The 72,089-nt window shown below is 46.3% G+C and overlaps 1 protein-coding gene across 1 annotated transcript; it reads right to left on the bottom strand.

Annotated features, from left to right (window-relative positions):
* Positions 1-30,770: 30,770 nt before the first annotated feature.
* Positions 30,771-65,374, bottom strand: CSPG5 (chondroitin sulfate proteoglycan 5). Its single transcript, XM_070944482.1, has 5 exons — positions 65,320-65,374; positions 61,426-62,722; positions 54,329-54,517; positions 43,762-43,834; positions 30,771-30,968 (listed from the first exon to the last, which is right to left on the bottom strand). The coding sequence occupies exons 1-5, from the start codon at positions 65,372-65,374 to the stop codon at positions 30,807-30,809; spliced, it is 1,776 nt and encodes a 591-aa protein (XP_070800583.1). The 3' UTR covers positions 30,771-30,806.
* Between the last annotated feature and the right edge of the window lie 6,715 nt (positions 65,375-72,089).

The following is a 72,089-nucleotide window of genomic DNA, read 5'->3' as shown; positions in this document are numbered from 1 at the left end:
AGGATTCTCCAGGGTTACCTCATCCTCTCCGATGGGTTGCACGAGACAGGCATCCGACTGGGTGGCGGTTACTGTCTCTCCCCAGCAATCGGTTTCTCCCAGCTCTCTGCTTTGTTCAGACATGGTTTGCAAGGTCCCCTCAGTAGAGCAAAGATTGCTTCTCTGGGTTGACCGTTTTGCAGATTGTGCTTTCTGTAAGGATCGCCTCTCCTTCCAACTTAAGAAAGTACGAACTCTTGAAACGTAGTTGTTCAAAAGGATTCTTTTATTAAGCAGAAGTGAAAACCATCCAGCTAAAGCACAATCTGAATGCCCTTAGGCAAAGCAGTAGGATTAAAGTGGTAGAGACCCCTCCCTTTAGGTCAGAATGCAGATTTCAGCCAATACACAAGTGTGAAGATGTTTTCTTTACTATTTCCTTTGAGAACCCGAACAAACATGCATTCCCACCACTTCCCTTTAAAGTGAGACAACCCACATGGCTATCATATAAATTCCTGCAGGTAAAGGGAATCTCAGGCTTGCTTGGCGCCAGGATATAGGTTGTAAAATATCTGATGACACAGGCCATGCTAGTAAATCGAATCCACGTCCCCCCTTCCTTCACTTGAATGGCAGTATCACTTTTAGGGATCTGACATGGTATGTGGATGATATATTGTACATAGGGAAGCAAAGGGCCAAATGCGATAAATTTGCCAACGAGTTAGGAAATCATTTCTCTCTGAAGTCACTAGGGAAGATAGACAAGTACCTAGGGGTGCAAGTGATTAAAACTGACAAGGGCTTCCGGATCTCACAAAGAGAGAAAATCATGGAACTGTTATCCAAATGCAACATGTCAGGGGCAAAACCCTGCGAGACACCCATGCAACCGGACTTCATAAGGAGCATGTACAATGAAGCTGAACTCTTTGTTGACAACAAGCTGTACAGGTCAACAATAGGCTCGCTACTCTACATCGCCAACTGGACGAGGCCTGACATCGCTCTGGCCGTCAATCTCCTGTCCAGACACGTGAGCAAGCCCACTGTCCTGCACTGGGATGCCATAAAAAGACTGCTCAGGTACCTGAAACACAGTGCCAATGCCCAGCTGTGCCTCGAACCAGACCTGTCTGAGAAACCCAAGTTAACCTGCTATGCAGATGCTGACTGGGCCGGGGATGCCAAAAGCAGAAAAAGCACTTCCGGGTACGTAGTCTTCTTAAACAATTGCCCTATACATTGGTATATGGGAAAACAGAAGCTGGTGGCCACTTCTACCACCGAAGCCGAATTTGTCTGTTTATCAAAAGCCGCAAATAACCTAGTGTGGTTTGATGATTTACTTACTGACATCTGGGCTGAACCAACATACCCCATAGTCCTACATGAAGACAACAAGGCAGCTATAGAAATATCAAAAGCAGATGCCGTGGGACAGAGATCAAGGCACATAGACATAAAATATAAACACGTTAGGCAATTCTCAGAAATGGGGTTCATTAAAGCCATATACTGTGACACTGAACAACAAACAGCAGACATACTTACAAAGCCACTACCTCAAAAGCAACACGCATATCTCACATCAAAAATATGTGTATATATGTAGATCATGTGTTTTATGTACCTAACATGTATGTTCACAGATATCATATGTCCGCTGTTAATTAGACATTTAGAGGGGGATTTGTCAGGGTAAATGTCTAATTCTCCCAGGCAGGGGCTGGCACCTCCCCATATCCCATCATACCCCCTTACCTCAGACACCTCCCCTGGTGTATAAAAGGGTCCTACATGTGGGCATCCAGCAGTTCCAGATGTGTGCCTGCAAAGACAAGACAGAGGTCAGTGACCTTTACCCTGAATTGGGCCTAGGAGGACTCCAGGCCTAGAATAAAGAATCAATGAAGAGATACCACTGTCTCCTGTGAGTTATTGGCTTAGATCCATCCAGCATTAACAATGACTTCTATTTGGCATTTGTGAAGTCACTCGGGGTTCTGTTTCACTACTATTTGCCACCCATTTTCCAAGACACTGCCATTGACCCAAGACGCCGGACGTTCCACGGTCATCAATGGGAACTGCAATGGCTTAACCACTCACACAATTCTAGAGTCTCATTAGGACACGCCGGTTCCATTAGGAAGGGACGTTCCCGGACCCAGGGAGGTGATCAGGCTCCCTCTTCCACTCTCAAGGAGTGGGCCTACAATTCCCACAATATTGCCTGCAGGCGTCTTCTTTTTTCTTTCTCAGCCGGCGTTTATCTATTAGCTTATTTTTGATCTCATTTTAGTTCTTGGGTCGGTCAGAGCCATCGAGTACCCAGAGGGGCCATCTGCTTCCTTCCAGAGAAAAACTCTCAGAGGCGCCTTGAAGGTTGGGCAGGATGGCCTCGCCCGGGCACTGGCTGGTCTTTTCCACCCGCAGCGAAATCTCGCTTCAGTCCCGGCGGAGTCGCCATAAATGTTGCAGAAAAACAACGGAGATGAATTTCGAGATCAGAAATAGCGCTTTTATTTTGGCCAAAAGGTTCAGACATGCATTCTATTTACATCCTGAACAAAAGTCCTTCTTTAAGACACGTATCTTTATAGAACAAAAAACAGGAAGTATCTTAGATCTGCCTCTTTAGCTAGCTCCCCTCCCCTCTTGCTTTAGGCAGGAAGCTCCATGTGGGTTAGTTCTGCATTTTAACATAGTACCTCTGCGGTTTGACTTCTTGAACTCTCCAACTGTAGAAAGTGTGTTAATTCTGCGGTTTAACTTTTTGAACTCTGCAACTTTCTCAAGTCACAGGGGTCCTTCAGAGATCCTCTAGGCTGACCCCGTATTATTTCACTCTTATAACCAAATTTCACTTTACGTCCTGCCCTAGTAATACTTTGCAAGATGCATCAAACCTGAAGTCAAGATCTTCCGGGTTTGTCTGCCACCGGCGAAGACGGTCGTTTTTGAAGGACCGCCAGCCCCGCCGCCTGTAGAGCCGCTCCGAGTGAGGGGAGCGGCTTGAAAACTCCTAAATCCTGAGGATTTGAGGAGAAGAGTGAAGCAAGAGGCAGGTCGAGCCCCTGTGAACCCCCAGAAGTCTGCTACTGGGGAGGAAACGGGCGCGGCTCCCTTTCAATTTGCGGAGACTCCGGACGGCGTGGGACGACTCTGCCTGTCAGAGCAAGCCGGCTGCAGCAAACATTTAAATTGATGGAAAAATAACTTTGCTATAAAACAACCTCAACCCCTAAACCAAGAAACTGCAAGTATTTCTTTGTTTTTGAACTTCTGATTTGGGAAAAGGCTAGAGTGAGCGGAAACGGCTTGAAAAAAAATGGCGCCGTTCCAGCGTTAACGAGCTGAAAGGGAGAGTGATCTTGCAAAGCTATTTCAATAAGCTACATTGTAGCACTGCTTGTAGCAAGCGAACAGAGAAGAGTGGAAGAAAAAATTCCTTTTAAAATAAACCTGAGCTTGCTTCAGCTTATTCAATTTCTAATTTGATTAAATCTGGGGGACTTTTTTAAAGGACTTTGTGGAGGTGCAAAGGAAAAAAAAAAGACTTCCTTTTTTCAGAAAAGTTAATTTACGTGGCAGAATGGCTTCAAAGAAACAGGAAGGAAAGGCTGCAGGGGAGGGATCTCCCACTCACAAACCGGAACAGCAGCCCCCTCCCAGCCAGCAGAGTGAGGGAAAGGACTTTGATGTTCAAAGTTTGAAGGACTTTATTACCCAGGCTCTGGATGATAAATTTCAAAAATCACAACAGGAAATGAAGAAAGAAATTAATGAATTTAAAGAGGCAATGAAAGAGAATTATGACAAGGTGTCTGACAAATTGTCAAATGTGGTTTCTGATTTGGCAGAAACCATTACCAAAGTGGATTCCAAACTGGAAGAATTTAAATCAGAAGTTAATGTTAAAATGAAGGATACTGATTTTAAAATTGTTGATGTGGATAATAAAGTGCAGAGAGTTGAAAATGAAATTACAATGATACAGTTTCGATCCATGGAATTCGCTATTAGGCTTCGAGGAATAAAAGAGAATGATAGGCAAGATTTGAGACAGATTTGTTCTGATGCCCTGGCTGTATTGTTAAAAATTGATCCAGCAGATGTGGTCTATAAAATAGACAAAATTTATAGAGTAAATTCATGGGTGGCTAGACAAAGAAAATTGCCCAGAGATGTGGTGATATATTTTACTGACAGAAGAATAAGAAATGATATTTTGCAAAGATCCTTTCTTTCCTCTGTGCAAGTGGAGGGAGCTCAAATTGGAGTCTACAAGGAATTACCACCTAAGATGTTAAAAGATTGAAAAGAATATAGGTTTCTAGTGAATGAATTGCAAAAGCAAGAAATACCATTCCGGTGGGATGCCCCAACTGGTATAATTCTGAAATATAATGGAGAGAGACACCGATTGAATACTTTTCAGAAGGCGGAATATTTTTACTATAATATTCTTAAAGAAAGATCATCATCCCCACGTACATCTACAATGTTGGAGATAAAAAGTGATAAGGAAAAGCAATTTCAGCATGAGAGGGAACAACAGTCCAAGCAGATGGAATTAGTGGAAATGCAGGGAGCTGTAGGAGGAGGAGGCCTTATGGAGGAATCCCTGCTAGAATCTTCACCAATTTTGTCAACAAGAGATGCTGCTTTGGATCTAGCTCGGATGCTTGAAGTTAAGGACCAGCGTATAACTCGTGCAGTCTCCAAGCAAATAAAAGAAAAACAACAACAAGAAAGTCAACATAAAAGGGGAGCTAAAAGCACCACACAAAGTGAAGCCATGGGGGGAGCAAGGCCGAAGACCTCAGAAGAAGCGAGGCAAGGCAGCTCATCGCTTCAGAAAGGTCAAGATGACAATTAGGCTCTTATCTTGGAATGTTAACGGATTAAATTCACCACAAAAAAGGAAGAAGTTATTTACATATCTGAGACAATTTAATAATGACATAATTTGTCTACAAGAAACTCATATTCGAACTCAAGATCACAAATACCTGATAAACTCTAAATTAGGAACACATTTTATAGCTTCAACTTCGGAAAAAAAGAATGGTGTGGTTATTTATGTAAATAAAAGATTGTCTGCTAAAATTATAGAAGCAGATGAAGGTGGTAGGTTTATTGCAATTGAATTGTATACAGCAAATGGCCAAATTCTTTTGATTGGAATTTATGCTCCGAACCAACAACAGGATCATTTTTATAAGACTTTACATAATAAAATATTGCAATGGGATTACAGATCTATTTTAATAATGGGAGATTGGAATGGAGTAATTGATTCTAAACTAGATAAAAAGAGTTTGGCGAAAGTAAGGATCAGACTACCACAGACTTTTTTTGATATGAAAGAAGATTTGGAATTAAAAGATATTTGGAGAATTTATAACCCAAAAGAATTGGACTATACTTTTTTCTCTGATAGACATAGATCTTTTTCCAGGATTGACTTTATCTTGTTATCAGATGATTTACTTGTTAAAACAAAAAGAACAAAGATATTTCCAAGAACTTTAACTGATCATAGTTCTGTATGGATAGAAATTGAGATGGGAAAAACTGAGAGAAGGTCATGGAGATTAAATGAAAATTTGTTTAGATATGAAAAAAATATAACAGAACTTAAAAAACAGATGAAAGAATTTTTTGAGAGGAACTTGAATAAGGGCACCCCAATTGAAATTGTATGGGATGCGAGTAAAGCGTATATGAGAGGGGTACTCATTTATATGAACTCTAAACACAAACAGAATCGACAAAAGAAAAGACTCGAATTGGAAGTAGAAATAAAGAATAAGGAACAGTTACTCATTAAAAACCCAACAGATGAAAGAATATCTGGTGCTATAAAACTTTTGAAAGATCAATTTCAAATGCTCTTGGCGGAGCAAGCTGCAACAAACTTACAATATGCGAAGCATAATACGTTTTGTAATGCTAATAAACCGGGAAGATGGTTGGCTTACACCTTAAGGAAGAAGCAGAGTATACGGACTATTGAGAGTATTGATATTGGAGGGAAAGAAATTTCTCAACAAAAACTGATTAAAGAAGTCTTTGTAGACTACTACACTAAATTATATGCTAAAGATGATATACAGAATGGACTTATAGAAAAATATCTAGAAGAGAAAAGAGTCTCAAAAATTACTAGCCAACAAAAAGAAAGAATGAACTATCCTATAACAGTCGAGGAAATAATCGCAGCAATTAAACAATTGAAAACAGCTAAAGCTCCTGGAACAGATGGATTGACTGCAGTGTATTATAAAACTTTACAAGCAGAAATGGTGGAACAACTTAGAGACTTATTTTGCAATATACAACAAGGGGGTAAAATACCCCCATCATGGAAATCAGCATATATTACTTTGATACCAAAAGAACAAGTAGGTCCTAAAAAACCGGAAAATTATAGACCAATATCTCTTTTAAATAATGACTATAAAATTTATGCAAAAGTATTAGCCAACAGATTGATGCCAGTAATCCAAGAGGTGATTCACGATGACCAAGCGGGATTTATAGAGGGTAGATACATGAAGGACAATGTAAGGCAAGTTATAGATTTATTGGAATATCTTGAGAAGAATAAACAGATCCCTGCAGTGCTGGTTTTCTTGGATGCGGAGAAGGCCTTTGATAGAGTGGATTGGAATTTTCTACTAAAGACTTTAAGAAAAATGGGATTTGGAGACCAATTTATACAGGCGGTCTCAGTAATTTATCAAGAACAAAAGGCACAGATTATTATTAATGGAAGTTTGACATCAGAGTTCAATATTGAAAAAGGGACCAGACAAGGTTGTCCGTTATCCCCATTGTTATTTATTTTAACACTAGAAGTCTTGTTGAACACAATACGGGATTCGAATAACTTGAAAGGTATAGTGATAAGGCAAGAGGATTACAGAATAAGGGCATTTGCAGATGATCTGGTTGTTACCCTAACACAGCCGATGGAATTAATAATCCAGATGAAAGACATTATACAAGATTATGGTACAGTATCAGGTTTTAGATTGAATCAGAAAAAAACTAAGATGATAGTTAAAAATATGACACAAGATCGACGACATGAATTTGAAAACAAGGCAGGTTTTGAGATTGTACCAAAGGTTAAATATCTAGGAGTTCAGGTTGCAGAATCAAATATTAAATTGTTTCAAAATAACTATGAAGTACTGTGGCGAGCTGTACAGAAAGATATGGAGATGTGGAAAAAACTGCAGCTGTCTTTACTTGGGAGAATAGCAGCAGTTAAGATGAACATTTTGCCAAGATTTCTTTTTTTGTTTCAAATGATTCCGGTGCTTAAAAGTGATAAACAACTGAAAGTCTGGCAAACTGGAGTGAATAAGTTTGTCTGGAACGAGAAAAAACCGAGAGTGAAATTGAAAATCATGCAAGATGTTCCAGAAAGGGGAGGTCTTAAACTTCCAAACCTACAGTTATATTATGAAGCAGCAGCTTTGACTTTAGCAAGTGATTGGTTTGGAAGGAAAAAGACTGGAATACTGAATATAGAAAGTTTTGATCTTGAATTTGGATGGCATGCTTATTTATTCTATGATAACAAAGTGGATAAAGTATTCAAAAGCCATATACTTAGAGATTCTTTGATGAGAGTTTGGAAGAAGCACCGATTCAAATGGGATTATAAAATACCGCTATGGCTGGATCTTGGTCATATTATGTGGAATACAAATATAATGTCACTCGGGGGGTTTTTATACAAAGAGGTTCTTTTTACAGATGCGGGCAGATGGCAGTTGAAGACATTACAGACACTGTTGGACGAAGGGATTAATTTAACTTGGTTTCAATATAATCAACTACAATTGAGATGGAAAGAGGACCAAAAAATTGGTATTATGTTGCATGAGGAAGAACTGGTTAGACATATAAAAGAGAAAGGTCCAATGCATATTAAAAGATTATATAATGTTTTGTTAGAAAGGGACTCAGAAACTGAATTAGTTAAAGACTGTATGATTAAGTGGGCACAAAATTTTGAAGAACCAGTGATGTTGGAAACATGGGAAAAAATTTGGGTTCAGAATGTTAAATTTACACAGTCGCAGAACTTGAGGGAAAATTTTTACAAAATGTTTTATAGATGGCATCTAGACCCTAAGAAATTGTCGTGTATGTACCCTAATGTTCAGCCAAAATGTTGGAGGTGTGATTGTACAGATGCTACATGTTATCATATTTGGTGGACCTGTAAGAAAGTTAAGGCTTTTTGGATAAAAATTTGATGGGTCATGCAGAATGTTTTGAAGAAAAAAATTCAATTTTCTCCACAATTGTTTCTATTGGGTATAGCTAAGGGTTTTACAGTGGACGAAACAAAGTTGATTTTGTATATGATTACAGCAGCGAGATTGTTGATAGGTAAATATTGGAAAAATGAAGCTTTGCCTACCGTTCAAGAATGGATTTTGAAGATGGCCAGTTTCGCTGAGATGGCGAAGATTTCAGCATATTTAAAAGACCGCTCACAAGAGACTTATGAATGTGAATGGAAAAAGTGGATAGATTATGTGCAGAACAAATATCAAACTAGGAAGTATCAAATAGCTTTTTATTGATAGTATTATATTATATTAAGATAGAAATATTTGAACTATGTGAAGATGAAAAATGATATGGGGGTTGGGGGGGTTTAAAGCTCAAGGTTTTTTTATATAAAGGGGATAATGATGGGGTATACTCTATGGAAGTCCGGGGGGGAGGGGAGGGTTGGGGGGGTTAGGGAGGGTGGGTTGGGGAGTTCGGGGTGGGTTAGGGGGGCGAAAATGGGGTGAAAATGTAATTGTAAAACTTTTACAATAAAAAAAAAAACCCTGAAGTCAAGATGTTTGTTATTTATTTGCACAAGGCGAGCATTCTTTTTATTGGAAAACTACTCGTTCCTGCGAAGTGAGCAGCCGGGCATGACAAGGAGTGGCTGGGGTGTGGGAATGCGGTGGCCATAGTACATGTATAGACCAGTTTAACTGGTTGGACAATGTATGGAGCTTGGCACCGAAATAATCTGAGTGGAAAAAGCGGGTTCATATGGATACTCTCTGAAGGGCCCTATTCGTTCTCTCTTTGTTCATAACATAGACTGTATTTGCAAAGGCAGAGACATCTCCTTGTGCTACATTCCTGAGGGTTGACGTAATCTGATACCGGGAAGATGGGCCTCTCGGCTAGCAGCAAATATGATAAGTTTTGTTTTCACCTTAAGTATCGCTTTCCTAGAATTCACGTGATTTACTGTAATAGGTAGAATGTGAAACCTATAAGGAGAATATATGGATGCTTTTCTATTTCTTGTATGTAATATGAGATGTGTAGCCATAATAACGCCTTCTGATGACGCTGTATTTTGATAACTAATAAAAGAGATGGCAGCCTTTTGTTCTCTGCTCTCTCATCCCGAGAAACACCTGTCCTTGTGTTATCTCTAATCTGAACCTCTCATGAGGAGCCCACCAGGATGAATGCAACATATGGTGACCCCGATGTGATTCGTGGATCGAGCACGTCTCTTGGCACCCTCATACTCATTCGGCTAGACATATGCAAGAGCCTCTGCAAACCAGGGCCGGTCGTCTGCGAACGAAGCACTCTCCCATAAATCGTGAGTATGAGGGCAGAATTCTCTAAGCCCCAGGTCACGTACCTCCACGAACTTAGAGAATTGGCCAAGTCCTCAATCATTGTTTTAAAAAGATAACGGGAAAGTCCTGCCCGTGAGAGAATTTGATTTACCTTCTAAAATACATTTGGCAATATTATCCGGCTTATCCGGAAAAGGGCTCTTTAAAAGTGAATATGTGGAGACAGATGGGAACATGCCTCCACGAACCTCCCCAGCCCTGAAAAAATTTTTGCACTCTGGAGATTAGTTATAGAGTGTTTAATGATACATTAAAAAAAAAAAAAGCCTTCAGGACACTGTTAATAGTTCCTTTTCAGACTTTGTTGAGAGACTGCAAGTTGTGCTCTCGCGTTAAATCACCAGGCAGCAAACCTCAAGGAAAAGTGTAAAAATCCAAAAAGTGGGGGCATGTCTGTAACATCTTGCCCTCAAAACCCTGGTTATCATCGTATAGATGACATTTTAATTGGAGCACAAAAAATACAACCTAATTGGCTTTTTGAAAATACAAAATGATTTATGTGTAAATGAATTGCACATTGCCCCAGAAAAAATACATCTGTACGCTTCTTACCCTTTATTTAAGCTATTGCTGAAATTATAACCTTGGGGCGTATGCCAGACTGTCGAAGAAATTGAACTGATCTAATAAATATTATTCTTTCTATCTCAAAATCTGACTTTCACTTTTATCTTCAGAATAATTCATCTCTTCAGTGTGCTCTAACTGACTATGTAGGCTGTATTTCATATCACTTGCCTAAAGATCCTAGGTTTACTTGCTTAATGATTTCCTCCAGAGGAGCCATTGCTTACAAGGATACTCATGACGACATCTGGAAAGAATCTTACACTAATTGTCTGCGACTATCTTAGCTTTCACACTTTTTCTCAACAACCTTTTAATTTGATCTCTGACTCTCAGTATGTTTCTCAGGCTGAAAAAAATAAATTGTTTATTGTTCTTCCCACCTGGGGTTTAGCAGGTAATAAAATTAGAGCCTGTCTAAATGGGAAGACTCAGATAATTTGAACTGATCAACTTGAAGTGATTTCTGTTTAAAATATTTTGTTGATGTGCATCTATAATGATAGTGTGTGGAATTGTATGTGGTTGAAATAATTTTAATTATGATATTTTTGGCTGGCCAGCAAAAATTGACTGGGCTTGAACTTGAAACTGTGGAAAACCAGGCAATGGTTATGGGCCCAAATGTCACCTTTTGTGATTAAAACTGTTGCCTGAATTTTTTCCACGGTTTTTGGGAATAAGCTAGTTCATTGAAATAATTTGAATGACTGATTTTCATGAAGGATTTATTATACAAAAGGTCTGATTGCAGTACAGATGTGAATGGGTGTGTATTGGATTGCATGAAATGTAATTTTGTGTATAAGCACCTTTTTTTCTTTTCCCTCACCCCCTCCTTTTTTTCCCTGGGAGATGAGAGGCACAAAGAGGGGGGGGCTACGGTTTCTTTGTTACTTTAACAATTTTTTTTTCTCTCAGAGAACCAGCCAGAGAAAGGCGGGGGTAAAGGGTGATATCTGATACCTGCCTTTGCAGTTTCAGAGCATTGACTCAAAATACCTCATTTAGATTGTTTGTTTTATTTTTGAAGCTGTTTTTCTTACTTTTATGTTTTTATGTCTGCGTGCATTTTGCATACTTAACAGATGGCATGTTTGTTCTTTTTTTGTCTGTTGTTTATTTGTTTGTTTGTTTGTCAGCAGCATAAGCTGCTGCCATTTTAGGAATTATCACAGAGATGAGTTAGAAATTACAATATGTAGACAGAGAGATAAAATACATAGGACATTTAATTAATGAAAGAAGATAACACCTGAAGAGTTGAGGAAATTTTTAGGATTGACTGGATATTGTAGGCTGTGAATAGATAATTGTGCTATTTTGTATAAAGACTGGTATGCAAAGAACCCAGTGTTATAGCGAATGTAAGAGAGAGTTAGTGAAGGAAAGCAGAAAGTTGACTTTTGGAAGTATGCTTGTTTTTTGTTTGAATCAAGCTCAGTTTACAAAGAGATTTAAAAGGACGATCAGATATTGGTGCAGAGAAGGAGTTGAACTGTTTAAGAGAAAGTTGGCTTGCGCAGACTTGGGTTGGCTTAGAAGTCAGAATGGCAGTGGGAGAAGGACTTGAATGTTTAGTGTTATAAGGAGATTTGTTTATTGGAAGGTTATAGATATTGTGGGTGGCAGAGACAGAGATTTCCATCAAAATAAACCCCTGGTACAGCTGCGGCAGTACCTGGGGACCATCAACTGGGCACGCCCGTTCTTGGCCCTCACCACTGCACAGCTGACTCCTCTGTTTAATGCACTAACGCAAGGAAAACATCCGGCCGATCTAATATCTCTCAACCAGGAACAACAATTGACGGTACAATTGGTTAATGATACATTGCGAGAACGCTGGGTGGATAGGGTGGTACCAAATGTTCCCCTGGCTCTTCTTCTTTTCAATACACCCCAGCTCCCTATGGCAGCAATCATTCAAAATACATCCAAATTGATCATTGCTGAATGGGTTCACCTCGCTCACACTCCGTGAGCGACCATTACAGCAAAACCAACTCAATACTCTATTTTAATTCAAAAATGCCGAGCTAGAACCAAGGCCCTAGCCGGAGTGGAGCCTTCAACACTTTATGTCCCTTGCTCACTTGCTACCTGGGAAGCCCTGCTTTCCACATGTGATCAATTGCAATTTGCACTCGCTGATTGGCCAGGAGAGGTGTCATGCCACCCGCCCCCAGATCAGAGATTGTCACTTTTAAAAACCATTCCTTTTGTTTGGAACTCCCCGTTGGCATCTGGCCCCATACTGAATGCTGCCACTGTGTTTGCAGATGGCGGTAAAAAATATGGAGCCTGTGTATGGCAACATAATGAAAAATGGCAAAAAAAGATTACTCTCCCTCAAACATCAGCACAACGCGCTGAACTAGCTGCCTCTATTCTTGCCTTCCACACGTTTTCAAACTCTCCTTTCAACCTTATCCTAGACAGCCTCTATGTCACTCAAATTGTTAAAACTATCTATGCCTCCTATCTTTCCCCTTCTCTCGACCCGCCGTTGCTATCGTTGTTTCTCACTTTACAACAATTAATACATTCACGAAGACACCCTTTCTATGTGGCTCACATAAGGAGCCATCAGCCCTTCCCTGGGCCCCTCCAGGAAGGGAATGATGCTGCTGACGCTGCGGCGTCCTCTGCCACCTCTGGCACACTTCTTCTCCACTCTTCTTTTACTGTTTCTGCTCTCACACCATGGGACAGCCATGCTTATTTTCATCAAAATAAAAAAGCATTAGTGAAGCAATTTGGACTCACGGCAGCCGAAGCGACTGCCATCATACAACAATGTCCTACTTGTAGTCAACAAGCTCATTCTATCCCTATGGGTGTAAAACCTAGAGGACTCAAAGCTTGTGAAATCTGGCAAATGGATGTGACTCAATACCTTTCCTTTGCCCCATGGAAATATTTGTATGTTTCCATGGATACTTATTCAGGATTTATCATGGCATCTCCACAAAGGGGAGAAGCAACCAAACATGTAATAAATCATTGTATTCGGACCTTTGCATCGATGGGACGCCCAATTGAACTCAAAACTGACAATGGATCTGCGTACACCAGTACTGCCTTTGCAGACTTTTGTAACAAATGGTCCATCAAACACAAATTTGGCTTGCCCTACAATTCTCAAGGTCAGGCAATTGCAGAACGATCTAATCAGACCCTCAAAAATGCCCTGGATAAATTGAAAGAGGAAAAATGCCTCGGCCTCCCATCCATGCAAAACAAACTCAATCTTTGTTTATATACTTTGAACTTTCTTAACCTGACTGGACAGCCTCCCACATCGGCTGCAACCCATCATTTTTCTGCTTATCCATCAGCTGCCCTAAAACCGAAGGTCTATTTCCACCAACTACCTGATCCTGCATGGAGAGGACCTGCTGACCTTATTACCTGGGGCCATGGATATGCTGCTGTCCAGGACAATGATCGCATCATTTGGATCCCCAAAAGACACGTAAGACCATTTCATTTACAACAAAAAGAAGGAGAAACCCTTGGTGCTGAGACGGCAACAGACTCTTAACGCACGGTGGTGACCATCAGCTTTGCAGGACTACACCGGAAGCTAGTCCCCTGCGCACAGCGGAAGATTCATCAGGAGGAAACTACCTTCACATTGTACATATACATTTTATTAGCTTTAATATGACACTTTCTTACACATACTAATGTTAGTATAATTGTTTTTCTAATTTTGCTAGTAATTTTGTTTCACACGTATAAGTGACTATGATTTGTTTATGGCCTTGGACTTTGTTAGCTTTGGGACTCTCAAGTGACCATGTAAGGAACATCAAATCCCCACATACATACACTTCAAGTCAAGTACGCTCCCGCCAGAAACGCATTGTCTATGCACGAGGCCCTTACTTTCTACCTAAGTCTACTCCACCACCTAAGGTTCCCATATTGACATTTCCAGCTGAGGGGGGGAGTGGATAAAGACAATGGGCCTCTGCAACAATTGCATAGAGGAGACTATATATCACGGATTCTGGAATTAAGTCACGATCTTGCATCTATTGCCCCTACATCTCATGATCCTTCATGTCAGCAACCTCTACATTCAATTATGATGGGACAGTAATAAAAGACATTCAAATAGCTGCTAATCGGACAAACTCCACTACTCCTATTTCTCAAACCACACCCACCACTGACACTGGGTGGCTCATTAAAAACTCAGATATCCAGAGACATCTTGCCCAATCTCGGGTGGCAATAAACTATCGGGATCTTCATTTATTACATATGTTCAACAAGACTATCAAGGTGCTGAAGCTGATGAACAAAGAACTGGCTGAAATCGGGGAGGTAGTCTTACAAAACCGATATGCCTTAGATATTATGCTAGTAGCTAAAGGAGGCGATTGTGCCCTCATGCACTCACATTGTTGTACCTATGTATCTGATTATCAGTATAACATCACTCACACCATAGAACATATGGAAAACTTGATCAAAAAACAATCCCTTATCATCCAATGGATCTGGCGCCATTGACATCTGGGCTGCCCTTTGGTCATGGCTCCCGGATGGTTCTTGGTTGAAATCAATTATGCCAAATATTGTATCTATAATTGTACTGCTTGTTTTGCTTTGTTGCTGTATCCAATGTCTCCCCTCCCTTCTGCAAATGTGCAAAGGTTTTATTCCCTCCAATAGGAAGGACGTCCTGATAAGTGAAACCAAAGCCCTTCTGGAACTGGAGGAACAAATCAGGTGTGGTCAGAGAAGGTGCTCGGGACTTGCAAGATAGGGCTTTCAAGAATAACTCAGAGGTTACAAACTCCTGACATGTGGTTTTCTTGGGTGCCTGAAACCGGATGGCTGAAGAACATATTGTCTACTGTACTCATGATTATTGCTTTGCTTATTTCTGTATGTTGTAGTATTCAATATATTCCTGCTTTGTTTGCTATGATGATAGGCATGTTTCCCAGGCATAAAGAGAACATCATAATAACAACACAGCTGAACCCTGTTGTAAAAAACAAAAACAGAGGAAATGTGGGAATGCGGTGGCCATAGTACATGTATAGACCAGTTTAACTGGTTGGACAATGTATGGAGCTTGGCACCGAAATAATCTGAGTGGAAAAAGCGGGTTCATATGGATACTCTCTGAAGGGCCCTATTCGTTCTCTCTTTGTTCATAACATAGACTGTATTTGCAAAGGCAGAGACATCTCCTTGTGCTACATTCCTGAGGGTTGACGTAATCTGATACCGAGAAGATGGGCCTCTCGGCTAGCAGCAAATATGATAAGTTTTGTTTTCACCTTAAGTATCGCTTTTCTAGAATTCACGTGATTTACTGTAATAGGTAGAATGTGAAACCTATAAGGAGAATATATGGATGCTTTTCTATTTCTTGTATGTAATATGAGATGTGTAGCCATAATAACGCCTTCTGATGACGCTGTATTTTGATAACTAATAAAAGAGATGGCAGCCTTTTGTTCTCTGCTCTCTCATCCCGAGAAACACTTGTCCTTGTGTTATCTCTAATCTGAACCTCTCATGAGGAGCCCGCCAGGATGAATGCAACACTGGGGGGGCGTGGCGAGGCGTGGCTGGGCATGGTGAGGAGAGGCTGGGTGAGGTGCCCCTCGATGTGAGTGATGTCAAGTTGTCCACGCCCACCCAGTCACGTGACCACCCAGCCACACCTACCCAGCTGGTCATTAGGACAGAGAACCGGTTGTTAAATTATTTGAATCCCACCACTGTGTAAAGCGGTATATAAGTCTAAGTGCTATTGCTATCACTATTGCTAAATCAGGAGAGAAATCCAAGTTCTTCCAGCTGTTTGTTGCTGGTTCTGTCCCAAATAAAGGTTTAACAGGTTTGCTGCTGCTTCCAACAAGAAGAGGTTTTGTATGACTGTATGCTGGGGACAATCTGACTTGTCAGCCGGGCTATTTTGTGAATACAGATTTGTTGCAGAAAATCAAAGGACTTAGACTTTGAGTTCAAGAGAAGCTTTATTTTGGCAAAAAGGTTCAGACAGAAAAGATAACCATCTAACATCTGAACAAAGTTCTGATTAAAACACGCATTCTTATAGTCTTCAAAAGCAGCAAAAACATGGAAATATGTGAAATCAGTCCTATTGGCTAAGCCCCTTATTGCTGGGCAGAAAAGCTGATTCATGCTGACCCATGTGGTTTTTAGTTCTGCATTTTGACATGGAAGGAGAAAGTTAGCTAACTCTGCGGTTTGACTTTTTGAACTCAGAAACTGTCTCTTACAATAACTAGGTCGAGGGACCTTTAGAGATCATCCAAGCCAACCCCGTATCATTTCACTCTTATATCCAAATCTCACTTTACGTCCTACTTTAGATTCAGTGCTATTTTAAAGGAATGCTAAACCCACAGTTGTCCAGGTTTACCCCACTACATATTAAAATCAGGCACTGGTGGTTAATGAAAAGGACTAGGGGTGACATGATAGCAGTCTTTCGATATCTATGAGGCTGCCACAAAGAAGGTGTGTGTGTGTGTGTCAACCTATTCTCCAAAGCACCTGAGGGCAGGACAAGAAGCAATGGATGGAAACTAATCAAGGAGAGAAGCAACCTGGAATTAAGGAGAAACTTCCTGACAATTAACCAATGGAGCAACTTGCCTCCAGAAGTTGTAGGTGCTCCAACACTGGAAGTTTTTAAGAAGAGATTGGACAACCAGTTGTCTGAAATGGTATAGGGCTGTGATGGCAAACCTATGGCATGCGTGCCGGAAGTGGCACGCAGAGCCATCTCTCCGGGCATGAGAGCTGTCGCCTGTTGGTCTTCCAGGTTCTGGCGCACCGGCCAGCTGGTTTTCACGCATGCATGCGCACTGGCCACATGGTCTTCCAGTTTCTGGCACGTGAAGACCAGCTGGCCAAAGCACATGTGCGTGCCGTAAACCCAAAGAGCATCCATCCAGCACACGCATGCACACTGGGTGGCTGCTCTTCCAGTTTCTGGCATGTGCACGTGCATGTGCGTGGTGCCAAAAAGGTTCACCAACACTGGTATAGGGTTTCCTGCCTGAGCAGGGGGTTGGACTAGAAGATCTCCAAGGTCCTTCCAACTCTGTTATTCTGGTTGAGAGAGGAAATGCAGCCAGGGATCTCCTCCAAGCCCTGCCTTTTGTCCTGCATGAAAACCTGGTAACACTGATTGTGACGGAGGCAGAATAGAGCTTAACATACATACACTGTCACAATGCAAGTTCATGCTGCATATTTTACTGCCAATTCAAGATGATATATAGGTCAACACCACTATGCAGGACATTTTTTGTGTTACAGGTAGTCCACAATGTATGACCACAATGGAGCCCAAAATTTCCCTTGCTAAGCGAGACAGTTAAGTGAGTTTTGCCCCATTTTATGACCTTTCTTGCCCCACTTGTTAAGTGAATTACTGCAGTTGTTAAGTTAGTAACATGGTTGTTAAGTGAATCTGGCTTCCCTGTTGATTTTGGTTGTCAGAAGGTCACCAAAGGATCACATGACCTCAGGACACTGCAACTGTCATAAATACATGCCAGTTGTCAAGCATCAGAATTTTGATCACATAACCACAGGGATTCTACAACCATCACAAGTGTGTAAGCCAGTCATAAGTCACTTTTTCAGTGCCATTGTAACTTTGAATAGTCACTAAGTGAATGGTTGTAAGTCAAGGACTATCCGTATATCTTTGCACATGATGCAGCAGCATAAGAGACAATGTGAAGTTAATACTATTGCTGGAAAGTGCCTCATTTCTGCCCCAGGAGCTGTTTTCAACCACTGTGGCAAATGACAAAGAAAGAAAATGTCTCCACATTGTCTCTGTGTTTGTTTCTCACTTGGCTTACTGTTGTTTCTCCTGCTTGAGCAGTGGGCTGAACTAGAAGACCGCCAAGGTCCCTTCCAGCTCTATTCTGATTGATTGATAGTTGAGTCTCTGTGTTTACAAGATGAAAAGAGCATCCTCTCCCTCTCCCCCTCCGCCTTTCCTGTCTTCAAGATATAATTGAGATAGAAGCAAGGGACGGCCTGTTAGCATTCAGTGATAGTTGGTTTTATATTCTGCATTCAATATTATGAGCAGTTCATTCCTTTTAGTGGGATGGTCTACAATTTAATTTTATAACCTTTTTGGCCATAGTTGTTAAGTAAATCAGTGCAGTTGTTAAGTGAATTATGTGGTCATTAAGCAAATCCAGCTTTCTCCATTGAGTTGTTCATTGGACACTGGCTGGGAAGGTCACAAATGGTGATCACATGATCTCAGGACACTGTAATGATCTTAAATATTTTCTGGTTGCCAAACACCCAAATTTTGATCATGTGACCATGAGGATGCTGCAACACCCATAAGTGTGAAAAATGGTCGTAGGTCACCATTTTTTAGTGCTGTTGTAACTTGGAATGGTTGCTAAACAAATGTTCTAAGTCAAGAACCACCTGTATTCCTTCAACACTCTGCATAGGTTCAGAAACATATCCTCTAAGCTCTTGCTGAAACCTACCTGCAAAGCTGCAAGCTACTGGTTAATCAGGAATACAATTTTACAAAAGAGCATCAATCTCTGAATTGAAAAAGTGCAGAAAGGCAAGAGAATCAACTGAAGAGGGAGGGTCACTTTTTTTTTATTATTATTATAATTATTATTCAAGCAGAGAAGCTCAGCCTGCCCAAGGCAATATACCCCAGACCATTTTTATCTTCCCAGTATTATGAAGAACAGACATATCATTATTGAGATATTCTTGGAAACCTTTTGTTACATATGTAAATAGCAAGTGAAGCCAGGGATGTAGTCTTCACTCAGGTCCAGGTTTAGCTGGACATTTGCATGCCCACCACTGATTGGTGGATTCAAACGGGGCCCGCCACTGATTGATGGATTCAAACAGAGGGAAATGTAAAGCATTGTCAGTGGCTGAATCGGTGGGACTGCTCCCTTTAAAAGGGAGTGCTGCCGGCTAAGCCTTAGCAGAAGTCACTTACTTAAATAAAGAGCTGAAGTTACTGTCTGTCCTCCTGCCTCTTCATTGCCTCCCACGATCGAACACTGGCGACGAAGGTGGGATCGAAGAGGACGAAGGACTCAGGCTGAACAGAAGGAGCAACACGTGGCATCCACCATTATCCAGCAGCTGAACCACTGCATCAATTTCAGGATGACGTCTTACGCTCCACCAGCTCCATTCAATCCGGCTAAGGAAACATAGAAGAAATACATGCTTCAATTTCACTGTTTCCTGGAACCCAACGACCTGCTAGGACTCTCGGACAACTGAAAAAGGGCACTTTTCCTGAGCTACTGTGGATCCGAAGTCCTCGACATGGCCGAAGCTGTTTCAGAACCTGCTGACCTGCAGACCGTGCCGTGGCCGACACTGCAAGAAGCACTCCGGGCTCACTACGCTCCTGTACCCTCTCCGATGGTTTACAAGCATGAGTTTTATCATCAGAACCAAGAGGATGGTGAGACCATCAATCAATATGTTGCAGCCCTAAGGAAGACTGTGGCGCGCTGTGAATTCAGCAACATAGAGGAGGCTATGATGGATAGATTGGCTTTTGGACTCAGAGACCTGCAATTGCAAAGGCGATTACTATCCAGGCCGAACCTCACATTCAAAATCGCTTTAGAAGAAGCGCGGGCAGCTGAATCCACAGATCGAACGGCAGTGGCAATCCAGAAGACAGGAAGCACCAACGGGCAGCCGAAAACCACCAGTGTGAACCAGGAGCTCTGGGAAACTGATGACTCTACTGATGATGACGAAGACATACATCAGATGCAGTCTGAGAAGAGACCCGCAAGGACCGAGATGAGGGAGAGACAGCAGATGTGTGCAGGCTGTGGAGACAATCATCCCAGATCTACTTGCAGGTTCTGGGATGCCATTTGCCAGAGATGCAAAAGGAAAGGGCACATCGCCAGAGCATGTTGAGCCAGCCAGCCAGCCATGTACAGACCTTGACAGACCACGTGGCAGACTGAGAACCCAGACAGACCCAGGAGATCACAGTTCCAAAGGATCAGCCACCAAAAAGAGAGAACCAGAGACACCAAGGAAGCCCATCAGACAACTATCAGCCATTCCAGCGTCAACAAAGGAAAAAAAATCCACATCGAGGTACATATCGAAGGACACCCATGCAAGATGGAAGTGAACACGGGATCGTACCTGACCATCGTATCCTGGCAAACAATCAAGGAAGCAGTCCCCGGGGTGAGAAAGAAACAGCTAAAACCCCAAAGGATGATCTTAAAAGACTACCAAGGGAACCGGATTCCCGTGCTGGGATGCAGCTCTTTCCAAATCAGCGTCAAAGAATTATCCGGCCAGTTGCAGATGACCATCGTGGACAATGACCTACTGAGCTTGCTGGGGTTGGAGTGGTTCGAGGCCCTGGGCCTGGGCATGACGGGCATCCATGCCATCCACGACAACGACATCGAGGACTTAATGAAGGAGTTTGCAGAGGTGTTCGATGGGACTCTGGGCAAGTACATGGGGAAACCCATATCTTTTAACCTTGACCCCAATGTAGCTCCTATTAGAATGAAGCCTAGGAGGGCTCCCCTTGCTCTCCGGCCCAAGATAGATGCCCAATTAGACAAGCTAATTGCTCAAAAGATCTTAGAGCCCATAGACCATGCTAAATGGGAGACCCCAATTGTCACCCCCATGAAACCAGATGGGTCTGTCCGCGTCTGCGCTGACTATAAATGTACCCTTAATAAAGCCCTACAACAACACGCATACCCGGTCCCAGTGGTGCAGCATCTGTTACACTCGCTGGGACCAGGGAAAATTTTTGCAAAGCTTGATTTGGCACAAGCATATCAGCAGCTGCCAGTAGATGATGCTATGGCAGAAGTGCAAACAATTGTAACTCACCGTAGGGCATTCAAATGCCACCGATTACAATTTGGGGTAAGTGTGGCCCCTGGGCTATTCCAAAGTATAATGGAACACTTGTTACAAGGCATTCCCAGAGTAGTTCCATACTTCGATGATGTCCTCATATCAGGGGACAGCAAAGAAGAATTATTACAGAGGGTAAGGGAAACCTTAAGGCGGTTTAAAGAAACTGGGTTGAAGGTAAATAAGGAAAAATGTAAAATAGCTGTGCCTAAGGTTGAATTCTTAGGATATCTCATTGATGGGTCAGGGATACACCCCACTCAAAGTAAGATAAAAGCTATTAAGGAAGCTCCCACACCACAAAATCAGACAGAGTTGCAAGCATCTCTTGGACTTTTAAATTTTTACAGTATTTTCTTGCCATAGAAGGCGACGGTGGCCGAACCATTGCATAGACCAGTGATGGCTAACCTTTTTGCCATCGCGTGCCAGGAGAGGGGGGGCGGGGGAGGGTCGTGCACGCACGTGCCCACGCACATGTGTGCGCAACCCCTTCCCCCTCCCCCCAGCTCCTGGCACATGATGGCCTGGTAGGCCCGTTTTTCTTTCTTACCTGGTTCCAGATCCTCTCTGTGTATCTGGGAACGGCGAAAACAGCCTTTCCCACTCCCTTGGAGGCCCTACAGAGGCTCAAAGGGCCCATTTCCCCACTCCCGGTGGGACAGGAAGTGACGTTTTTTCCTGTCCCCAGCCTCCAGAACCTCTCTAGGAGTCTGTAGGAGCCTCTCTAGGAGTCTGTAGGAGCCTCTCTAGGAGTCTCTGGAGGCCGGGGTACAGGAAAAAACGTCACTTCCTGTCCCACCGGGAGTGGGGAAATGGGCCCTTTGAGCCTCCGTAGGGCCTCCAAGGAAGTGGGAAAGGCTGTTTTCGCCATTCCCAGATACACAGAGAGGATCTGGAGCCAGGTAAGAAAAAAAACGGGCCTTCCCCACCCACCCCCAGGCCCTCCAGAGGCAGGAAACAGCCTGTTTCCCTACTTCTGGTGGGCCCAGAAGGCCTGAAAATCAGCTGGCCGGCGCGCACATGCGCCCCAGAGCTGAGCTGGCGTGCCCACTAATATGGCTCCGCGTGCCACCTGTGGCACGTGTGCCATAGGTTCGCCATCACGGGCATAGACTGTTAGATAAGAAAACCAGTTGGAAGTGGGGACAGAAGGAAGCCGCCGCTTTCACAGCAGTAAAGAACTTATTATCAGCACAGTTTTCTCATTCAGTATAATGAAACACTGCCCCTAATACTAACATGTGACGCATCACCATTCGGAGTAGGGGCAGTGCTCAGCCATAAGATTCCAAATGGAACAGAAGCACCTATTGAGTTCTACTCAAAGACACTGTCATCAGCAGAAAGGAACTATGGTCAATTAGATAAGGAAGCACTGGCTGTGGTAGCGGGGGTTAAGCGTTTCCATGAATATTTGTATGGAAGGGACTTTGTTGTGGTCACCGATCATAAACCGCTACTGGGACTTATTGCGGGAGACCGGCCAACAACAAACACATTATCACCAAGGATGACAAAGTGGACAATTTTCTTAGCGGCTTACAATTACCAGTTAATACATCGACCAGGCAAGGACATCGGACATGCAGACGCCCTCAGCCGGTGCCCCCTTCCAGACCTTGTTGAAGACCCAGCTCCAATAGCACCCGTTCTATTCATCGAGGACTCCACAGACATCCCACTGACAGCAACGGACATAGCGGGTCAGTCGACTAAAGACAGAATCCTGTCAAGGGTTTTGAACTGGGTGTTGAGAGGTTGGCCAGAGGAACCATGGGGGGAGGAATATAAACCATTTGTAAATAAGAAATGGGAATTGTCAGTACAGAAGGGGTGCCTATTGTGGGGAGACAGGGTGGTAATTCCACAAAAACTAAGGGAATGGGTGTTAGAAGCGCTGCATGTGGGTCACCCCGGGATAGTACGGGGCTCTGAAGGCTCTGGCTAGGAGTTACGTGTGGTGGCCCAACATGGATGGGGATGTTATGGAGTGGGTGGCAACGTGCACCCCCTGTCAGGAATCTAGATCAGCGCCACCCCGGGCACCCGTAAGAGAGTGGGACAAACCAAGGGGCCCATGGTCGAGATTGCACATAGATCTAGTAGGACCAGTCCAAGGCCAAACATTCTTGATCATTGTAGATGCATACTCGAAATGGTTAGAAGTCAATTTGATGCCCAGCATAACAGCCGAGGCAGTAATTAGGGTGTTGAGGAAGGTATTTTCCACTCACAGGTTACCCGATGTCTTGGTATCAGATAATGGGGCACAATTCACCGCCAGACAATTTGAGGTGTTTTTAGCTGAACAGGGCATCCGGCATGCATTGGTCGCACCATATTCGCTGGCCAGTAATGACTAACTTCACAATCACCACGATTCGCTTAACAACGGTGGCAAGAAAAGTCGGACAATGGGACAATGCTCAGTTCCCAAATGTCTGACTTAGCAACAGCCCAAATATTGGGTTTGGTGGCGGTCATACGTTTGAGGACTGTTTGCAGATATTTCTGAATCTCAAGCTGTCCAGAGTCGTTGGCTATCGAAATCATACATCTCTCTCTCTCTCTCTCTCTCTCTCTCTCTCTCTCTCTCTCTCGCTGTGTGTGTGTGTGTGTGTGTGTGTGTGTGAGAGAGAGAGAGAGAGAGAGAGAGAGAGGGAGAGAGAAAGAGACGTTTTTTTAATTGTGTAGGAAGTGGGCTTTCGTCTTCAGTTTCAAACTTTCCTTCCAAGTCTAATTTGCAGAAATTCTTTTATTTAGTCAGTGTTTATTTCTGGAAATGAATGTTAAAATCTGATTTATCCTCTTTATTTTATTTAAATCAATAAATGTACATACTTCAATTCCCAGAATTCCCCAGACATGAGACACTTGAACTGCCAGAATTTTCCCAGCCAATGCACCTTTTTAATCTTGTTTTAAATTTTGATGAGGAGCAGTCCAGGTTTTGTTATAAGATGGGCAGCTATATAAATACTTATCACACAACAAATAAAATTGAACAATAAAAAATGAAAATAAATCAAACAAAAAAACAATGTAAAATATAAAATAAATCTATATATATAAAAGCAAAATACCACTCACGCATCATCACAAAATCTCCAGAACCATAAAGCCTACAAACTTGAAATTTGCCACGTATGTTCCTCTTGGCTTCTAGGTGCTCACTAAGAAAGGATTTTTCAAAATGACCATCAGAGCATTAGTATTTCCTATATTATTATTAGAATGCTCTGATGCTAAGGAGTTCTACTCCCCCTCCTCACCTGAAAAGAAATCTGTTCCAAATGCAAAACACAAGCAGAGGAGAGGAGTTTCAGTTTCAGTTTTATTTTCACAGCAGCAAGCAGGGGATAGGATAGGGGAGGCTTCTGTGGGGCAAGCCTGAGGGAGAGAAGGGGATAGGATAGGAGAGGCTTCTGTGGGGCAAGGCTGAGGGAGAGAAGGGGAGAGGAGAGGCCGATCATGACTAGTCATTAATTTTCAAGCTGTAAGTGTCAATTTATCAAGCCCGATCACATAGTTTCGTAGCGGAGCACGGGTATTCAGCTAGTTAATACATAAAGTAGGACAAAGGTTGAATGTAATGTAATGTAATAATTAATATATTATAATATATCATAATATAATGATAATATAATATGATATAATATAATAAAGTATAATAATATATAGTATAGTATTGTATTAATATTGGATAGGATAGGATAGGATAGGATAGGATAGGATAGGATAGGATAGGATAGGATATAATATAATAAATATAATATAATATAATATAATATAATATAATATAATATAATATAATATAATATAATATAATATAATATAATAATACAATTAATATATTATAATATGATATGATATGATATATAATGTGATACGATATATGATCTAATACAATATCAAAATAAATTCTGGGAGCTGAAGTCCCCATGTCTTAAAAGTTGCTGAGCTTAAGAAGCAGAGTTGCACTACAATGCTCATCATCCCGTCAGCTCAATCAGGGAGCATAAAGCAAGGAGTCAAACAAGGGGCCACCCCAATTTATAGCTTCACCCCCATCCTGGGCTTGCAAAACGACCCCCTGGTTCAGTGGTGAGATTCAAATAATTTAACAACCAGTTCTCTGCCCTAATGATCAGTTGGGTAGGCATGGTTGGATGGTCATGTGACTGGGTGGGCGTGGCCAACTCGACGTCACTCACGTTCTCCTCGCCCGGCCTCTCGTGACTGTGGGGATGCTGCAATGGTTGTAAGTGTGAAAAATGGTCATAAGTCACTTTTTTCAGTGCCATCATAACTTTGAATGGTCACTAAATGAACTGTTGTAAGTCAAGGATTACCTGTACAAAAATACTTTTCTTTGCTTGCAAAAAGCTGCCCTAAATACCAATCATTAGATTAGAAATACCTGCAAGCTGGAGTTACAAATCAGGCAGGGTGCCAGAGCACCTTGAGGACTTAAAATAGTTAAAATGCAATGATAACTATCAGCAGCTAACTCTTGCTCATAAAGTGAAACCCTTTAGCAGAGAGGTCATTTAAACTCTCCAGAAAGTGGGTGGGCATATTTGGGCTACAAAATGCCGAGCTAAAGAGACAAATTAACAAATTATATAGGAACCCAGGTTCAAGTCTCTGCCCTCCCAAGTTTGTCAAGCATGGCTGGTCTCACTCACCTCACAAGATATCCTAAGCAGTGGTGAAATGTAAAATTTGTTACTACTGGTTCTGTGGGCGTGGCTTGGGGGGGTAATGTGACTGGGTGGGCATGGCCAACTTTTTTTTTTTTTTACTTTTAAAAGCAGTTTTTCTACAACCTTAAGAGGTTGCAGAAAAAAATGCTTTTAAAAGCCTCTGACGATCCCAGCTGAGCCACACGATCATCAGAGGCTTTTTTTTTTTCCTTTTAAAAGCATTTAAAAAGAGGTTGTAGAAAAATGCTTTTAAAAGTAAAAAAAACAGCCTCTGATGATTGCGCGGCTCAGCTGGGCATGTGGGGGGAAGGGATTTTTGCTATCGGTTCTCCGAACCACCCACCGCCATCGCTACCGGATCAGGTGATCCGGTCCGAACTGGGAGCATTTCACCCCTGATCCTAAGGCAGTGATGGCTAACCTTTTCCGGACCGAGTGCCCAAACCACCCAAACCCCCAAAATGCAATGCGCATGCACCCCCCGTGCACGCGGCCTGCCCGCCGTGCATGTGCATCAGAGACCTGAAGACCAGCTGGCCGGTGGGAGGTTTGTGCACATGTGTGGTGGAGCTGAACGGGGGCAACGGCTCGTGTGCCATCAGAGAGGGCGCTGTGTGCCACCTCTGGCACGCGTGCCATAGGGTCGCCATCACGGTCCTAAGGAAATCATCCAGATTTAAGGAAAGATCACATGCCCCTCAGAAAGGCAGTAAAAAAATCAGTGCCAAGCTTGTATCCTGCCTCTTGGAAGTACACCCCAGAAGGACAGTGCCAGGAACCACTAAAGAAGTGAAGGAAGACCCCCTCCCCAGCTAGAAAAAGAAACCATGAGGCAGGAAAAAGTTCAAACACAATACAAATAATTAGATCACAACAGTTTAAATCCTTTTAAAACTAAAACACAAGCCTTGTCTGTCTCATTGCCAGAGCTTACAGCAGCTGCCCTTGTTAAATCAATTACCAGAACAAGTAGACACAGGAACTAGTCAGATTTCTCAACTGTGCTTCTTTTCAGGAACAGAGATTAACCTTTTTCCTTCCAAACAAAGCTGAATAGGGAAAATTATCCCATCGATAAACACAGGATTAAACTTCACCAAGCACAGAATTAAACTTCACCAAAACCAGTTTTAGACCAAAAGTCAGAAAGGGTATGTAAACTCACGTTTGAATCTTTCTAGCTAGCCAAGAAACCTTGCTGAATGTCACTCATCTTGGTTCCTTGTCATTAAAAGCTTCTTTCTGGCAGCTCTGCATCGTTATTCAATTATTTCTTCAAAGTGCTGATTGTTGCATCCCAGCTGGAAGAACTCCAACAGGGGAGTATTTCCTCCCAACAGCAGTGTAAAAAACTTAAAACAAACCTTCCCCTTTAAGAAAGTCAAGCCCCAGCAAAGTACCAGCAAAGGGAAAAAAAACCCTCCGGAGGAGCTCAGGCGACAGTAAGTCTGGGCCTACTACCAAGAACCTTTAGCTGTTACAATGTAATAAGGGTTAACCAAAAGGCAGTTTCTGTAAGCAGCGCAATAAAGATTAGGCTAGAAACAACACCAGAAAAAGTGGGAAAAAACAAAAGGATATTTCTTCCAACAACCGGTTCTCCGAACTGCTTAGAAAGTTAACAACCAGTTTTAGTGAATAGATGCAAACCGGTTGAATCCCACCACTGCCCTGGTTCCTTTTAGAGCAATACCTCAAAGATTTCCACCCCAATGGGGTAACCCGCAGAGAAAGAACTACAACTCCCAGTGTGCCTTGCTCCAAAAGCCAGACGCGCAAGGCATCTTGGGAGAAGAGTTGCAACTGTCGCAAGCCTGTCCGCTCATGGGTCGCGCGTGCGGTGACGGGATCCAAGAGAGGCGAAGACAAGCCGGGACATGTTTCTCACCCACTCCGGCTGCTCCACAGAGGCCCCAAGCAGTTCATTCAGGGCCACGAACATCCCGATGGGGCAGCCGTGGCCGCCCTCCAGGCCGCAAGAATGAACCCCACTCGGCTGAGCGAACGAATGACAGTAGGCCGCGGCCTACTCGAGGCATACTGCACATGCGCTCTCTCTAGTGGGGCACTGTTTTGCCGGCTCTGCTCCAGTGGTGTTGGTTGCACCCTCTGCCAGCAAGGCAGCGGCACTGCACCCAGGAACAGAAATTTCCCAAGCTTGGAATAATAATAATAATATTAAATCGTGCTGGTTTTGCAATTCTTTTTTCTATCAGTTTTTGTTCTGTTTTTTTTTCTGGGTTGTGTTTCCAAAACACTTGTTCAGCCTTGTTTTCCCCAGAGTCCCACTTTCAGGGCAATCTGCCATTCAGAAATGCGAAATATTCCTACATATACAGAGAGGACTACACATCCCATCATCCCCAGCCGGTTTAGGACAGGGAGCTGTAGTCTGACCCATCGGGAGGGCAGCCAGCCGGTTTCTTTCCCCTTATCGAAAACACTCTGGTAGCTAGTTATGAAGCAAAATGGTTAACAGGAAGTCCTCACCTTAACGATGGTTCGTTTAGTGACCGTTCAAAGTTACGACAGCGCTGAAATGCATGGATGAAAAAAATGCATTCATGAAAATGTGACGGAGGAGCGTTTTTTCAGGGATGAACCTTTGCACCACCCCGTGATCCAAATTCGGACACTCGGTGGCCGACTTGTATTTACGATGGTCATGGCATCAGGAGGGGTCATGTGATCCCCTTTGGTGACCTTCCGACAAGCAAACTCAGTGGGGAAGCCAGATGCAACTGAACACCTGGGAACTAACGTTTCGACGGCTGCGATTCACTTAACAACCGGGGCGAAGGTCGTAAAATGGAGCAAAACTCAGCAACAGAAATTTGGGGCGTAATTTGAGGACTAGCTGTCTTACATTTTGTCGCAAAGTCAAACATAACCTTTGCTTTAAATTAAATTTAAATTAATATTAGCCACACTTGGCAAGTCAATTCAAAGCTTCCATATCTGCATTTAAAGTATTTTATTCATTATTTCTCTGCTACTCTGAAATAAGTGAATTGTTGCTCTACAACTCGACAACCTTGTTGTGTTTTCCTGACTCGCAACGATTGCAACGTCTTTGAAGGGTTTCCTGGAATCCAATTTTCCAGCCCCTTCAACGATTTCTCCAAACCATCAGCAATTTGGATTGAAACATAGACAATTTGTGTTTCTAGTCCTCAAGGGTTAGGTCTGCCAAAATCTCAGCATTGAAGGAGGCCCCTCCCTTCCTTACTAATAGGAGAGCGGGGGGGGGGGATTCTTCTGTCTTCTACTCCGTTTTTTTGTTTTTTGCTTGAAAGAGATATTCTGCAGATGATTTACTAACGGGGGTATAATTGCATTTTATATGTTGGCTCCTGTCTGATGTGCTAAAAATAATAGAATAGAATAGAATAGAATAGAATAGAATAGAATAGAATAGAATAGAATAGAATAGAATAACGTTATTGTCACTTTGAATGTACACTAATCGGCATACATTAAAATGACATTTCGTTGCATACCATTTTGGGGTTGTGTGTTTGAAGTACACACATTTTAGCATTGACAAAGACTGCTAAACAATGCTGAAAAACCGGACAACCACAGAAAATGACTATTTCTTAGCACAGCAAAGTATTGAATTGATTCCCTAAAGGGTGGCTAATTCGAATTGGACAAATGTCCAATTCAGCAGCTTCTCCAGATCTGGGACCCTCACGTGCTTGGGACTTCAACTCCCATGTTCCTTAAGATTGAGTTTGTAGGCGCTGAAATCCATACCGTCTGAATGCCGACACTTTAGAGGAGTTGTAACAGAAGCCATGTCGCCATAATGGCCATTCTCTCCATGCTATTCCATAACTAGCCAGAAGGGGGAGCCGGTGGCATATATTTTGTTCGGAGGTGCTCTTACCACTGGTCAAGGCAATACAGGTAGCCCTCAATTTATGACCGATTCCTTAGTTATGACGAACAGACCTGGGCTAAAACCAAGATTCGAAGTTCTGACAGTCGGGATCTCCATAGTCATGTGAATTTTCCAGCCAGCATTCTTTAAGAGGGGTGGGCTTCATTTCGCAGAATCCCCCAGCCAGGATGGTTTAAGATGTGCGGACTTCAATTACCAGAATCCCCCAGCCAGCATGCTTTAAGAGGGGTAGACTTCAACTCCCAGAATTAAACCATCCTGGCTGGGGAATTCTGGGAGCTGAAGTCCACTCAACCAATTAATATTAATTTAACCAAATCCTAGTTTTTGATGAATTTTCATCCCCTTTTGTGGCTCGTGTTGCCTACTCCGTCTCCCCTCCCCCAATTTCTAAGCTGCGAGAGATCCAACCAATGGCGTAACTTACATTTTTTATTATTATTATTATCATCGTCGCCATTATTATCATGAGATCTTCACCTTTTTTTTTTCTCCACATTTTTAAAACCGGTTTCTCAAAAAAAAAAAAAAGAAAGAAAAAAAAAGGCTGGGTGAAGTACAAATTAAAAACAGAAAAATGAAAATCAGTCGAGTCTCAGCAAAGGGTTAGAAATCACATGAGGGGGGCACGGGGTGGGGGGGCGGGAAGGCACGAAGCCAACTAACCCGGGCAATATATACAGACAGGGACAGACCAAGAAATCAATGCTCACCACTCATTAGGGAAAGTGGGAAGTGGACACTGCCAGAATCGTCTTCAGGCCATTTTTCTTTAATAAGCTTTCCTTTTCTTTTTTCCGTACGAAATACATCAAAGCATGCAATGACATCAGCTGGGGGGGGAATTAAACCAAAACCCACAAAAATTGCAGTCTGGATGAGAGGAAGGGTCTCTTGTGCAACCCAATTTTGTTTTTTTCTTCCCTTTAATTTCCCCCACCCACCCCATGGCGTCGTCTTCCACTCCGGCTCTTTTTTGTTGGATCTTCAAGTCAGATTGTTCTGCAAACAGTTCACTTCAGCAGCGGCCAGATTGCCTTTCCTGTTATCCAGCTTGGGTGAGGTGGAATTCTGAATGTTAAACGCTTCGTCGTCTTTGAGGCAGGATTTCAAGGGGTCCTGGAGTTTGTGGGGGGCACTGGGATCATCCTAAACAGATGGGGGATGGGACGGGACAGGAAATAGGAAAGAAAAAGATCGGTTAGTTTCCGGGTGTTGTTGGAACGAATTGGTGAGATGGTTGTACGGAACTCGCCCATTCCCTTCAAACTGGGTCTCAAACCCAGCAGCTTCAAGATGTGTGGACTTCAACTCCCAGAATTTCTCATGCCAGCTGCGGAATTCTGGGAGTCAAAGTCCACCCGTTTTTCAAGTCGCGAAGATTGAGAAATTCAACTTTAAAAAATACCCATCCCACCCTTGCCACGTGCCTGGACTTCAACCTCCCAGCATTCCTGATATCGGCTGGGGAATTCTGGGAGTTGTAGTCCACCCATCTTCAAGTTGCCAAGGGGGAGAAACACTGCTTCTAGTTTATTTCCTCCGAAAAGCAGGGTGGAATAGCTCCTGATTAGGTTCATGCCTTTAGTACAGGTAGTCCTCGTTTAGGGACTATTTGAAGTTACACCAGCAAAGAAAAAAGTGACTTCTGATCCTTTTTTAACACTTACGATCGTTGCAGCATCCCTATGGTCATGCGATCCAACTTCGGATGCTTGGCAACTGGCTCACATTTATGACAGTCGCTGTGTCCCATGATCCCCTTTTGCAACCTCCTGACGAGCCGGATTCACTTAACAACCATGTGACTCACTTAACAACAGCAGGGATTCACTTAACCTCTGTGGCAAGAGAGGTCGTACCATGGGGCGTACCTCACTTTTAACAACTGTCTCGTCTGGCATAGCGATGGGAAATTTGGGGGTGGATTGCAGTCGTAAGGCGAGGACTACCTGTATATATCCTAGCCAGAATGATACGGGCTTGCGTCAGCCTGTCCTTTCAAGGCTGAAAATGGGCGTCGGAGCAGCTGTGCGCAGCCTTAGATGGAACCGGAAGTGGCAATGTGGTCGTGAACATGCCCATGCGTTGGGTTATTCATCTCCGCCCTTCCCTTCCCTCTCCTCTTTTCTCCAATTCCTACTTTCTTTCCTCCCTCTCCTCTCCTCCTCCTTCTCTCTCCTTTCTTCCCCCTCTCCTCTCTCCCTCCCTTTCCTCTCTCCTTCATTCCTTCCTACTTCCCTCCCTCTGTCTCCTCTCCTCTCCTTCCTCCCTCCCTCCCTTTATTTCCTATTCTCTCTCCTTCTCTCCTGTCTCCTGTTTTCTCCTCCTCCCCTCCCCTCTCTTCTCCTCCCCTCCCCTTCTCTCTTCTGTTCTCTTCACCTTCCCTCCCCTTTCTTCTCCTCCCTTTCCCTTCCTTCCTGTCCTCTTTTTCCTCTCCTCTCCTCCCTTCCCCTCCCTTCTGTTCTTCTCCTCCTCCCTCTCCTCTCTTCTCTTCCCCTTCCGTCCTCTCTCTATTTTTCTCTCTCTCTTCTTCTCCCTTCCCTCTTCTCCTTTCTCCTCCTTAGGGCACCAGCAACTGTAGAGAAGGAAGGCAGCCAACACCCCCCAGCATTCTCTTGCACCCACTCCCAAATTCCCAGTTCACCCAGTGTAGCTTCTGGTCAGGTACATACAGCCATCCACCACAGCATCACACTTGGAGGATGGAGACAAGCAGACAGGGAGAGAAGACACATGGACCCTGTGGAAGGGGGCTCAGACCCATTTCAGTGCCAGGGGAAAGAGAGGGGTGGGTAGACTTAAGAGGGGTGGGCAGGCTCCCCCAACCTCCCTCCCCTAAGATTTATGGGCAGAGAACAGGAGATTAGTAACCTTCATCCAAGCATTGACACTAATGATGGGTTAGGAGGCCCTCAATATATTCTCATGAAGTTTCCTTCCAACCCATGTGTCCTTCAGATGTTTAGAATGACCTTTGCTGGTCATTCTGGGGGCATAAGTCCACGTCAGAAGGTGGCTCCTAGGAGGTGAGAATCCCACTTCAAATTCCAAGGTCGTTCAGTGGTCCTGAACATCTACGAAGAGCCCATCTAGTGGGGCAAGAGGGAGAGAGAGAGGGAGAGGGGGGGAGGGAGAGAGGGAAGGAGAGAGAGAGGAGCAACGAGGGGCCAAACCCAGAGGACACTGTGGGGAGACTCCAATCAGAGGCCCTTCCTGGCAAGGAGTGGATGTCCCATCCATCTGGTGACCCCTTAGCTAGGGTGAAGTGCAGGAGACCCCAAGGAGCTTCAAACCTCATGGTCTTTCTTCCTTGGCATTCCTTTTCAGGGTGGACAACACCTCTGAAACAGTTCTAAAGGGGGGGGGACCTAACAGCCCCTAGGGGGGAAAAGGGGACCTTTCTTCTTCTCCCCACATCTTGATCATATCCCTCAATCTAATGCAGGATGCCTAAAATAACTCTGAAGCTGCAAGAGGAACTTGTCCGATGCAATTGCCAAGGCAGTCAAGGATTGCCCACAAAGAGAGACTCCTAAGCAGGCTTCATGTTAGCTCATCAGAAATTCGGCAGAATGTTGTTTGAGCAGCCCCCGTTTCCTCCCCATAAATCCTTGAAACTAGGGGGTGCTACATGCTGAATATAGGGTGTGACTGGTATTAAGGTCCACTGGAAGGAGGAAAGCTCTCCAGCATGTGAAGAAGACTGAGAAGAAGAGGAAGGTGAGCTGAAGAAAGACAGAGAAAGGGGTGACTCTCTTATTCTGCCTGATGAGGAGTGTGGGAAAATTAGGGAAGGAAAAAAGGACGGACATCTTCATATCAGGCAGACGGCAGCAGGACAACGCACCACCAGAAGGTGTCGTGATGCCACCATCTTCAACGACTTTGAAGAGGAATGGATCGTTTGTGGAGATCAGGTGAGGATCGGAAGCCCCAGCAGGGGAACACACACGGGGAGAGAGGGGTGCTGTGTTGCTTGTGGTCCAACATCATGCAGGGACCCATAAACTGGGGTGGGGGATGGGGAGAGAATCACCCTCAGGGAGGCAGATTTTGGACCCCTGAAGCAACCCTGAAACAACCTACCAGGGGTGTTGTATTTATTTATTTATTTATTTATTTGTTTAAATTTCTATACCGCCCTTCTCCAATATAGGACTCAGGGCGGTGAACAGCCAAAGTAAAAACAAGACATACAAAATCTAAAAACTGTTTAAAATAATTAAATATTTTGGCCGCAATTAAAACAATTCCAATTTAAAATCAATTTAAAATTTGACTCAAGCCAGCCCAGCTAGTTGAAATAAATAGGCTTTCAGGGCCCAACGAAAAATCCGGAGGTCTGTTATTGTACGTATCTCTGGGGGGAGGTTGTTCCAGAGGGTGGGCGCCGCCACAGAGAAGGCTCTCCCCCTGGGGGTTGCCAGCCGACATTGTCTGGCGGACGGCACCCTGAGGAGGCCCACTCTGTGGGAGCGTACTGGCCGGTGGGAGGCTATTGGTGGCAGAAGGCGGTCTCGTAAATACCCTGGCCCTGAGCCATGGAGCGCTTTAAAGGTGGTCACCAACACCTTGAAGTGCACCCGGAAGACCACCGGGAGCCAGTGCAGCTTGCGCAGGAGAGGTGTCACATGGGAGCGCCTCGTCACCCCCATAATCCCCCGCGCGGCCGCGTTCTGGACCAGCTGGAGCCTCCGGGTGCACCCCAGGGGGAGCCCCATGTAGAGAGCGTTGAAGTAGTCCAGGCGGGAAGTGACGAGTGCCTGAGTGACTGTGCATAGGGAGTCCCGATCTAGAAAGGGGCGCAACTGGCGTATCAGGCGAACCTGATAAAAAGCCCCCCTGGCCACGGCCATCAAATGATCTTCTAAAGACAGCCGTGCGTCCAGGAGGACGCCCAAGTTATGAGCCCTCTCCGTGGGGGCGAGTGATTCACCCCCAATAGCCAGCGATGGCATCAGCTGGCTATATCGGGACGCCGGAAGCCACAGCCACTCGGTCTTGGAGGGGTTGAGTCGGAGCCTGTTTCTCCCCATCCAGGCCCGCACGGCCTCCAGGCACTGGGACATCACTTCAAGGGCATCATTGGGGTGGCCTGGGGTGGAGATGTACAGCTGGGTGTCATCAGCATACTGGTGGAACTCCACCCCGAAGCCACGGATGATCTCACCCAGTGGCTTTACATAAATGTTGAACAGAAGGGGCGAGAGGACCGACCCTTGTGGCACCCCACAAGCAAGGTGCCTCGGGGTCAACCGCTGCCCCCCTGTCAACACGGATTGCGACTGGTCAGAGAGGTAGGAGGCGAACCACCACAGAACGGTGCCTCCCACCCCCAACCCCGTCAACCAGTGCAACATGATACCATGGTCGATGGTATCAAAAGCCGCTGAGAGGTCTAACAGGACCAGGATAGAGGAGCAACCCCTATCCCGGGCCCTCCAGAGATCATCCACCAATGCGACCAATGCCGTTTCCGTGCTGTGCCCAGGCCGGAAGCCGGACTGGAGCGGGTCTAGATAGACAGCTTCATCCAGGTACCGGGGAAGCTGTTGCGCCACCACACTCTCAACAACCTTCGCAACGAAGCGAAGGTTGGAGACTGGACGATAGTTAGCCAAAACAGCCGGATCCAGAGAGGGCTTCTTGAGGAGGGGCCTCACAACCGCTTCTTTCAAAGCGGCCGGCAGGACCCCCTCACTCAAAGAAGCGTTAACAATCTTCTGGAGCCAGCCTCGTGTCACCTCCCGGGAAGCCAGTACCAACCAGGAGGGACACGGGTCCAATAAACATGTGGTCGCGTTCAGCCGTCCCAGGACCCTGTCCATGTCCTCGGGAGCCACAGGATCAAACTCCCTCCAGATAACACTCTCAAGACCTGCCTCAGTCATCCCGTCCGGACATACCCAGTCAGAGGCCAGCCCTTCCCGAATCTGAGCGATTTTGTCATACAGATACTGCACAAAATCCTCAGCTCGGCCCTGCAAGGGGTCATCCCGCACTTCCAGATGGAGGAGGGAGCGGGTCACCCTAAACAGGGCGGCCGGGCAATTATCTGATGATGCGATAAGAGCGGCAAAATAGCTAGTTTTCGCTGCTTTTATCGCCACTAGGTAGGTCTTAATATGAGACCTCACCAGTGTTCGGTCAGATTCGGAGCGGCTGGTCCTCCAACTACTCTCCAGGCGTCTTTTCCGGCGCTTCATCTCCCTAAGCTCCTCGGAGAACCAAGGAGCTAGGTGAGTTCGGTGCCGGGTCAGAGGCCGCAAAGGCACGACTCGGTCCAAGGCCCCGGCAGCCGCACTATCCCAGGCGGCCACCAGGTCTTCAGCCGAGTCATGAGCCAGAATCTCAGGAAATGGCCCAAGCTCCATCTGGAACCTATCAGGGTCCATCAGGTGCCTGGGGCAGAACCACCTGGTCGGTCCCGCCTCCCTGCGGTCGGGTGCAGCGGTTAGAAAGTCCAGTCGAAGGAGCGAGTGGTCAGACCATGACAAGGGTTCGATGGCTATATCCCCTATATCAAGGCCACTCAACCACTGACCAGAGACAAAAACTAAGTCCAGAGTGTGTCCCCCTGTGTGAGTGGGGTCATGAATTAACTGAGTAAGGTCCATGGCCGTCATGGAAGCCATGAACTCTCGAGCCACTTCAGACGTTTCACCGATAGATGGCAGGTTGAAATCCCCCATGATGACAAGTCTGGGGGTGTCCACCGCCACCTCGGCTATAACGTTAAGCAGCTCGGGCAGGGCCATTGCCACGTGGCAGGGAGCCAGGTACGTGACCAACAAGCCCATCTGTACTCCACGACCCCACTTCACAAAGAGGGACTCACATCCGGCTATCTGTGGAACAGTGGTCTCCCTTGGATCCAGACCTTCCTTTATAATAACCGCCACCCCCCCCGCCCCTGCCCTGAGCCCTCGGTTGTAGAGCTTGGTCCAAAAAGTTATGGCTGAGATACTGCAATTGAAGCTCTGGATTTTTTTTAGGGGACTGCCCGCTGGAATGGGGTGCTCCCCAAGATCCAAATGGCCCATCCCTCTGCTGGTTCTTCAACAGGCATGGGTGGGTGTCCTTACTGATAGAAGGCAATTCTCAGGAATGCCGTGCAAGACGCAATCAAAACACAGCTACAGCCTTATTCAGCTCTTTTGGCATGCTGGTTTATTCGCATCCGCATCCGGCTACACACTGTGATTCGTAAACACGATTGAAATCGGCGCTACGTTACACCAAGAATGGGGTGGTTATATAGCCCATCTTTCTTTTTTTTTTTAATTGAAAAAGTTTTACAAATATCAATTTTTCCCCCATTCGCCCCCCATCCCTCCCTAACCCCCCCAACCCTCCCCTCTCCCCGTGACTTCCTCAAGGTGAAATCCATCCACATATATTATATCATACTTTACCACCCCTCTACTCTCCCCCCTGTGCACTATACATTTCTACATAACAATAAGCTATTTTGCCCCCTATAAACTATACATTTCTACACAACATTTAGCTAAAAGCTATCTGGTACTTCCTAGTTTGGTATTTATTCTGCACATAATCTATCCATTTCTTCCACTCCCATACATAAGTCTCTTGAGTCCGGTCTTTTAAGTATGCTAATATCTTCGCCATTTCTGCAAAACTGGCCATCTTCAAGGTCCATTCTTGAATTGTAGGCATATCATCCCTTTTCCAATATTGACCAATCAGTAACCTAGCTGCTGTCACCATATACAATATCAACTTTGTTTCACCCACTGAAAATTGCTTAACGCATTGTAAGCCGCCCTGAGTCTCCGGAGAAGGGCGGCATATAAATCAAAAAAAAAAAAAAAAAACAAACCCTTAACTATACCCAGTAAAAACAATTGAGGAGAAAATTGAATTTTTTTCTTCAAGACATTTTGCATAACCCACCAAATTTTTATCCAAAAAGCCTTTGCTTTCTTGCATGTCCACCATATATGATAATATGTAGCATCTAAACAATCACATCTCCAACATTTCGGTTGAACATTAGGATACATGCATGACAATTTCTTAGGATCTAAATGCCACCTATAAAACATTTTATAAAAATTTTCCCTCAAATTCTGCGACTGTGTAAATTTAACATTCTGAACCCATATTTTTTCCCAAGTTTCCATCATAACTGGTTCTCCAAAATTTTGCGTCCATTTTATCATACAATCTTTAACCAATTCATTTTCTGAATCTCTTTCTAACAAAACATTATAAACCCTCTTAATATGCATTGGACCTAAACCATCCGTTCCTGGAGCTTTAGCTGTTTTCAGTTGTTTAATAGCAACAATAATCTCCTCAGCTGTTATTGGTAGACTCGTTCTTTCCTTTTGATCATTAGGAATTTTTGTAACTCTCTTTTCTTCTAGATATTTATTTATAAGTTCATTCTGTATATCATCTTTAGCATATAGTTTGGTGTAATAATCTAAAAAGGCTTCTTTGATTAGTCTTTGTTGAAATACTTCCTTCCCTCTATACTCAATACTCCCAATAGTCCGAGTACTCTGCTGTTTCCTCAGTGTGTAAGCCAACCACCTTCCCGGTTTATTGGCATTACAAAATGTATTGTGTTTTGCAAATTGTAAGTTAGTTGCTGCTTGTTCCGCTATGAGCATATGGAATTGATCTTTCAAAAGTTTTATAACTCCTTGTAATTTTTCATCTGTTGGATTTTTTATAAGCAACTGCTCTTTTTTCTTTATCTCCCCTTCCAATTCTAATCTTTTTCTTTGTCGATTTGATTTATGTTTAGAATTCATATAAATCAGTACCCCCCGCATATACGCCTTGCTCGCATCCCAAACAATTTCAATAGGGGTACCCTTATTCAAGTTCATTTCAAAAAATTCCTTCATTTGTTTTTTAAGTTCATTTACATTCTTTTCATATCTAAACAAATTTTCATTTACTCTCCAAGATCTTCTCTCATTCTTTCCCATTTCTATTTCTATCCATACCGGGCTGTGGTCAGATAAAGTCCTCGGAAATATCTTTGTTTTCTTTGTTTTTGAGAGTAAATCGACTGTAAGTAAAATAAAATCAATCCTAGAGAAGGATCTGTGTCTATCTGAAAAAAAAGTAAAGTCCAGTTCTTTTGGGTTATGCACTCTCCATATGTCTTTCAATTCCAAATCTTCTTTCATATCGAAAAAAATCTGTGGTAGTTTAACACATGACTTTGCCAAGCTCTTTTTATCTTTTTTAAGATCTATTACTCCGTTCCAATCTCCCATAATTAAAATAGATCTATAATCCCATTGTAATATTTTGGAATACAATATTTTATAAAAAATGCCTTGTTGTTGATTAGGAGCATAAATTCCAATCACCAGAATTAGACCATTATCTGTATAAAGTTCAATTGCTATATATCTTCCACAATCATCTGCTTCTATAATTTTAGCTGACAATCTTTTGTTTATATAAATCACCACTCCATTCTTTTTCTCCGAATTAGAGGCTATAAATTGTGCTCCTAATCTAGAATTTATCAAATATTTTTGATCTTGTGCCCTAATATGAGTTTCTTGTAAACAAATAACATCATTATTAAATTGTCTCAAGTAATGAAATAATTTCTTTCTTTTCTGTGGTGAATTCAATCCGTTCACATTCCAAGATAGAAACTTAATTGTCATTTGGATTCTCCTGAAGCGATAAGAGCATTTGCTGAAGTTTCTGTTCCAGACCAGAAGTCTTCGGCTTAGCTCCTCCCATGGCTTCAAGTTCTTGTGTTTTGCCCTTGACTCCCTTCTTGTCTTGTGGTGGCTTAGGCCTCTGCTGTTGTTGTTTTTCTAGAATTTGCTTATAGGCTGCTCGAGTTATACGCTGATCTTTAGCTTGACAGGACATCAAATCAAGATCCAACGCTACTTCTCTTGTATCTTTAGGTGGTCCAGCTATAGCCTTTAAGGGAAGGTCCAGCAACGGTTCATCCAGAAAGCCCCCTGTAGCACCTTGTGATTCCATTGCCTCCATCTCCATCTGCTTCCGCTGTTCTTCAGTCTCTTGTTCAAATTGCTTCTCTTTATCACCCTCCTTTATATCTAACATTGATGATGTACGTGGAGATGTTGAACCAGCTTTGAAAACATTAAAGTAAAATTCTTCCACTTTTTCAACAGTATTTAATCGATATCTCTCTCCTTGAAACCTGAATATTATGCCAGCGGGTGCATCCCATCTAAATGGAATTTGTTGTTTCTTTAATTCAGCCACCAAAAATCCAAAATCTTTTCTATCTCTTAACATCTTGGGCGGAAGCTCTTTATAAATCCCAATCTCCCTTCCATCCACTTGTATAGTAGAAACAAAAGACTTTTGCAGAATATCATTTCTTATTCTTCTATCTGTAAAGTAAATCACCGCATCTCTAGGCAGTTGTCTTTGCCTTGCCACCCAAGAATTCACTCTGTAAACCTTGTCAATCTTGCAAAAAATCTCTTCAGGACTAACTTTTAACATCACAGCCAGGGCATCTGCACAAACCCTTCTCAAATCTTCTCTGTTATTTTCCTTTATACCTCTCAGTCTCACAGCGAACTCCATAAATCTAAATTGCATCATTGTCACTTCATTTTCAATCCTTTGTGTTTTATTATCCACATTAGAAATTTTATAATCAGTTTCCTTCATTTTGGATTCTACTTCTAAATTAAGTTTTTCCACTTTTTTATCAACCTGGATAACTACTTCTGACAAGCCAGTCACAGCTGTCAGAATGTCCTGTTTCACCTTGTCATACTTTTCTTGAACCACCTCCTTAATTTCCTGTTGGGATTTCTTAAACTTCTGATCCATAATTTCATCTTGTTTCATCAGAGCCTTAACAATAAATTCTTTCAGATCATCAAAACCAGCCTCCTTTGTCTGGCTCTGTGTCTGCAAGCTGGAAAGCTGCTCTTGTGACTTATGAGTGGGGGAACCCCCCCCCCTGCAGTTTTAGTGTCTGACTTTGTTTGCTTGGAAGCAATTCTGCCATGTAGATTAATTCTTTCTAGAAAGGAAGTCCTCCCTCCCTTTTTACCACAGAGTCCTTTCAAAAATTTCCCCAGCTTCAATCAAGTCTCAAGGGAGAGGGAACAGATCCAGATCACTTTAAAAAAACTTTTCCCTCTTCTTCTAGCCAGCGCTGTTACTTTTGGTTACTTTGTAGCGTATTAAACAGTCAGGCAAGTCCACTTTCACTTTCAGCTTTTTTTACTGCCGCTAAAGCCGGACGCCATTTTAACAAACTTTTACTTTTTCTCAGTTCTTAAGTTCATTCACAGGGCTAATAAAAATACTTGCAGTTTGAATTTTGAGTCCAGATTCCACTCTGCTTGTTTTTAATAGTTCTCTTAGCTTTCACTTGTTATGTTGGTCACGCCGTCTGGCTCTGCTTTGAGCAGAGTTGTCCCCGGGGTCCGGAGCCTCGGCGAGCTGTATAGGGAGCCTCACCCTGCTTCCTCCCCAGATGCAAAAGAAACAATCTGGGGACTTCGCAGGGGGCTCTACCTTGTCTCGCCGGCTCTCCTCCTGATTCTTCACGATCGTGGAGTTTTTCAAGCCACCTCTCAGCTGTAGAGGCAGCTCTTTACGGGCGGCGGGGCTGGCGGTCTTAAAGAGACCGTCTAGCGACGAAGCGGAGCCAACCGGAAGTCCTCTATATAGCCCATCTTTCCATTAACTCATTAGGACCGCGCCCTTGTTTGTTACTACGTCCCTCTTTTAGGGGCGTAGACCGCGCCCTTGTTTATTACCACGCCCCTCATTTAGGGGCATAATTGGTCTTCAGCGTGTTCTGGAAGGTGCTGCCGCTGTGTCCTCCGGAACAGTCCTAATCCCGTCGCACCCGATACCACCACCCCACACCCCGCATACGGCCGCCTTCACCCAGTGCCACCACCACCAAGTATGTATATGTCCCTCGATGCTTTCAGCACGCGTTAGAGATGTCGAGCAGGCTGCTAGGCTCGACAGGCGGCTCCCCTTTCACCACAACCGCAATGGGAACACGGTTATTTGGACTATTATCGATTTATTTTCTAAACAAGCTCATTTCATTCCGTGCCGAGGATTACCCTCAGCTCGTAGGCTATCTAAGCTATTTATACAACACATTTATAGGTTACACAGGGTACCCTGTCGTATTATTTCTGATAGAGGGGTGCAATTTACAGCCCGCTTTTGGAGGACCTTCCTCTCGGCTATTGGATCAATGCAAGGCCTCAGTTCAGCATTCCACCCTAGTACCAATGGGGCTGCAGAGAAAGCAAATGCAATGATAGAGCGATACCTTCGTTGCTATGTTTCATATCAACAGACCGATTGGTCTTCACTGCTACCTTTTGCGGAGGTCGCCTATAACAATGCAGTTCATAGCAGTACGGGTCTCACTCCTTTTCAGGTGGCAATGGGACGAGACTTCGTAGCAATACCCGAGTTAGATCAACCACCGACAACATCGCCAATGCCCCATGAGTGGGCCGATAAGATGAATACAGTATGGCCCCAGGTCAGAGAGGTATTAGATAAAGCAACTCTCGCATATAAAAGCCAGGCGAATAAGAAACAAGCACCGTTTCAACCATTCAAGGTAGGGGACATGGTATTTCTCTCTACCAAATACATCAAATTAAGGCTTCCTAGTAGGAAACTGGGACCGAGATATCTGGGCCCGTTTCCGGTGATACGAATAATAAACTCCCAGACGACTGTCTCCTAAACAAGTCCGGTGGGCACATTATTTTCAGCGTTTCCGGTTCACGCTAAAACACATGCCCGGTGGCAAGAACTTCCTGGCCGACGCTCTCTCTCAGAGAAAAGAAGAGCCCCATTCTTGGTGTAACGTAGCACCGATTTCCTCTCAGAAATGCCGTGTGAGACGCAATCAAAACCCCGCATACGGCCGCCTTCACCCAGTGCCACCACCACCAAGTATGTATATGTCCCTCGATGCTTTCAGCACGCATTAGAGATGTCGAGCAGGTTGCTAGGCTCGACAGCAATATTTGTAGCCCAGGGTTGAACTGTGGGGTCCTTGGCGCTCTCTGAGCTGGGTGGTTTTCTTGCAGAAATTTCGTGACCCAACTAGGTAACCTCATCAGTGCTAGAAGGAAGAGGGGTTTGTTCTCTATTTCTATACAATCCCTCCTAGCACTGATGAGGTTGCCTAGTTAAGTCATGAAACATCTGCAAGGAAACAACTCAACTCAGAAAGCACAAAGGACTCCTCCTCCTCCTCCTCCTCTTCACATACCTTCCTCCATTCTATCATTCATAATGTTCCCTAGTTGGGCCGTGAAATGACTGCAAGAGCAGCAAGGACCCCACAGTTCTCCTCTTCCTCCTCCTCTCCACAACCCCTCCTCCCTTCTAATACTGATGCTGTTAACTAGTTGGGTCATGAAACGTCTGCAGGTAAACAGCCCCAGCTCAGAGAGCACCAAGGACCCCACAGTCCTTATTCTCGCCCACTTTTGGCCATTTCTCGTTCCCGTCTCCTCATCCCATCTCGTTCTTATCTTCGCCTACGTCTGTACTTGTGAACCATCAAGAGGCGCTAAGATTCAAGCGAAGTGCAAATTAAATCAATAATAGCCTACCTAAATGCCTAGCTGGACTTTCCATCTTACCGCAGCCATCTCTATTTTTTTTTGGACCAGACTCGGTCAGCAGTGGCAACCAGGTGGATCCGCTGAGGGTGCAGCTTTCCAATGGCAACCCAGATGGATCCCCTGAAGGTGCAGCCTCCCAGGGATGCTTGGGACAGCAGAGACAGGATGGGACAATTAAGGGGGGGGGGCAGGCAGCATGCCGAAGGACGGAAGAGGTGAAGAAGACACATTACCTGACATATAATGTTATCATAGTAAGCCAATGCACAAGCGTGGGGGGAGTGGTTACACAGGGTGTCACAAAATTTCCTTACATTTGGGTGCGATCCCTCAGCAATGGTGGAGAGGGAGAAGTTGTCATTGTGTAGCTCCGAGGGGATTCGGTATCTGCAGGGTAAAGAGCAAAGGGTGAGCAAGAGAGGTGGAAGGATGGTCAATTCCAGAGAAGCTCTTTCTTGGGCTAACCGGGTCTCATAGGGAGAAGAGATGGCCTCTGAGCATGCACAGAAGGCTGGTGGTTCAAGTGCAAACCTTCTGGGCCCCTTCCTTTCTTTCTTTCTTTCTTTCTTTCTTTCTTTCTTTCTTTCTTTCTTTCTTTTCCCCTTCCTCCCTCCCTTTCTTCCTTCCAACTTAACAACCCTGTGACTAATTTGACCTCCGCAGTGGATCGCTTAACAAACATGTGAATGACTTAATCAGCGATTCAACTAATGACAGCAGCCAGAAAGGTCATAAAACGGGACCAAAATTTCCCTTCAGAACCATCTCGCTCAGCAGCAGCAATTTGGGGCACTTGACAGCGGTCGTAAGTTGAGCCCTCTCCGTATTAACCTTTGCTTTACGAGATCAGTAAATTGCAGAAGGCCTTTGGAGGGGCTGGGGTCTTTCTCAAATGCCCCCTTTATGGGAAGGGGGGTTTTCTCTTTCCTGACCCACACACCTCTCCCTTTATAGGAAAACCTCAAAAATTTTCTCTTGGCAACACAGGGAGGTTTCATGCCTAAAGCAGAACTAGAACTCCCAGTCTCCTGGTTTCTAGCCTGCTGCCTTAACTCCTCACCCAAACCAGCTCTTGACGTGAACCTTCCTTGATGGCTCAGCATGGCTTATCTTGTCTCAAAATAGAACATCCGGCATCTAGCCTTGGGAGATCAAACCTAGGCGCCCTCCCCACATGGTGGACATCCATCCCCAAGTTGGTCAACTGGACAAAACTGTGTTGCACCCTTCCCACTTCTCCTTTTGCAAGTTGGTTGCAACATTCTGCTTCTCGGAGAGGAACGTGCTTCACCTCCTTGGTAGAACAGAGGGGACAATTTATCCAGGAAATTGATAGCTTAAAGACCAACCAACCATCAACAGCCCAAGCCTCTCCATCTCATCTACGGCCAAGTTGGCATCCTGCCCGGCAGAAGGTCCATCCATAAATCAGAGACTCGAGAAGATGGATCTCTAGGGATCTCCTTCATTGCTAACAGCTGTGTTGGAAATGTCTCCTCTGGTGTAGTGATGCTGAGAACAGCCGAGCAGAAAAATCGGTCCATGGGTGAGGAAGAACTTTTACGTCGACCAGTTTTTGAAGAAGTCATCTGAGAAGGTGGATGGAGGTTTAGGTACACAGTTATCGAGGAAGGAAGGTTGGGGCTTCACCATCTTTAGGAGGAAGGGAAGACACGGTGTGTGGAGATGAAGAACAGAAGAACAGAAGAGTTTGAAGGGACCTTGAAGGTCTTCTAGTCCTCCAAGGATGGGAGAAGGATGAGAGAAGGTTGAAGGTAGACTTGAGAAGCTCAGGAGATGATGGTGAGAGACAGTATAATAGGAACTGGGTTGGCATGCTTTTTATGGTATGGAAAAAACAAAATACATACCTATTTCCAAAGACATTATATTAGGAATGCACTATTATTAGTATGGGAGAAAATTAAAGAACAACAGTATTTGAAAATACCAGTCTGGCTCTCCACAATGGAGGCACTGATTTATCCAAATGTTATTGATATGGAGAATATTATTAGATATAAAGATATTTTAAATGAAAAGGGGGAATTTAAAACTAAACAGGAATTGAGTGATCAAGGGATTGAGATAACATGGTGGTCATATGTGCAGATACAATCTAGATATAAGAAGGATGTTAAAATGTATGGTTTCTATAAAGAATTAACAGAATTAGATCAGATATTAACAGGGACAGATGAAAAATTAGTAAAGAAAATATATAGCTATTTGTTAAGTATTAAGATTTAACCCAGACTTAACCCAGACAAGACCGAATGGCTCTGGGTATTGCCCCCTAAAGACTATGTCGATTGTCCATCCTTGGTTCTGGGGGGAGAGAAAGTGCCCCCCTCAGAACGGGCTCGCAATTTGGGTGTTCTTCTAGACTCACAGCTGAGATTGGAACAACATCTGACAGCTGTAGCTAGGGGGACCTTTGCACAGGTTCGTCTGGTGCACCAATTGTGACCCTACTTGGATCAGGAGGCTCCCCTCAGTCACTCATGCCCTTGTCACCTCACGGTTGGACTATTGCAACGCGCTCTACATGGGGCTACCCTTGAAAAGTGTTCGGAGACTACAGTTGGTCCAGAATGCAGCCGCGCGAGTTATAGTGGGTGCACCTAGATACACCCACATTACACCAATTCTCCGCGAGCTGCACTGGCTCCCTATCGGTCTCCGGGCGCAATTCAAGGTGTTGGTTATTACCTTTAAAGCCCTACATGGCTCAGGACCAGGCTGTCTTCGAGACCGCCTTCTACCACATAGCTCCCAGTGACCAGTAAGATCCCACAGAGTCGGTCTCCTCCGGGTCCCGTCAGCTAAACAATGTCAGCTGGCAGGCCCACAGGGGAGGGCCTTCTCTGTGGCTGCCCCAGCTCTCTGGAACCAATTACCTAGCAGTGAAGACCTGGCTCTTCCGGCAGGCCTGGGGCCGTTGATCTCGTTATAGTGATCTTGTGAAACCCGGCCAAAAATTGGAGTGTATGTGTTTTAACGTTTTAATGTTTTAATGTCTTCTTTTAACTTTTGTATGGGATATTGTTGCATTGTTTTATTCTCTGTTGTAAGCCACCCAGAGTCCCTTGGGAGTTGGAATGCGGCATAGAAATGCGACAAAATAAATAAATAAATAAATAAATAAATAAATAAATAAATAAATAAATAAATAAATAAAATGGAAGATGAACAAGTAAAAGAGATAATGATAGTATGGGCTAAAAAATTTGGTTAGCCGATTGAGTTAGATAAATGGCAGAAGCTATTGGATAGAAATGAACCCCGAGAGATGGCATGCGTCAAAGAGGAGATTGAGGGGTTTTTAAAATGTACTGTTAATTAAAATTTTAAGGGGTTCTGGGATGACCAAAGTGGGGTTGGGGGAGAACCCACAAGGGTCAAGGCCGGGTCCGGCAGAAGGCAGCGGCACTAGGGGTGCAGGGCTGGATACCAGGGAGGGAGTTAGAGCTCGACTTAATGAGAGCTGCACGATCTGTACTGTGGGTGGGAGGGGCAGGTATGGTGGAAGCAGGGGGCCATATCATGTTAGGGGAGTGCGCACTCACTATCTTCGAGCAATTGTGCGTTCCGGTCCCCAATGCTCTACTCGTTCCCCAGGTAGCACAGACCCTCAGGGCCTGGGCCATCGGCTGATGTTATGCAACGCCAGATCTGTAGTTAATAAGGCCCCCCTCATTCACGACCTTATTCAGGAGGGGGGAGCGGATGTGACAGGTATTACGGAGACCTGGTTGGGTTTGGAAGGGGGGGTGCCCCTGGTTGAATTGTGCCCACCAGGTTTCTGGGCATTTCATCAACCGAGGGCCCAGGGTAGGGGCGGGGGGGGGTGGCGGTTATTATTAAAGAAAGTCTATGTCCAAGGGAGACCACTGTACCTCAGATAGCTGGATGTGAGTCCCTCCTTGTGAAGTGGGGTCGTGGGGTGCAGATGGGCCTGCTGATCACGTACTTGGCTCCCTGCTGCGTGGCAGCGGCCCTGCCCGAGCTGCCTGACGTGATAGCCGGGGTGGCGGTTGATACCCCCAGGTTTATGGTTATGGGGGATTTCAACCTGCCATCTGTCGGCGAGACGTCTATGGTGGCTCGGGAGTTCTTGGCTTCCATGATGGCCTTGGACCTGACCCAATTAGTTCAAGGCCCTACTCACATGGGGGGACACACTCTGGATCTAATTTTTGTCTCTGGTCAGTGGCAGAGTGATCTGGAAATAGGGGACTTAGTTATCGAACCCTTGTCATGGTCTGATCACTCCCTCCTGTGCATGGACTTTCGAACCGCTAACCCTTGCCGGAGGGAGACGGAACAGACCAGGTGGTTCCATCCCAGGCACCTGATGGACCCGGATAGGTTCCGGATGGAGCTTGGGCCATTCCCTGAGGCTCTGGCTCACGGCGCGACTGAAGAACTGGTGGCCACCTGGGATAGGGCGGCCGCTGGAGCTCTGGACCACATCGTGCCTTTGCGGCCTCTGACCCGGTGCCGATCCCAACTGGCTCCCTGGTTCTCCAAGGAGCTGAGAGAGATGAAGTGCCGGAAAAGACACCTGGAGAGCGATTGGAGGGCCAGTCGCTCTGAATCTGACCGAACACTGGTGAGGTCTCATATTAAGATCTACCTAGTGGCGATAAAGGTGGCAAATTTTAATTATTTTTCCGCTCTTATCGGGTCTGCAGAGAACCACCCAGCAATCCTGTTTAGGGTGACCCACTCCCTCCTTCACCTGGGAGCGAGGGAAGACCCCTTGCAGGGCAGGGCTGAGGATTTTGTGCAATTCCTGCATGACAAAGTCACTCAGATTCGGGAAGGTCTGGACTCTGATTGGGTAGATTCGGATGGGGTGACGGAGGGGGGTCTTGAGAATATTATCTGGGAGGGGTTTGATCTTGTGACTCCCGAGGATGTGGACAGGATTCTGGGTAGGCTGAGCGCTGCCACATGTTTACTGGATCCGTGTCCCTCCTGGTTGGTGCTGGCCTCCCGGGAGGTTACACGAGGCTGGCTCCAGGGGATTATTAATGCTTCTTTGAGTGAGGGCTTCTTCCCCGCTTCTTTGAAAGAGGCCGTGGTGAGGCCTCTCCTCAAGAAGCCTTCCCTGGACCCGGCGGTATTAGCGAATTATCGCCCAGTCTCCAACCTTCGCTTCATGGAGAAGGTTGTTGAGTGTGGTGGCGTGACAACTGCCCCAGTATCTGGATGAAGCTGATTATCTAGATCCATTCCAGTCGGGCTTCAGGCCTGGGTACAGCACGGAAACGGCATTGGTTGCATTGGCTGATGATCTCTGGAGGGCTCGGGACAGGGGTTGCTCCTCTGTCCTGGTCCTATTAGATCTCCCAGCGGCTTTTGATACCATCGATCATGGTATCATGCTGCAACGATTGGAGGGGTTGGGAGTGGGGGGCACTGTGTTGCGGTGGTTCTCCTCCTTCCTCTCCGACCGTACGCAGTTTGTGTTGGCAGGGGGGCAGAGGTCGACCTCGAGGCGCCTTGTTTGTGGGGTGCCGCAAGGGTCAGTCCTCTCACCCCTTCTGTTCAACATTTATGTGAAGCCGCTGGGCGAGATCATCCGTGGTTTCGGAGTGAGATTCCACCAGTATGCTGACGACACTCAGCTGTACATCTCCACTCCAAACCACCCCAATGATGCCCTTGACGTGATGTCCCAGTGCCTGGAGGCCGTGCGGATCTGGATGGGGAGGAACAAGCTCAAACTCAACCCCTCCAAGACTGAGTGGCTGTGGTTCCCGGCATCCCGGTATAGTCAGCTGGGTCCATCGCTGACTATTGGGGGGGAGATCTTGGCCCCCTCAGAGGGGGCTCTCAACTTGAGTGTTGTCCTGGATGCACGGCTGTCTTCGGAAGAGCATATGATGGCCGTGGCCAGGGGAGCCTTTTATCAGGTTCGCCTGATGCACCAGTTGTGTCCCTTTCTGGACCGGGATGCCCTGCGCATGGTCACTCACGCCCTCGTCATGTCCCATCTGGACTACTGCAATGCTCTCTACATGGGGCTCCCCCTGAAGAGCACTCGGAGGCTCCAGCTGGTCCAGAATGCGGCCACGCGGGTGGTTATGGGGGTGACTCGGCGCTCCCATGTAACACCCCTCCTGCGTGAGCTGCACTGGCTCCCAGTGGTCTTCCAAGTGCGATTCAAGGTGTTGGTGACCACCTTTAAAGCGCTCCATGGCTTAGGACCTGGGTATATACGAGACCGCCTTCTGCCACCAGCAGCCTCCCACCGGCCAATACGCTCCCACAGAGAGGGGCTCCTCAGGGTGCCGTCAGCCAAGCAATGTCGACTGGTGACACCCAGGGGGAGAGCCTTCTCTGTGGGGGCACCGGCTCTCTGGAATGAGCTCCCCCTAGAGCTTCATCTTAGCCCCGACCTGCACACCTTTCGCCGCGCCCTGAAGACTCTTCTGTTCCAGCAAGCTGGACTGGCCTAATATGAATTTTTAAGGGGTGTGTGTATGTTTTAAGTGTTTTAAATTTTTGAGCCATTTTATATATTTGATTTTAATTGGTTTTAAATTTTGTAATTCTATGTGTTTTAATATGGCTGTACACCACCCTGAGTCCTTCAGGAGAAGGGCGGTATAGAAGTCTAATTAATAAATTAATTAATTAATTAATTAACAGTGTCTACTGCATACAAAGAGATGGCATTTTCCGCCTTCAATGTTAGCAAAGATGTTTAAGGATAAGTCTGCAAAATGTTGGAAATGCCATCAGAAACCTGGTTCGTACTATCATACGTAGTGGACATGTCAAAAAGCAAAAAAATATTGGACAAAAATACATACATGGCTAGAAAAAATGATAAAACAACATATTGATTTGAAACCAGAGATATTCTTGTTGAGCATTTTACCGGACAAGTATAATAAAGGGAATGTATATTTGATTTTACATGTACTGACTGCAGCTAGAATCATATTTGCACAACAATGGAAAAGTGAAGAGATCCCAACAGATGAAAATGTGATTAAAAAAAATACTAGACTGTGCAGAAATGAATAGGCTATCACTTACAATTAAGGAAAAGAAAGAAACTGAATATTTTTTGACTTGGGACCTATTTTGCTGAGGATTTTGTTCAGTATCTGCACGATAAAATCACTCAGATTCGGGAAGGCTTAGTCTCTGACTGGGTAGGTACAGACGGGATGATGGGTGCCGGTCTTGAGACTGTCATTTGGGAGGAATTCGATCCTGTTGCTCCCGAGGACGTGGACAGGATACTCAGGCGGCTGAATGCGACCACATGTTTATTGGACCCGTGTCCCTCCTGGTTGGTGCTGGCCTCCCGGGAGGTTACGCGAGGCTGGTTCCAGGGGATTATCAACGCTTCCTTGAGTGAGGGTGTCTTGCCATCCGCCTTGAAAGAGGCGGTGGTGAGGCCCCTCCTCAAGAAGCCTGCTCTGGATCCGGCTGTTTTGGCTAACTATCGTCCGGTCTCCAACCTTCCCTTCTTGGCGAAGGTTGTTGAGAGTGTGGTGGCGCAACAGCTTCCTGGGTACCTGGATGAAGCTGTCTATCTGGATCCGCTCCAGTCCGGCTTCAGGCCTGGGCACAGCACGGAAACGGCATTGGTCGCGTTGGTGGATGATCTCTGGAGGGCTCGGGATAGGGGTTGTTCTTCTATCCTGGTCCTGTTAGATCTCTCAGCGGCTTTTGATACCATCGACCATGGTATCCTGCTGCGCCGGTTGGAGGGGTTGGGAGTGGGGGGCACCGTCCTGCGGTGGTTCTCCTATCTCTCCGACCGGTCGCAGTTGGTGTTGGCAGGGGGGCAGAGGTCGACCCCGAGGCGCCTTGTTTGTGGGGTGCCTCAGGGGTCGGTCCTCTTGCCCCTTCTGTTCAACATTTATGTGAAGCCGCTGGGTGAGATCATCCGTGGCTTTGGGGTGGAGTTCCATCAGTACGCTGATGACACTCAGCTGTACATCTCCACCCCGGACCATCCCAATGATGCCCTTGACGTGATGTCCCAGTGCCTGGAGGCCGTGCAGATCTGGATGGGGAGAAACAGGCTCAGACTCAACCCTTCCAAGACCGAGTGGCTGTGGCTTCCGGCGTCCCGATATAGCCAGCTGGTGCCATCACTGGCTATTGGGGGCGAGTTATTGGCCCCCACGGATAGGGCTCGCAACTTGGGCGTCCTCCTGGATGCACAGCTGTCTTTAGAAGAGCATATGACGGCCGTGGCCAGGGGGGCTTTTTATCAGGTCCGCCTGATTCGCCAGTTGCGTCCCTTTCTGGATCGGGACTCCTTACGCACAGTCACTCAGGCACTCGTCATTTCCCGCCTGGACAACTGCAATGCTCTCTACATGGGGCTCCCCTTGAGGAGCACCCAGAGGCTCCAACTGGTGCAGAATGCGGCCGCGCGGGGGATTATGGGAGCGAGAGGGCGCTCCCATGTGACACCTCTCCTGCGTGAGCTGCATTGGCTTCCAGTTGTCTTCCGGGTGCACTTCAAGGTGTTGGTTACCACCTTTAAAGCGCTCCATGGCATAGGACCTGGGTATTTGCAGGACCGCCTTCTGCCGCCGATAGCCTCCCACCGACCAGTACGCGCCCACAGAGAGGGACTCCTCAGGGTGCCGTCAGCCAGGCAATGTCGGCTGGCGACCCCCAGGGGGAGGGCCTTCTCTGTGGCAGCTCCTGCCCTCTGGAATGATTTGCCCCCGGAGATACGAAGGATATCGGATCTCTGGGTCTTTTGCTGTGCCCTGAAAACTTTTCTTTTCCATCAAGCAGGGCTGGCGTGAACCCCCTCCCCCTTTTTTAGTCTTTTTAGTTTTTTAGTTTTAAATTGTCATGGGGTTTTAAATTGAATTGTTTTAAATTGGGCCAGTTATATAATTCTTTTAACAATTTTAAATTTTGTATCTGCATGTGTTTTAGCTCTGGCTGTTCACCGCCCTGAGTCCACTAGGAGAAGGGCGGTATACAAATTGAAATAAATAAATATTTTATCAATGATTAGCTGACAGGAGCTAGAAAAAGGGAAATATATGGAAAGGATCAGTGATATAAGGAAGGTATGTTAAATTGGTTAAAAAATATTGTTATTATTATTCATATTATTATAACTAATATTAATGTAATGAATACTGTTGTAAACATTTTGATTATTATTTCCTAAAACTATTTGTACCCAGACAACACACTATTTAATTGAAATTGGAATTTTATATGTTATAAAATAAAACAACTTGGTGGGAAAAAGGTAGACTTGAGAAGCTCAGGGGATGTTGGTGAGAGAGAGTATAGTGGAGAATTGCAGAAGTACAGAGGTGGAAGGGACCTTGGAGGTCTTCTAGTCCAATCCCCTGCTTGAGCAGGAGACCCTATACCATTTCAGACAAATGCTTGTCCAAGCGCTTCTTGAAAGATCTCCAGTGATGGAGCAGCCACCACTTCTGGTGGCTAGCCGTTCCACTGCTTAATTGTCCTCGCGCCTTAGTTCCAGGCTGCTTCTTTCCTTGATGAGTTGCCATCTGTTCCTTCTTATCCTGCCTTCGGGTGCTTTGGAGAACAGGTTGACCCAGTCTTCTATGGGGCAGGCCCTCAAATTTTGGAAGATGCTATCATGTCCCCCCGGTCCTTCTCTTCACTAGACTAGACAGATCCAATTCCTGCAACCATTCTTCATGTTTCTCTGGGCACAACGTAAGGTTACAACGGGTAGCTCTTGGCCAGAGTAACATTTGCCTGCCACCTCCAAACCCTTAAGAGAGGGGGTGGTCTTGTTGATATCAGACAACAGGACCTCTTCAAACATGGTAGCGCACAGTGACTTTGGGCCTGTCGCTCTCTCTCTCTGAGGCCAACCCACCTCACAGGGTTGTTGTGGTGAGGAAAATAGGAGGAGGAGGAGGGATGTTCATCACTTTGAGTCACTGATGGAAGAAGGGAAGGAGGAGATGGAGGGAGGAAGGTGGGAAGGAAGGAAGGGAGATGGGGGAGGGAAGAAGGAAAGGGAGGCAGGAAGGAGAGGGAGGGAGAGAGGTAGGAGAGAGAGGGTAGGAGGAAGGTGGAAAGGAAGGAAAGAAGGAAGGAGATGGGAGGAAGAAAGAAGGGAAGCAGGAAAGGGAGGGAGCAAGGGAGGGAGGGAGGGAGGTGGGAAGGAAGGAAGGAAAGGGAGGGAGGGAGGAGGGAAGGAGAGAGAGGGAAAGAGGGAGGAATGAAAGGGATGAATGGAGGGAGGGAGGAAGAAGAGGGAAGGAGGAAGGAAAGAAGGGAGGGGGAGGGAGGGAAGGAAGGGGTGAGGGAGAGAAAAAGAAAGGAAAGAGAAAAGGAAGGAAAAAAGGAAGGAAGAGGAGAGAGGGAGGGAGAGAAGGAAGGAAGGAAGGGGCAAGGCAGAGGAAGGAAGGAAGGAAACAGGAAAGAAAGGGAAAGGAGGGAGGGAGAGAAGGAAAGAAGGAAGGAAGAGGAGAGAGGAAGAGAGGAGAGGGATGGAGGGAGTAAGGAGAGGGAGGGTGCAAGGGAGCAGGGGAGGGAGGAAGGAAGGAGAGGGAGGAGAGAGAGGGGGAGGAAGGAAAAACTGTGGGAAGGAAGGATGGAGATGGGAGGAAGAAAGAAGGGAGGAAGGAAAGGGAGGGAGGAAGGTGGAAAGGAAGTAAGGAAGGAAAGGAGAGGGAGGAAGGAAGGGAGGAGAGGAAGAAATGAAAGAGGAAAGGAAGGAAAAGGAGGAAGGGAGGAAGGGAAGGAAAGAAGGAAGGAAAGGAGGGAGGGAGAGAGAGAGGGAGGAAAGAAGAGGAGGGAGAAAGAAGAGGAGGGAGGAAGGAAGGGTTATATCCAAGAGGGGGCACTTTTGGGGGGGAGGGGCAGACCCTCCCTCCCACTCACTTGCTCTTCCGCAGCTTGAGGTTTTCGGTCTTGAGCAGGTAGAGCTTCTTGGCGAAGAAGACGGTCATCATGAAGAGGAGCAGGACCACCAGGGCGGCCGAGCCCACCACCACGCACATCACCTGGAAGTCGGTCACGATGGATTCGCAGCGTGGCCCCTTGTGCCAGATGTAGTCCTGGGTGTTGCACCTAAGGGGAGAAGGACCGGCAAAGGTTTGGACTGATCTCGTGCAATCCCCCATCCCGGCTCTTTCTCTCTCTCGGCTTAGGGATGCAAATAAAGACTCCCTGGAAGGAGGAAGTCTATTTTAAGGACAGAAGCTGGGGACGGATTGGATTGGCTCGCATGCAAGAAAATGTGATTCCCCCTCCCCCCCCATGCAAAATTCACATCTGGAGGAGAATGGCAGCGCCGTTTGCAATTAAATTCAATGAAAACTTTTTAAAAAAAATATATGAAAAATTATGAAAAAATGAAACGTAAATAATAAAAAATAAAAATAAAAATTTTAAAATAAATTAAAAAATCAACAAAAAATTAAAAATTTAAAATAATTTAATTTAATTTAAATTATTTAAATTCAACTAAATTCAATTAAACAAACTAAATTAAATTAAATTAATTAAATTAATTAAATTAATTAAATTAAATTAAATTAAATTAAATTAAATTAAATTAAATTAAATTAAATTAAATTAAATTAAATTAAATTAAATTATTAGGTACTTTTGTGAGCTATGTGAAAGGTTTCAGCATTACATAAAGTGGAAATGTCGCTACAGGTAGTCCTTTATTTACGACCGCCACTGAGCCCAACATTTCCATTGCTAAGCGAGACAGCGATGAAAGGGATTTTGCCCTGTTTTACTACCTTTCCGGCCACTGTTGTTAAGTGAATCACTGCCTGTCAGCCTCCACCTTTACTGCTTTGGCTGCCATGGTAACGGGGGGAGGGGGAGCTAGCATGGGGGGGGAGCGTGCTGGAGAGAGAAACGAAAGTGATACTTAAGCTACTGGGCTGCATCTTTGAAGCTGCTGTCGGGTCAACGGTCATGGCATTCCTGATTTGATGATGCTGCCAGACGTGTGCTCCCACCTGACCTCTGGGAGACCCTTGGATTGGATGATTTACGATGGACAGTGGGAGGGAATGCTTTCTATCCGTAATTTTTGCACTTTTGCCTCAGATTCTGCTTTTCCTTGGTTGCGATCACTTCATTTTCCAGTAAAAGTACCTTTCTCTATAAAACAATGGAGTTGGGGTCATTCTTTCTTGGACTTTGAAGGAAGCATACCTGACACTGCCATTGTTAAGTGAGTCACATGGTGGTTAAGCGAATCGTGCTTCCACATTGACTTTGTTGGTCAGGTGGTCTCTAAAGGGGATCGCGTGATCCCCGGAACACTGCAACCATCATAAATATGAGTCAGTTGCCAAGCGTCTTAGTTTGGATCACATGACCATGGGAATGCCGCAATGGTCATAAGTGAGAAAAACAAGTCACTTTTTTCAGTGCCGTCGTAACTTTGAAGGGTCACTTAGTGAATGGTTGTAAGTTGAGGACTAGTGTACTAGACATTCCTGATTTTTTGCTTCATTTAGTGACCGTTAGAAGTTATGACAGCACTGAAAAAAGTGACTTCGGCCCGTTGTTCAGACTTAAGACCGTTGCTGTGTCCCCGCGTTCACGCGATCAAAACGCATGTGGCAATGTACTCATATTTATGAGTCATGCGGTCCCCTTCTGCGACCTTCCAACCAGCAGTCAATGCAGAAGCCCGATTCACTGAATGACCACTTACTAACTTCAGCACTGCAGTGATTCACTTAAGAACGGTGTGACCAACTTAACAACGGCAGGGATTCTCTTAAACACAGTGGGCAGAAAGGTCGTTAAACAGAATCAGAACTCACTTAACAATCGTCGTGTTTAGCAAGAGAAATTTTGGGCTCTGTGGCAATCGCAAGTCTGAGGATTAATTCTATTATGCTCAGGAGACCGATGGAAAAAGACGGATCTTAAATTCATATTATTATAATTATAATATTCATCCTGATATTTTAGATCTATATATTTCCTTTTTATAACTTGTTATATAGGATGGCATTAGGCCCGTTGTTATATGGGTAGTCCTCGATTTACAACCACCACTGAGCCCAAAATTTTGCTCATTAAGTGAGACATTTGTTACGTCTTGAGTTTTGCCCCCTTCAAACGACCTCTCTGGCCGCTGTTAAGTGAATCATGGCAGTGGTGAAGCGAGCAACCTGGTCTTTAAGTGAATCGGGCTTTCCCATTGACTTGGCTAGTCTGACGGTCACAAAAGGGGATTGTATGACTCTGGCACCGTCATAAGTAGAAGTCTGAACTCTGATCACCTGATCGCGGGGTGTGAAAAACGGCCATATGTCACGTTTTTCAGTGCTGCTGAAACTCGGAACGGTCACTAAACAGACTGTCATAAATCGAGGACTTCCTGTGTAGGGTCTCCTGCTTGAGCAAGGGGTTGGACTAGAAGATCTCCAAGGTCCCGTCCAACCCTATGAGTCTATGTATCTTCCATCTTGGCTAAAGCTACTTGGAACCTATGGAACTCCCCGCCACTAGATCTCTGCAAAATCCACATCTCTGCAAAATCCACCACGATATGGTGTTCAACCGGCCCACCCAACCTCAACAGACTACAAAGTTCATTATCCCTGGCTTCAGGATCTCCCCATGGGATCCGGGGAGCTGGGTTCTATTTCTGACCGTGGTTTATGACCTCCCGGCTGGACTTCCAAGTGGATTAACGGCTTGGGACGGCTTTGACCTAACTCTGGCAGAGCGGGAGGCCAGAGGACTCCAAATACCATCTGCCTGCTTCTGGGAGAAAGGAGGGGGGTCTTCCCCATCTGCGGAATTCAGGGTAGGGGGTCTGCACAGAGAATGGCCTCCATGCACGGAGCTTGGAACATAGTCCTCGAGTTATGACTGTTCATTTAGTAACCATTCGACGCTACCACGGCACTGAAAGAAGCAACATAGTTTGTTTTACCCTTACGACTGTCACGGCCTCCCCATGATCCTAATTCAGACGTAAGGCGACCAACTTGTACTTATGACAGTCGCAGCGTCCCGAGGGGGGTCACATGATCCGCTTTTGCAATGAAGCCAAGTCCAGGGAGAAGCCCGATTTGCTTAATTTTAATTTTTAATCATTGTTGTGTCTTGTGTTTTTAAATTGGCTGTACACCGCCCTGAGTCCTTCGGGAGAAGGGCGGTATAGAAATAAAATTATTATTATTATTATTATTATTATTATTATTATTATTATTATTATTATTATTATTATTATTATTAACAACCGGGCGACCGACTTATCCACCGCAGCGATTCACTTAACAACCAGGTGTGAAACGGGGCACAACTCCCTTAGTGAACGTCTCACTTAACAATGGAAATTGGATGGTGGTCGTAAGTCGAGGACTACCTGTCTCAACTTTAGATTTGGGGTGTGGGCACCCTCGTAAAGGTCGTCCGACTGGGAAAACTTACCCATCTCGCTTAGCGACATAAACGTTGTGCTCAACTTTGGTCATAAATCGGACTACCTGCCTTACGACACCCCCATTCCTCCCTGCCCCCCCCCCTTTGGGAATCAGTGGAAGCACCAAGCAGCCATGTTAGGCCCAGAATAAAGTTTTTGGGGAAGGGGCATTTTTCAAGAGTCTGGGGTCTGAGTCGGCAGAATTGGGATGGGGGATTGGTCAGTGGGGGGACGACAAGGTCAAAGGTGACTCCCTCCCCTTTCAAGGCAAAGATGGGGGTGGGGAGAAAAGGGTCTCTTGGCTTCACACACCCCTCCCCCCCGGTGTGTGAGATACTCAGAGGCCCTGTTTTGAGTCTGGGGGCAGCTGAGAGGTGGTGGGGGGGTCTCGCTGCTTTCCCACGGGGGGGTCAAGAGCCTCTGAAATGGCCACCGCCATCTTGGTTCCCAGCCTCAGATTCGAGAGCCAGAATTTTCAGAGTGGAGGGGGCTGTCGAAGGACACACACCCTTTGGTCGCAAAAGAGGGGGAAGAGAGGAGGGGTGGGATTCCCTCTGGGGAAAGAGGGAAGGGGTCTCTCATCCTTGCCCAGCCAGGGAGGGTCTCAAGAGGGAGGGGAGTCTTTAAATATCCCCCCACCCAGTGGTGGGTTCCTCCCGGTTCGGCCCGGTTCCCCCGAGCCAGTAGCGGTGACGATATGACATCACCGAACCGTTTCTGCCCCCCCTGCTATTCTTACCTTTTATTTGGCCCCACCCCCAATCTATTGCTGCCTCCTGAGTCCCAGCTGATTGGCTAGAGGGGAAAAAACTGTTTAAACTCTTGCCGCGGGGCTTCAAAGGGCCGCCCTACAGCTGATCAGTGTTAAAAGCAAACAAATGAGTAGACCAGTGGTTCCCAAAGTGGGCGGTACCACCCCCTGGGGGGCGGTGGGACGCCTTAGGGGGGCAGTAAGAGGCAAGGGGGGCAGCAGGGGGGTGCTAGAGGCTGGCCTAACAAATCCTTTTAAATGATTTTAAATTCGTTTGTCTTTTTAAATTGTGGGCCAAATTGAGATATTTCCTTTTAATCTGTTCTTAATCTATGTATTATGTATTATGTATTTATGTGTTTTTACTTGGCTGTACACCGCCCTGAGTCCCTAGGGAGAAGGGCGGTATATAAATCTGAAGTAAAATAAAAATAAAAATAAAAAGGGGGCGGCAGGGGGCGCTAAGTGGCAAGGAGGGTGGCCCCCACCCTTTGGCCTGTGCAGTTACCTCCTTGCAAGCAAACAGCAAGAAAAAACAACTCCTTTCAGCTTCAGCATAGGCTAATTAGCCCGTTGATTAGATCAGCCTCCCGACTCTCAGCTGATTTGCTCTCAGCTGTTTTGTGCAGGGCTCTGCTGCTTGCTGCAAAGAGCTAAATTGCTGGAGCAGATTTTTTTTTCTCCTTGTGCAAATCAATCTGAAAATGAAACTGAAAGTAAAGCAGGCTGTTGGCTTTGCTGTTTGCTGCAACGTTGGAAAATTAGGCAGAGGCAGATTTCTTTTCTTTTTCCTCACCAAAAAAGGTAGGTGCAAACAATGGGAAATTTAGGGCAAAAGAGGAGAGTTCAAGATTTTAAAACACAAAAGAAAAAAATCTCTATTTAACTAGGGAATTGTAATAATTGAGATACTATTAATTGTATATTGTGTTGAAAGCAGAAATGGTTAAGTTGTGGTTTGGAGGAATATATGGGGAAATTATTTGGTTTATTATTATTGGTAAATATAATTAATTGATTTGTAAGAAATTGGATTGCATGGAAATAATTGGAATATTCATGTTCATATTGATTAATATACAAAAAAGATAGTTATATAACTAATTGATTTATATTAAAATGTTGAATTTGTATTAAACAACTAATATTACATAATTAACCAATGTGAGGATGGATATAAAAATAGATGACAATGCGAAGGGGTATAATATAGAATAGAAGGGAAAAAGTGAATTTGATTAAGATTAGAGATGAGGATGAAGGGTAATATTGTTTTTTTAAAAAAATAGATGAGGAATAAATATGGCAAAAAGGAAATATAGAAATTGTAAATTTAATTGAAATGACTAAACACTGTTTAAATTTGTGAACCGGCCAAATACTCTGTTCAAAGAAAATACGTTGTATGTTTGTATGTGTGTTTCTAATTATTGCTATTTATTGCTATTTGGTCTCTTTTATTCTTTAAAGTTTAACAATTCATCCTTTATCTTAATATTTGTTTGGGGTTGCCTTTCTTCCATTTCATCTTTTTTATTGTACAGCAATCTTTCTCCTCAAACCTACCACCTCTCTCTTTTCTTTCCTTCTTACTTTCTCTTCCCCCCCCCTTCTTCTCCCTACTTCCTCTTCCTTTCTCCTTCTCCTCCTCTCTTCCTCCCTCTCTTGTCCTCACTCCTACTCTAATTTCCCTTCCCTCCCTTCCTCCCTTCTCTTCCTTCCCTCTCTCTCCTTCCTTCTTCCATCTCTCTTCTCCTTCCTTCATCCCTCTCTATTGCTGTATTCATTTTCAATTTTATATTTTCAACTATGGAGTCCAGGCAACCCCGGTCTTTCTTTCATTTATCAAGTATATTTCTCAAACTTTCCCCTGATCTTTTTAATTATTAGCAGTATATTTCATCTTATTCCATTTTTTCTATTGAACCCATGAGAGAGAGAGAGAGAGAAAGAGAGGAATGGTCTAGGTCTCCTGCTTGACCAGAGGGTCTCATTCTCTCTTTCTTTCTGTCTTACTCTCTCCCTCTCTCCTCTCTCCCTCATTCACTTTTCTCTTTCTGTTTTTCTCTCTTCTCTCTCTCCTCTATTTCTCCTTCTGTTTTTATCTCACTCTCCTTATCTCTCTCCTCTATCATTCCTTCTGTCTCTTTCTTTTTCTCTTTTTTCTCTCCTCTTTCCTCTTTCTCTCACTTTTTCTTTCTCCTTCTCTCCTCCTTCTTTTTATTTCTCCCTCTCTGCTTCTCACTCTCCTTACAGTTCTTTCTCTCCCCCTCTCTCATTCTCTCTCTCTCACTCTCATTCTGTCTTCCTCTTCCTCTTATTCTCTCTCTTTCTCATTCTCTTTCGTTCGCTGTTTCTCTCTCTTGTTCTTTCTTTCTCTCTCTCCTTCTCTCTCCCCCCATCTCTTTTTCTCACTCTCTCTGCTGGGTGGGTGGGTGGGAGGCGACGTCCCCACTGTTTTCTGGATTCCATCTTCTCAGGAGCCAAACACGTGGAGAATGTACATGTATTAAATGGGAGGGGGGGCATATCAGAAGCCAGAGTGGGAAATTCTCCCCTTTCTACGATAGGCTTTCTCCGAAAGTGGAAAATTAGTTCTCAATCCCCCCTCCCCCGAGGGCCGAAATCTCCTTTTCACATCCACGGCACGTGTCTGCACACATTCAACCCAGCCTGAAGTTGAAAAGACACCCCACTTAGCTTCTCCGGCTTGAAGTAAGGGGGGTGTCTCTGTGTCAATCCCCCCAAATCTTCCCCTTTGGAAATTGGGCAGCCCAAAGAGACCCCTGCCCCCTTTCCAGCCCCCCAACTTACCTGCAGAAGGCGCCCAGGTTCTCCACTAGGTAACACTGCCCCCCATTGTGGCAGTAACTTGGGAAGGTGTCGCAAACCGACTTGCAGGTCGCATTGTGTTGGGTGTGGCCGCTGTGGCAATCGGTGCCATTCTCCAGGATGCCGATTTCCCGGGCCAGATCCCCCGAAACCGGTCCGGAGACGGTTTGTCCTCCCGAAATGACAAAAGTCTGCAAAGGGGGAAGGAGAAAGCGGCGGGCGGTGGGCTCTGAGCTGGGGAGTTTGCTATGGATTTTGGGGGGCGTGGGGGCCCAGGAGTCCTTCCCCTTCTCCTCTTCCTCCGCGGCCCCTGCCTCTTCCACCTCCTCTTCCTCTTCTTCCAGTTCCTCTTCCTCGTCGCCGTCGGTGTAAAAGGAGGTCGTGGGGTAAAAATCCGACTCGTCAAAAGGGCTGAACTCGTCATAAAGGTCACGGAAGGGCCACGAGACCCCTTTGTCCACGGGGGGCTTCGTCTTGGTGGTGCCCATGCTGGGCCCACGTAAGGACCCCCCATCGAATAGGTAGTAATCAATGATCTCCGAGGCCAGCGGGTTGGAGGCAGGGGTATGCGTGGATTTGACGGCGGGGGGCGCCACAGAGTGGAGGGTCTCCAGGTTCGGGGTGCGGCTGGAGGGCTCTTCCTTCGGGCCCGGGATGCCCCTGGCTCCTTGCGGGGTGTCGGCCTCTTGGGGGTCATGTGTGGATTGCGTGGGGTCGAGCAGCAGGTCCCTCTTGGGGGCACGACTGAGTGGGTCAAAATCATGCGGGGGAAGCGCCGTGGCCCACCCAGGATTCGGGGGTGTCTTCGCATGGGGGTCTCCGCTGCCCACGTCTTCTTGGCTGCCCGGCCCGGCTTTGCCATGGTCAAAAAGATGCCAGGTGCCATCTTCTGCCCAACCCAGAGGTGCCACGCGTGGGGTGGCTGAGGAGGCTTCTGTGCCAGGTTCTGTGTGCAAATCATTCCCCACCATCTCCCGCGCTGTCCGCCAGGAGCAGCTGGGACAGAGATCTGGCCAGGTTTTGGGCTCCCACGCAGGTTGCCGGGGACGTGTGGGGGGCAGAGCGTGGGGCACCAGCGGGGACTCCTTGGCCAAGGCCAGTTGCAGAGACAATGCCTGGCCTGTGGAGATGCTGTCCCCAGACCTGGAGGTCTCTTCAGGGGAAGACGGATGCTCTTTCGCGGGGGGGTGGCTGCTGATAAGGGAGGGGGCTTGGCTGCTCCTCAAGAGGGGTCCTGGGACTTTGGGGTCACCCGGGAAACTTGGATGGGTATCGGAGGCTGCAAGGAAGGAAAGCAGACACGTCGGAAGGTGGCACTTAGGGGGTCTTTCTCTGGCTGCCCCCCCCTCCCCATGACAGCTCTAAGACCCCCCCCCTTCGATTACGCACACATGCCTCCGTGGGAGAGGTGAGTGGAAACCCCAAGGGGCTTTTCCCAAGGAGAGGGGAGGGGGAAAATATACACCTTTTTTCTCCCACACCCCTCCGTGCTACTGTGCCTCACGTGACAAAAATAGCAGCAGTTCCCACACAGCCTGATTCATCCTTGGGATCCTCTTGCCTCCTTTGGAGCCGTAGTAAAGGGAGATTAATTCCCAGGAGGTGTGGCCTGGAGGGAGGGAGGAAGGAAGGAAGGAAAGGAGGGAGCAAAGGAAGGAAAAGAGGGAGGGTGGGAGAAATTGAAGGGAGGGAGGGAGGAAAGGAAGGAGGGAGGAAAAAAGGAGGGAAGGAAGAAAAGGAGGGAGGGAGTGAGAAGGAAGGGAGGGAGGGAGGGAGGGAAGGAAAAGAAGGATGGAGGGGGAAATTGGAGGAAGAAAGGGAGAGAGGGAGGGAGGGAAGGAATGAAGGAGGGATGGAGGAAAGAATATGGAAGAGAGGACAGGGAAGGGATGAAGGAGGGTGGGGTGAGGATGGAAGATGAGAGGGAGGGAAGGAGGGAAGGTGAGTGGGAGGAAGGAAGGGAGGGAGGAGGGATGTAGGGAAACAATGGAAGAGAGGACAGGGAAGGGTGGAAGGAGGGAGGCAGGGAAAGAAGGAAGCTGAGAGGGAGGGAGGGTGGGAAGAAGGAAAGGAGGGATGGATGCAGTGGTGAAATCCAAATTTTTTTACTACCAGTTCTGTGGGCGTGATTTGGTGGGCGTGGCAGGGGAAGGATACTGCAAAATCTCCATTCCCACCCCACTCCAGGGGAAGGATACTGCAAAATCTCCTTTCCCACCCCACTCTGGGGCCAGCCAGAGGTGGTATTTGCCGGTTGTCCAAACTACTCAAAATTTCTGCTACCGGTTCTCCGAACTGCTCAAAATTTCCCCTACCGGTTCTCCAGAACCTGTCAGAACCTGCTGGATTTCACCCCTGGATGGATGGAAGAAAATGGAAGAGAGGACAGGGAAGGGTGGAAGGAGGGAGGGAAAATGAAGGAGGAAGGAAGGAAGGAAAGGGAAGGAAGGAAAAGAAGAGAGAAGGAAGAAGAGAGGAAGGGAGGAAGGAGAGATGGAGGGAGGAAAATGGAAAAGGAGAGAGGGAAGGGATGAAGGAGGGAAGGGATGAAGGAGGGAAGGAGGAAGGGAGATGGGGAGAAAAGGAAGTAGGGATAGAAGGAGGGAAGAAGTAGAGGAGGGAGAGAGGCAGGGAAGAAGGAAGAGGAGGAGGGAGGGAAGGAGAGAGGAAGGAAAATGAAAGAGAAGGAAAGAAAGGAGGGAGGGAGGAAGAAGGGAAGAGGAAAGATAGGGAAGCAAGGAAGGAGGGAAAAGGTAGGAGGGAGGGAGAGAAGGAGGAAAAAAGAGGAAGGAGGGGAAGGAAAAGAAATGGAAGGAGGAGAGGGGAGGAAGGACGAAAAAACGAAGGAAGGAAAAAAAGATGGAGGAAGGAAGGGGCTTGCAGTGAGGGAGGGGCACAACTGCGGAACCCCTCCCCCCATTTTGAGGGATCTCTCCCCCCTTCTCCCAGAAAGACCCATCCGGGGGTTCTTTTCACCTGCTTTGGGGGAGGGGGGTCGCAACCAAGCCTCTCCCCTGCCGCCAAATACAGGCCTCCCTCCCCACTTTGCAAAGACCCTCCCAGAATTCCGACCCCCCCCCCCCCCAAAAAAAGAAGGAAAGAGGTGGGTGTGGGTGTAGGGCGGGGCGGGTGGATTTTCTGCACATGGTCAGGAACCCATAAACCATTCCTGGCGATGCCGCCCTCCGTCCCCCTCCCCCTCTTGTTCCCTTCCTCTAATTCTAATCCCCCTCCCCTTCGTGAAATGATGGCCAGCTTGTATTAAAAACCGGGCGCCTTCGGCTGTCCTAGCTGGGGATGTTGGGCTTTGTAGCCCGGTCCGTTTGAGAAATAGTGGGCTGGGGAGGTGGGGGGAGGAGAGAGCAGGACCCCTCCCCTTCTTGGCTTCGACGGCCGCCCCACCCCGGGGAACCCATGCCTTTCCACGCGAAAGGGACCCCAATCGCAGCCTCCCTCTGAAAGACGCTGATTGACAGCTGGGGAGTGGGGGGACCCCCCCTTTTCTCCGCCCCCGCCCCTAAATCTAGAGAACACCGAGATTTCCGCAGCCGCCCCCTCCCCTCTCCAGTCCCCACGATTTGAATTGGATTGGTGGGGGGGGGGCGTGCTGCGATTTTAGCACGACCCCCTCCCCGCATCTCTTCCAAGGATGCTCTGTGTGGATTTGGGGGACACGTGTCAGGGGTGACACCAAAACGCCCCCCTTCGTCTCCCCATTTCTCTTCCCCCCCCCCCAAATCCGAGCGGGAAGGAGCCCAGAAAGACCCTTGCCCATCTCTTTGGCCGGCTTTATCCAATGTAGGGAAGGGTCTGAGGAGCTCGGAGGGAACCCCCCACAGATTCTCGCGACCCCCCTCCTCTTCCAGGCCTACCTACCCGCCAGCAGCAACGCCAGGAGGGCCAGTCGTGGGGCGGGGGAGGGCGCCCCCATCCTCCCCGCGGGGCTCTGGGCTCGCCCGCCGGACTGACCGCGCCCCCTGCCTCCCCTCCGCGATCAGCGCTCCGCCGCCGCCGCCCCGCCGCTGCTCCGCCGCCCCATCATCTTCGGCCGCCTCGCCTCCAGCACCAACGCCGAGTGGCCAGCCGCCTCCTGAACGTGGGGGGGAGCCGGAGGGGGGAGAGGAGGAGGGGAGGGGAGGGGGCGGCGCTTGGGGAGGGGGAGTAAGAGTAGAAAGGAGGGGGAGAGAGAGCGCGACCCCCGCAGCGGCAGGAATCGCAGCAGCAGCCCCACCCATGCCAATCATCCGCGGCCAGAAGAGGGGGCTGGAGAGGAAGATGGGCTTTGGAATCTTTTCCCTGGGGACGGGGGCTGCGCCGCGCCACCGATCCCTTTCTTGGCTGATCGTGGGAACGAAGCTGGAGGGTCGATGCGGGGATTCGCGCCGGGCTGCGAGCGGGGAGATCCGGGGATTGAGCCAAGGGCAGAGATCTCCAGCCACAGGATTCAAGGCGGGGAACCCTCTGGCTTGGGGGGTAGGAGGGAGACGGGAGACACCGTGGGAAGAGTAGTGGGCTGGTGGGGGGGGGGGCTACAGGGCCCCCATGACTGGCCACTGGGTGGACCCTTGGCTGGATTGGGGCTGGGACTTTCCTTAGGTCTTCGACCTTGTGTTTTAGTGTTGTGTGTGAACTCAGCTTCGACTCCCAGAAACCCCCAGCCAGCATTGTTACGAGTAAATGCCTAACTGTGTATACACCATTGCATAGACTGACCCACTGACCCCTCCTCCCTCACTTAGCCCTTCCCATAACTCCTCCTTACCTTGACTCCACCTCCTCCATATATAAGGCTGTGCACAGAAGTCCAGGACCTATTCCAAATGAGTATCTGAAAAGAAAGAAATGGAGTAAATAAATACATTGAACTCAAAGCCTATCGTGTCTGTGATTATTGGGCAAGATCCTTGGAAAGCTTACTTCTCAATATGGTAGCAGAGGACGGTTGTACCCAATAAACAGAACTAAAATCGGAAATGGAAGGAAGGATGAACACAAGGTCCACCACCAGGCTGATGGCAGAGCTGGGGGAACCTGAAGGTGCCACCGCCAGAATCCCAACTGCCTTGGAGATGGAGGAACTGGACCAAACAAACAGAAGCGTGAGGCCAAAAGAAAGTGCAGCCAGGCACGCCAGAGACAGATCACCCGAGAGAGATGAACTAAAGGACATCATACAGAAAATGATAGACGCCTCCATAAGCAAGGATGAACTCATCACGAAGCTCTGGGACCTTCTAGATGACCAGGGAGCAGCGATGAGCCCCCAGGAGCAAGACCACGAGGCTGCCAGACCGGTAAGACAGAGATACCCCCTGGCAGAGACCCAAGACCCAAACGGTTCCAGTTTCGCGCCATGCTCCCGGCGGCCATCTTGGGATGGCCACCGACCAATAGGGAGCCAGGATTCAAATCCAATGGCGCCAAATGAAAGAAACCCCAGAACAAATGGGGGAACAGCCAAAGGCACCCCAGAAGGGACACACCAAGGCATCTGGAGCTCGCCTCCCGAGCTCGAAGCCAGAAAGACACCCGAGGCCCCAGCAGCCACGATAGGCCCTGCACACAACCCCTTCACGCCAGCCACACACCTCAGAGACACCCCCGCGAACCGAGGGGGCTATGGGGGGGCCATCAATGATAGCACACCCCCCCCAGATACTCCACCCGATGACCAACCCCCACGAAGACAACCGCAGGGCACCAACTACGTTTGAATCATGCAGATGGCAGGACTCGAACCCAGCACCCGCAGCACCAAGCATAAGAGGCCCGAGGGGAAGAGGCCACACCAGCTACTCAACCCCCATGCGGCCTCCGCCTGGCCTACTCACGTGCCCAGGGACCAGCAATCAAGGATCGGGGCCCACCACAGCCGCCACGCCGCAGAACCCCAGAAGTCCTCGACTTACGACCGCCTCGCCTCCTCGACTCTCTCCAGCCCCCTGCATGGATCCGGATGCCCAGCGATGGATGCCTGCCTCCAGAGATGAAGCCGGACACCCCAGGAGTGAGATGGGACCCCCAACTGGAGGCCTAGGCCGAGGCCTAAGAACAGCAACAGCCAGCTACTCACCCATCGACTACAGGCGCGAAATGGGCTTTGCGCATGCTCAATCGGCTCCTGCAAGAAGAGAAGGAGAGAACATAAATCCAAGTCTGTACAGAGCTGCAAACTGCATACCCAAGCCATATTGTGAGTTCCCTCACCTGAGACACCATGGGCAGCAACAGACTGTGAGTAATTTACCACACAACTCAGTAAATTTACCAACTGACTTTCCCATTCTTAAGTTAGATGGATCAAACCTTATGCAGTGGAATCATCAACTCCAGATTTTATTTTTAAGGGAGAATATGTTGTTTTTAATTGATGACCCCCCCACAAAACCTTGGACTTTAGAAACAGACTGCTTGCATCACAGGGCTTACTATTTAATTATAGCAAGTATCCCACCAGGTGTATACCCCAGCCTAAGCCATTATCTGACTGTGTCCGAGATACAGCAGAGAATATTTAATCTGTTCTATAGTAAAAGCGCTGCCACCACAGCAAGGATATCCAGGGAATTCCACTCTGCCAGGCATAAAGCAGGGACTCCCATGGGTGAACATATACTGAACCTGAATGCCACAAGAACTGAACTGATACAAAGGGGGGAGGATATATCCGAAGAGAGCATGAAGAGCATTGTCATCAACTCCCTGGACTCCAGCTGGGACAATTTTATAATGCAGCTGGATAGCATAGGCTTAGGCCACCTCACACTCGAGTCACTGACAAATAGGATAATAGCAGAAGATAGCTTAAGGAGGGACCGCTCCATCAGCCGCAGGGACAGCAGGCCAACTAAGAAAGTTGAGTTCCAAACCAGGAACCTGGACTACCCAGAATGTTTCACTTGTGGTTCAAAGAACCACTATAAACCACTATAACCACTATAAACTATTGCCCAAAAAACTCAAGGGGAAGGGACCACACCTACCAAAGGGAAAGGGGAGGCAGGAAGCTGCCCCCCCCCGATAGATTCCCATCAGAAAACAGATACAGGCGCAGGGACTCCCCCGACCCAAGGGACAGAGGGGGAAGCAGGGACAGCTCTAGGGAGAGCCGACCAGGGTCCATGTATGGGATCGGGGAGAACACACACACACACACACACAAACTAGAGAAGGAGAAGCATGGCTCATCGACTCGGGAGCCACCAACCACACAACCCATGACAGAAAGATACTGACCTCATTCACAGAGGAAAACTACCATATTAAGGTGGCTAATCAAAACAGGGTCCTGGTAACAGGGAGAGGAAACACTTTCATAAGCGGAATAGGCAAAGTAGAGGGGGTATTACTCATACCCGAAATACCCCACAACATTTTAGCAGCGCTTAAACTGAGCAAGGACATGGGCATAGAGATCACCTTCAAAGAGGGAAAAGCCTACATGACCAGAGACAGGGAAAGCATCAGCAAAATAGTCATTGATGGAGGACTAACATACCTCCACCCTAAAAAGAATAACCAGACCCAAGTTATCGCCCAACTAGAAAACACTGAGAACAAAGTCAACACACATGTTGAGGCAGAGGGGGGCAGGGAAGATGACCCCACCGAAAACAACACAACACACAGAGGGAAATTGTTAATAGGCAAACCCATTCACGATAACTGCGCCCATTTGCTACATAGAAAATTGGGCCATGCCAGCTTCCCAGTCATCCAAAAAATGATAGAATGTACCAGTGATTTGAAAATAAAAAACTGCAAAAACTACTTAGAGTGTTCTGTATGTAAATCATCTAAGTTAAAAACCAAACCCAGACCTAGAAAAGCCACCCGTACCACCAATTCTATCTTCCACCTGGTACATATGGACATTGTGGGCCCCATGAAGCCCGCTATAAAATACAAAAGGAAATATTTTCTGACAATAGTAGACGACTACAGCCGCTATGGCTTTGTGTATACCATTAATCATAAAGACGAGGTATTCCAAAAATGTAAAGAGTTTTATAAGAGAGTGGAAACGCAACACAACACAAAGATTAGGCAAATAATGACAGATGGGGGTCTGAGTTCTTATCGAGGGAATTCTCGAACTGGTCAAAGATGCACGGGATAATACACTACAAGACTTCTCCCTTTTCCGCATTCCAAAATGGAGTCGTAGAGAAGAGGAATGGAGTCCTACAAACCATGATGAGATGCGCCCTAGAGGATGTGGGGTTAGGACAGCCATTCTGGGCGGAAGCTCTCAACTACTCAAATTATACGCTGAACAGACTCTGGTCTAGCGTAATAGGGAAAACACCTTATGAGGTGATGTACGACCGAAAGCCAAAGATTGCGCACCTGCACATATTTGGAGTCACGGCGGATGTGCACATCCCCAGGCAACTGAGGCGAAAAGGAGACAAGGTCTCCAGGAGATTAAGGTTCATGGGGTATGAACCAGGCACAAAAGGCTATAGATTCATTGACAGGGACAACAGGTTCATCGTATCCAGAACAGCGGTGTTCCACGAGAACGCCAACTGGTCTAAGATACACCTCAACGAGACACTCATCAGACAGGAAGACACAAACGAATCAAGAGACAAAAGCAAACCCATCACATTAGAAGCAAATACACAAGACAGACAAAGACCAAGACACCATGAGGTAGCCACCAAGGGGTGGAAGGAAGACCACCCCATCATCAAGGTAGACACGGTCACAGAGAAGGAGGCCAAATACATGCACGACACCGACACAAGACCCATGAGACCTATCAGACCCAACAGAAACAAAATGCCCAAGAGATTTGAAGATTATGTCATGTCCATTCACCCAAATAGAACAACACCCAACTCATACGAAGAAATCATTAGCCTGCCGCAGGTAGAGAGAGATAGGTGGGAGCAAGCTATGGAAAGGGAGATGGCTAGCCTGTGCGAACTGAACGTGTACACCCCCTCTGAGGTCCCAGCCAATAAGACACTCATAGGCACGAACTGGGTTTTCAAAATCAAGGAACTCGAAGACAACAAGGCCCTCTACAAGGCTAGACTCGTAGCTCAGGGGTTCGCCCAAAGGTATCCAGACGACTACACGGATACCTACTCACCCACAGTTAGGGCAGAAAGTGTCAAAAGCGCCCTAGTAGTTGCATCTATCTTAGGCCTAGAAGTCTACCAATTTGATGTTCAAACCGCATACCTCCATGCGAAGTTAGACAAAGAAATATATGTCAGGGCACCCCCAGGGAAAGGCGCGAAAGAGGGAGTCACTTGGCTACTAAACAAAAGTTTGTACGGTCTAAGACAGTCCGGGAAAAGATGGTATGAATGCCTAGCCAAAACACTCAGGGACATGGGTTTTACCGCCACATCAGCAGACCTCTGCCTCTTCGCCAAGAGGGAGGGCACATCGGTCAAATACGCACTCGTTTACGTAGACGACATCCTGTACATGGGGCAGCACAAGCAAAATTGCGATAAATTCACCAGAGAACTGGGGAAACAATTCACACTCAAGACCCTAGGGAAAGTCAATAAGTATCTAGGAGTACAAATCGAGAAAACAGAGAACGGGTTCAAGGTTTCTCAAAAGGAGAAAATATTAGAACTTATACATAGATGCAACATGAGGGACGCTAAGCCATGCGAAACCCCCATGCAAACAGACTTCTTGAAACATATGCACGAAGAGGGGGAGTCATTTAAGGACAACACCTTGTATAGATCTGTCATTGGATCCCTCCTGTATATTGCCAATTGGACAAGGCCAGATATCAGCTTAGCTGTTAATTTATTATCCAGACATGTCAGTGAACCCAAGGTATACCACTAGGAAGGGGTGAAGCGAGTAATCAGGTACCTGAAGCATAGCATAGACGCGTACCTATGCCTGGAACCATCCAAATCCAAAGAACCGGCGCTGACCTGCTATGCAGACGCTGACTGGGCGGGTGATACCAAGAGCAGGAAAAGCACATCAGGTTACGTGTTCCTCATTAATAACTGCCTGGTACACTGGTATACCGGCAAACAGAACCTGGTTGCCACATCCACGGCAGAAGCAGAGTACATCTGCCTATCAAAGGCAGCTAACAATTTAGTGTGGTTTGATGACCTGCTCTCTGAAATATGGACCGAACCGGCTTACCCTATAACTATCCACGAGGACAATAAAGCAGCCATAGACATCTCCAACGCAGAAGCAGTGGGTCAGAGGTCCAGACATATCGACATCAAGCATAAGTACGTCAGGCAATTATCAAATGTAGGTTTCATTAGGGCCGTACATTGTGAAACCTCTGAGCAAGTCGCGGACATTCTAACGAAACCATTACCAAACAAGCAACACACATATCTCACATCAAAACTAGGGGTGACCATGCCGGGTACAGAATCAACCCCGAATGTTAGGCATTTAGAGGGGGATTTGTTACGAGTAAATGCCTAACTGTGTATACACCATTGCATAGACTGACCCACTGACCCCTCCTCCCTCACTTAGCCCTTCCCATAACTCCTCCTTACCTTGACTCCACCTCCTCTATATATAAGGCTGTGCACAGAAGTCCAGGACCTATTCCAAATGAGTATCTGAAAAGAAAGAAATGGAGTAAATAAATACATTGAACTCAAAGCCTATCGTGTCTGTGA

Source organism: Pituophis catenifer, unplaced genomic scaffold (assembly GCF_029215685.1).
Source record: "Pituophis catenifer annectens isolate HBS135680 unplaced genomic scaffold, rPitCat1.0.hap2 SCAF_5, whole genome shotgun sequence".
NCBI lineage: Eukaryota > Metazoa > Chordata > Lepidosauria > Squamata > Colubridae > Pituophis > Pituophis catenifer.
Note: the sequence above shows the minus strand (reverse complement) of the source record. Positions and strands in the feature narration are given on the sequence as shown.

Bases quoted from the DNA above. Each gene is read 5' to 3' on its own strand.
- CSPG5 (XM_070944482.1), bottom strand. From the start codon at position 65,374: ATGGGGGCGCCCTCCCCCGCCCCACGACTGGCCCTCCTGGCGTTGCTG. The intron at 54,518-61,425 runs GTAAGTTGGGGG...TTCTCCCCTTAG, and splicing joins AACCTGGGCGCCTTCTGCAG to GTGCAACACCCAGGACTACA. The intron at 43,835-54,328 runs GTGAGTGGGAGG...TTTACCCTGCAG, and splicing joins CTCAAGCTGCGGAAGAGCAA to ATACCGAATCCCCTCGGAGC.